The 71,505-nt window shown below is 42.3% G+C and overlaps 4 protein-coding genes across 7 annotated transcripts in view; 3 read left to right on the forward strand and 1 right to left on the reverse strand.

Annotated features, from left to right (window-relative positions):
* The first annotated feature begins 343 nt into the window (after positions 1-343).
* On the forward strand, positions 344-12,581 carry cntd1 (cyclin N-terminal domain containing 1). 2 transcript variants are annotated; one of them, XM_055657157.1, is made up of 7 exons: positions 347-749; positions 5,976-6,051; positions 8,047-8,215; positions 8,327-8,489; positions 9,016-9,160; positions 11,940-12,036; positions 12,168-12,581. In XM_055657157.1, exons 1-7 carry the CDS (start codon positions 548-550, stop codon positions 12,273-12,275), a joined length of 960 nt encoding a protein of 319 aa, XP_055513132.1. In that variant the 5' UTR covers positions 347-547; the 3' UTR covers positions 12,276-12,581. The 2 variants fall into 2 exon arrangements, with proteins under 2 accessions (XP_055513131.1, XP_055513132.1); XM_055657156.1 differs by lacking the exons at positions 5,976-6,051; positions 11,940-12,036; positions 12,168-12,581 and having other exon boundaries at positions 344-749; positions 8,094-8,215; positions 9,016-9,517.
* Positions 12,582-17,034: 4,453 nt separating this feature from the next.
* On the reverse strand, positions 17,035-33,818 carry becn1 (beclin 1, autophagy related). Its single transcript, XM_055657153.1, has 12 exons — positions 33,652-33,818; positions 28,906-29,034; positions 27,986-28,053; positions 26,152-26,210; positions 25,453-25,543; positions 24,767-24,903; positions 24,049-24,243; positions 22,323-22,469; positions 21,058-21,207; positions 20,066-20,126; positions 19,385-19,527; positions 17,035-18,433 (listed from the first exon to the last, which is right to left on the reverse strand). The coding sequence occupies exons 2-12, from the start codon at positions 29,030-29,032 to the stop codon at positions 18,265-18,267; spliced, it is 1,347 nt and encodes a 448-aa protein (XP_055513128.1). The 5' UTR covers positions 29,033-29,034; positions 33,652-33,818; the 3' UTR covers positions 17,035-18,264.
* A 145-nt stretch (positions 33,819-33,963) lies between these two features.
* Positions 33,964-54,562, forward strand: psme3 (proteasome activator subunit 3). Of its 2 annotated transcripts, XM_055657155.1 has the most exons (12): positions 34,026-34,062; positions 34,736-34,818; positions 36,812-36,844; positions 37,747-37,809; positions 39,321-39,428; positions 42,610-42,658; positions 47,774-47,886; positions 49,688-49,756; positions 50,082-50,149; positions 50,432-50,486; positions 51,399-51,485; positions 53,885-54,562. In XM_055657155.1, the coding sequence occupies exons 2-12, from the start codon at positions 34,783-34,785 to the stop codon at positions 53,963-53,965; spliced, it is 762 nt and encodes a 253-aa protein (XP_055513130.1). In that variant the 5' UTR covers positions 34,026-34,062; positions 34,736-34,782; the 3' UTR covers positions 53,966-54,562. The 2 variants fall into 2 exon arrangements, with proteins under 2 accessions (XP_055513129.1, XP_055513130.1); XM_055657154.1 differs by lacking the exon at positions 34,736-34,818 and having other exon boundaries at positions 33,964-34,062.
* Positions 54,563-64,561: 9,999 nt separating this feature from the next.
* Positions 64,562-71,505, forward strand: part of aoc2 (amine oxidase copper containing 2) — a 20,018-nt gene continuing 13,074 nt past the window's right edge. Inside the window, exon 1 of one of the 2 annotated variants that reach the window (XM_055657160.1) lies at positions 64,562-66,201. In XM_055657160.1, coding sequence (XP_055513135.1) covers positions 64,638-66,201 — 1,564 coding nt within the window. In that variant the 5' untranslated portion in view covers positions 64,562-64,637. Of the gene's footprint in view, positions 66,202-69,088 lie in introns of those variants that run through there. The other variant, XM_055657159.1, reaches the window with a different exon arrangement.

Raw genomic sequence — 71,505 nt, forward strand, 5'->3', positions numbered from 1 at the left:
CCCAATAAATAAATGCAGATTTTTCTTCTCTCATTTCATATTGCTCCTTCCCTTCCATTCAAAAACTTCTGGAAGCCCAATAAATAAATGCTAACTTTTCTTCTTTTGTTCGTATTGCTTCTTCCCCACTGCAGGTGCTGACTTCCTGGCTTCTGATTGAGGCTTTGATCAATAGTAATTGACAAGACGTTGAATACATCCCAGGGCAGTTTGAGTCAAAGATAGAGGAGCTCCTCTAGTATCTTTGGTTTGAGTGGACATGTTTGGGTTGCATTGTAGACATGACGCCGGAGCGGGGAGTGCGCGCGGCCGGTTCAAAAGTTACCGGTGTCCGCGCGTGCTTGGCCCGGGGGACGGGGGCACGTACTGCACATGCGCGGCGGGGCTGACCGCGTGGTTCCAGCGTGCGGCCGCTGCGCCGCCATTTTCCTCGCTCGCCGCTCAGGGACGGAAAGAAAAACCATAACGCCGTGTGGAGACCTCCTGGCAGTTGGAGCTCGCTGCATCGTGTATTGTCGAGCAGTGGTCCTGGGCTCGCAGGAGGAAGATGATGATGATGACGACGAGGGTGGTGGTTGTGAGGGTGGACGAGAGCCGGGCGTGTGGGCCGCAGACGCCCGAGCTGGCCTTCGTCGCCGCCTCCCCCGAGATGCTAGAGGAGTTCCTGGTGGACGTGGCGAAGGAGAATGAAAACCACCTGCTGAAGCTGCCCCAACACGCCGGCAGCTTCAAAAAGTTAAGATTAATAGGTGAGGCCGGACCTGCTGGCTTCGAGTAAACGTCGCCAATTATGTATACGGTGAATTCACTAAAGGTCACTGGAGGGTAGATCCGCACCCACGTGACCAAAATTCTCAAGTGGAGGACCCTCGAGGGTTCGGTACATGTTAGTTGATGGGAAAAAACGCATTTTCCCACCCGTTAAAAACATAGAAAACGGCGAGGTTGTGAGCTGCAATTTACTGTGCACGCACACACACACGTAAGGGGAAAAAAAAGATCTGTAAGTAAATTCAAGGCTCTGAAGGTGCCAAACCAGCGGAAATGAACATCGGGATATTTACAGACCAAAATATCGGGAATTATCGCGTTTGCTCCGACTTTATCAAAAGAACTGCAGCAAAATTCAGCAGCTTCGTCCGCCCCGAAATCGTCGGCTGTTCTTGAACCTCAGTGCCCTCTTGTTTGCGTGGCTTCTTTTTTTTCCCCTGTAAATCGCCCGGCGCGGCTTAAAACCTGCCGCAGGATCTTCCATCGCCCAGCGGGGGCTTCAACATCGGGAGCCTTGATCGCCTTGACACAGCAATTTGAGCGGGGGTGATGGAAGATCCCGGAGGGCCGCACCGGGCGATGATAGGCCCCGTGAACGGACCGATTCAAGCTCCGCTCTATGATCACCAGGACCAAAGATGCTCTAAGATCTTTGACCAGGACGTCTCCCTCCTCCAATCACCGCGCTCTATCCCCAGTCCCAGCCCCCTACTTCCGCCTCTGACCGACAACCCCGTCCTCCAATTATCATGCCTGCTGACCGATGTCTCTTGTCTTATCGGCGCCCTCGATCATCAGTCCCTCCCCCCCCCCCCCCCCCCCCCCCGTCTCGCGGAAAGCGGAGATTTTTAATAGATTTTTTTGTTCACCGAATTTCAAAATCCAGATTACAAAACATGGGGGGGGGGGGGGGTTTGTTCCCCCACCTCTCAAAACATGGAGGGGACGGGTTCCCGTCCCCCCCGCCCCCTGGGATTTCTGCCTATGCTTATACCTTGTACATCGTCTGCTTTGATCTGTCGTTTTCACACCTTACCATTCCTTATCTCTAGCATCCCTCGCCCCTGACTGGCAGTCTAAGGAAGGGTCTCGACCCAAAATGTCACCCATTCCATTTTTCCAGAGATGCTGTCCCGTTGTTACTCCAGCATTTTGTGTCTATTTTTGGTGTAACCAGTATCTGCAGTTCCTTCCCACACACCAATAAAAACACTTCTGTAAATACCCTTGGAAGCGAATTATAGGGTCATAAAGTCATGTGATAGAAATAGAATCAGGCCATAGTTTAAGAATAAATGGTAAGCCATTTAGAACGGAGATGAGAAAAAACTTTTTCACAATAGAGAGCTGTGAGTGTGGAATTCTCTGCCTCAGAGGGTGGCGGAGGCTGGTTCTCTGGATGCTTTCAACAGAGAGTTAGTGCTCTTAGGAATAGCAACGTTAAGGGATATGGAGAGAAGGCAAGCACGGGGTACTGATTGTGGATGATCAGCCATGATCACATTGAATGGTGGTGCTGGCTCGAAGTGCCAAATAGCATATTCTTGCACCTATTGTCTATTGCCATTCAGCCCATCAAGTCCACTCCGCCATTCAATCATGGCTGATCTATCTCTCCATCCAAACCCCATTCTCCTGCCTTCTCCACATAACCTCTGACACCTGTACTAATCAAGAATCTATCTCTGCCTTAAAAATATCCAATGACTTGGCCTCCACAGCTTTTGGTAGCAAAGAATTCCACAAATTCACCACTGTCTGACAAAATAAATGTCTCCTCATCTGCTTTCTAAAAGAACGTCCTTTAATTCTAAGGCCATGACCTCTAGTCCTAGACTCTCCCACTAGTGGAAACATCCTCTCCACATCATCCAAGCCTTTCACTATTCTGTATGTTTCAATGAGGTCCCCCCTCATTCTTGTAAACTCGAGCAAGTACAGGCACAGTGCTGACAAATTCTCATCATGTTAACATTCATTTTTAACCATATAACATATAACCATATAACAATTACAGCACGGAAACAGGCCATCTCGGCCCTACAAGTCCGTGCCGAAAAATTATTTTCCCTTAGTCCCATCTGCCTGCACATACCATAACTCTCCATTCCCTTCTCATCCATATACCTATCCAATTTATTTTTAAATGACACCATCGAACTTGCCCCCACCACTTCCACTGGAAGCTCATTCCACACCACTACCACTCTCTGAGTAAAGAAGTTCTCCCTCATGTTACCCCTAAACTTCTGTCCCTTAATTCTGAAGTCATGTCCTCTTGTTTGAATCTTCCCTATTCTCAAAGGGAAAAGTTTGTCCACATCAACTCTGTCTATCCCTCTAATCATTTTTAAGACCTCTATCAAGTCCCCCCTTAACCTTCTGCGCTCCAGAGAATAAAGACCTAACTTATTCAACCTTTCTCTGTAACTTAGTTGTTGAAACCCAGGCAACATTCTAGTAAAGCTCCTCTGTACTCTCTCTATTTTGTTGACATCCTTCCTATAATTGGGCGACCAAAATTGTACACCATACTCCAGATTTGGTCTCACCAATGCCTTGTACAATTTTAACATTACATCCCAGCTTCTATACTCAATGCTCTGATTTATAAAGGCTAGCATACCAAAAGCTTTCTTTACCACCCTATCTATATGAGATTCCACCTTCAAGGAACTATGCACGGTTATTCCCAGATCCCTCTGTTCAACTGTATTGTTCAATTCCCTACCATTTACCATCTACATCCTATTTTGATTTGTCCTGCCAAGGTGTAGCACCTCACATTTATCAGCATTAAACTCCATCTGCCATCTTTCAGCCCATTCTTCCAAATGGCTTAAATCACTCTGTAGACTTTGGAAATCTTCATTATCCATAACACCCCCTATCTTGGTATCATCTGCATATTTACTAATCCAATTTACCACACCTTCGTCCAGATCATTGATGTACATGACAAACAACAAAGGACCCGACACAGATCCCTGAGGCACCCCACTAGTCACCTGCCTCCAACCCGACAAACAGCCATCCACCATTACCCTCTGGCGTCTCCCATTCAGCCACTGTTGAATCCATCTTGCTACTGCATTTATACCCAACAGTTGAACCTTCTTAACCAACCTTCCATGAGGAACCTTGTCAAAGGCCTTACTAAAGTCCATATAGACAACATCCACTGCTTTACCCTCGTCAATTTCCCTAGTAACCTCTTCAAAAAATTCAAGAAGATTAGTCAACCATGACCTTCCAGGCACAAATCCATGTTGACTGTTCCTAATCAGACCCTGTTTATCCAGATGCTTATATATATTATCTCTAAGTATCTTTTCCATTACTTTGCCCACCACTGGTCAAACTAACAGGTCTATAATTGCAAGGTTTACTCTTAGAACCCTTTTTAAAGAATGGAACAACATGCGCAGTATGCCAATCCTCGGGGACTATTCCCGTTTCTAATGACATTTGAAATATTTCTATCATAGCCCCGGCTATTTCTACACTAACTTCCCTCAATGTTCTAGGGAATATCTTGTCAGGACATGGAGACTTATCCACTTTTATATTTTTCAAAAGTGTCAGTACTTCTTTTACTTTGAAACTCATAGTATCCATAGCTACTCTACTAGTTTTTGGTAGGCGGCGCGACTCTCATCAGCAGCGGCCTCTGCAGCCCGTCTGCGTTTTTATTATTTTTTGTCTATGTTTCTATGTAGTTTTTGTTATTTTTTTTGTTGGGGTGTGTGTGTGTGGGGGGGTGGGGGGGAGGGGGGGGGGGGTAACTTTTAATCTCTCCCTGCACGGGAGACCCAACCTTTTCTTTGTCGGGTCTCCGTTGTCGTTGGGGCTGCAACGAGGAGCGGCCTCCAACAGGAGAAGACCGGGGACTCTGGTGCCGACGACTCACCTCACCATCGCGGAGCTGGCCGAATCCGGAGCGGGTGGAGCGGTGGTGGAGCGCTGCTGCTGCTGCTGCTGCGGCCCGACCTCCGGAGATTCGGAGGCTGCAACTGCGGGTCTGGCGGACGGTGGCACCGGGAGCCCGCGGGTCCCTGGAGGGAGACCGCTTTTCAGGGCTCTCGCAACGGCGACTTCTCCCGCCCGAGTTGCGGGGTTGAAGAGCTCCTGGAGCGGGGCCTGACATCACCGCCCCGCGCGGCTTGGAATGGCCGCGGGACTCTGCGAGCGCACGCCGGGGGCTCTAACACCAAGACCCGGTGTGCGACCTCGCACCACCCGGCGTGGCTTTAATGGCCGCGGGACAATCGCCATCGCCAGCCTGGGGCTTTGACTTTGACATCGTGGGGGGGGGGGGGGGGAGGGAGAGTGCAGTGGAGAGATAAGTTTTTTTGGCCTTCCATCACAGCGATGTGATGGATGTTTATGTAAATTATGTTGTGTCTTGGGTCTATTTGTTTGTAATGTATGGCTGCAGAAACGGCATTTCGTTTGGACCTCAAGGGGTCCAAATGACAATTAAATTGAATCTTGATCTTGAATCCGAGTTTCCCTTACCTCACATAATTCAATATCCTTCTCCTTGGTGAATACCGAAGAAAAAAAATTGTTCAATATCTCCCCCGTCTCTTTTGGCTCTGCAGATAGCTGTCCACTCTGTCTCTCCAATGGACCAATTTTATCCCTCGTTATCCTTTTGCTATTAATGTAGCTGTAGAAACCCTTTGGATTTACTTTCACCTTACTTGCCAAAGCAACCTCATATCTTCTTTTAGCTTTTCTAATTTCTTTCTTAAGATTCCTTTTACATTCCTTATACTCCTCAAGCACCTCATTTACTTCATGCTGCCTATAATTTTTCATGGCTGATCACCTGGATCATTTTTGTAAACCTCCACTGGACCCTCTCCAGAGCCAGCACACCCTCCCTCAGATATGGTGCCCAAAATAGCTCACAATATTCCAAATGCAGCCTTACCAGCACCTTATAAAGCCTCAGCATTACATCCCTGTTTTTGTATACAAGCCCTCTTGAAATAAATGCTAGCATTGAGTTTGCTTTCTTTACTACCGATTCGACTTGCAGAATAACTTTTTGGGAATCCTGCACCAGCACTCCCAGGTCCCTGGTGTGAATTTAGTAGGACAAACATACAACACAACAAAATATTTCCACTATTTTAATTTTAAAATAATAAAAACCTGTTAGTAACTCGCCTCTCCCCCTCTGTTCCAAATCATAGAATTTGTTTTCCTTCTCTGTGAGCAATTGGGCCTTCATCATGTGACTAGATACCAAGCAGTGGAAATATTAGACAGGTAATGTGAATTATAATCAGCTGCTGAATCCTTTGTTGTGTTTTAAATTTAAAGTTTGGGATAATCTGCTTTATTGGGTTGGAAAAGATCATTTCAGGTGCTAAGGATCTTGACCTGAAACACAGTCTGTCCATTCCTTTCAGAGATGCCTGATCCCTTGAGTTTCCCGAGCACTTTGTTTTGCTCAAGATTCCAGCATCTGCAGTTCTTCGAATCTCTAACCCAGAATTGTAGTATAGAAAACACTTCACTTCACAGTTAAACTCAATTTGCTTCCACCGTCACCTTTCAAAAGGAAATCTAGATAAAAGGTGTATTTTGAAAGCCACACAAAAGCTAATTTTGATGGGATTATAGACCCATTTCTGGCCGTTGCAGACTAGACTTTTTCACAGATTCATGGATACCGAACAAAATGCACACATAAGCTAATTGAATTTTCCTGTGTTTGGCACATATCCTCCCTAATCCTACCTATCATGTATCTGATGTATGTATTTGTCCAAATATTTTTCAAACATAATAATTTCATTTTCCTCTGTTGGCAGTTCATTCCATAAATTTACCGCTCTCTGTCCCTCGAATGCCCATTAGACATTTCTTTAAATTTATGCCTTGTAGTTTTAGATTCCCTACCCTGGGAAATGACTGTTTCCAATCCATGCTGTTCATAATTTTATAAACCTCCATAAGGTCACTCTCAGCCTCCTTTACCCTAAGGAATACAACCCAGACTATCTAATTGCTCTTCATAACTCACACCCTCCAGTCCAGTCCAGGCCACATCCTCAAAATATTTCTGCACCCTCTAGCTTAATCCCATCCTTCCAATCTTTTATGAAAATAAAAGGAAATAATTCAGGTGGTCATAAGAATTCAGATTGAAGAGACCTTGCACCCTTCTATTTTACCATTTTCTAAATTACAGGTACCAGCAGAAGCTGCTCTGAATGTTAGGATGTCTCAATCAGTTGGGTAGTGGAGGTATATGGGGTGGGGATATGGACAATGCAGATTAAAAGTGAAGGTGAGCATTATGAATGTGTAGAGAAAAGGAAGGCAGTTGATACTGTAATTGTGGGGGATGTTGGAAATGGCTTCAGAACATATTTCGAAAAAGTGAGCTGAAGACTAAAACCAGGAACATACTAGCTGCAAAGTTATAGAGAAGAAAACTGAAGATCAGTAAGAAAGGAGATTGATTAGAAGATGCCAGTATTGCAAACACAGGTAACAAGTTGAGACTAACATAGAAAGGTCAGAGAGGTAATACAGATGGCACAGTCAAGACAGGCTGATTCTGGAGTGTTGGAATCAAATTGTGCAACTGATATTTCAATATTATGGGCAAACACCCAAAGCCAATAATAAAGATGCAAATGTTCTTGGATGCAAACACCAACCTTGGAGATAATACCTTGTTAAGTAATCTCTGTGATTCAGGTTATAGGTTAGTGTTGTAATTGCTCAAAAATCCAAACACAGAACTGCCCTGTGAGAGTTAATAACCTGAATATGTGAAGTGTTCAGCATTTGGTTCTGAAGCCTTTTTGAAACCTCAATTATTATGGATTTTATTTCTATTTCATTACATTGTAATGAAACATTAGTTTCAGTTTGTATCCAATAACAGTCCTTTTATTAAACAAAGTGAACTTCAGTGAAAAATGTAAGATTAATTATTGTAAGGAAATCACGTTTACTTGACCGAGTTCACCTGCGGGAAACATTATTTCCACTGGACTTTTTGAACTAAATAGGACCGTTTGAATGTCAGAAGGAGCAGCAACTGAGACAAAATATACAAGTAGAAATCAACAATAAAGTAGTTCCAGTAACCCCGTCACATTAATGACATATGGAAAGGGAAAAGGGGAAAATTGTTCACATAACTAGAGATAGATTTCATACTGGTTTATAAGATAATTACCAAGATTTTGTACTAAAGGTCTGATGAGGCTAACTACAATGGCACTTGCAACTTTTATTTTGCAGGTTTATGATTCAATACATTGATAAACTTTATTCATCTACGTGCCCAGGTTCTGACAAAGACACAGAAAAAAATGATTGGACATTAACACAGATTACAATCCAAGAACACTTTGTTCTACGAATCATGTCTTGTGTCCAAATAGCAAGCAAGATCTCATTCCATTATCAGGTAACATTTCCAGAAATGTTGTACCATGTCATCAATATATTCAAAGTAAATTCAGACTTGATATTTAAGTACAACCTAGAATGTGATTTTTTTTTAAAAATCTTTCTGCAGATTGTTAATAATGATATGGCACTTAAATTTCTTCAGTCTCTTGGTTATTCATACAAAAGGGAAGACCTTCTGGATTCAGAGCTCCTTGTTCTCAAAACTCTAAACTTTCAAGTCAATGTTCCTACCCCTTTTACTCACACTGAAATACTATTAGAAGTGATGGGTGAGTGCAAAAAATATAATTAATATTTACTAATAGCAAGTTGTATTTTAATCAAATATTTAATCTATGGGAAGTATTTCTATAAGAATGTAAATTTAGTTTAGAAGAGAAGGAATTCTCCCTTTTGTCCTGGCTAATATTTATCACTGAAATAATACCACAAAAATAAATTATCAGATCATGGTCACATTATGATTTTCTGAGCCCAAATCAGCCAACTCATTTTCGATATTACAACAGGTGTTGTATTTCAAAATATACTTATTTGGCTGTAGTATTTGAGGAAATCCTGAGTAAACGTCCCATACAAATGTAAAATGTATTTTCATCTTTAATTAGGTAAGGTCATTAAGTAAATGTACAGGACCAAATAATAAAAATGTCACTTTGAAATAGTATGAATTTCATAATCTGTATTTGTTTGATTGTACGTGTGAAAAGTCATTAGAAATAACATGTTTTTACAAAGTTATTAACACATTCTTTACATTTAATTGTTTTGAGCATAATTTAATGTCATTTTTAGGGTATAATGATCCATCAGTTCCAGTTAAGTACCTGCACAGTATTTCTCTGAAGGTGCTGACATTTGTTTACTTAATGAGGAACACTATCTATGAAAATTTATTAAAAATTGCTATTGAAAATTCTACACCGACTGACCTCCAGAGGCAAGTACTTTTTGTTTGTACATTAGGATCAGTAATTTTGCTTACACATATTTGGTTACATTTGGTAAATATTATTAATTCAGAAACAAAGTGTTCATCACGATTACAGCTCATTGAATATAAACAGTTAACACGATGCTTTGTTGCAAAATTAAACAAATTCCTTGTTACCTAATGAGAAGAGAATTTAATCATATACACCAAAAGTCACAAATTTAATACAGTTTTCAGTTAAATTTAGGTTAGTTTGTTGCTTTCATCTTTTCTCGAACTATCGCTGTAGTTTCAATTATTCTTTCCTATAGGGAAGAATGGAACTGGAATGGGCAATTGGAAATAATAGTATAATTAAAATTATACTGAACTGAAACTGAATTAATAATGAACTGAGGGATCAGATGAAAAAGATTACTTTTATAACTTAACAGGTTCGCTTCTTAATGAACAGACAACACACAAACGTTTGGTAGGCCAGTTCAAAACTTTACTTACTATCGGCCGATGGAAGGGAGGGAGAACTCATCAAGTGACCAATACAGACACTTCACTGTCCTCAGTCCACTTCCCCGAACAACAGAATTACATCGTATTATATAGTGGTTTTTTTGTCACCTTAGCACATTCCACAGACATTAGTCATGGTCAAAGGTACAGGAAAATAAAGGTTTCTACAGAATGCATCACATCAAAGGCATTTTGTCACATGGTACAAGATATATTAAAAACATTGGCCATTTGGTATTGCCCCTTAGATGAATCTAGTAACCTCTCTGTCACTTCCTCCCTCATAAACATGAGACATTTGGTGCAAGGCATTTTACCTATCAAAGAGATCAATCTAGCTTCTTCTCTCGTCACCTCCTCCCTCATAAACATCAGACATTTGGTGCAAGGCATTTTACATCAAAGAAGATCAATCTAGCTTCTTCTCTGCTTCCTCTCTCGTCACTTGGGAGACAAATGCTATAGTATTCATTATCTCACACACCGCAAACCGAGGCAAGCCTAATTTGAGACTAAATATAAGCTGTAAGCTAGCCCAGGAACCAATTTAATATCTTCTTATATTTTTAACTTAATTCAGCCTTATCACAGATACAACTCACTTTAACTCTGACAACACAATCTTATTCATGAATGTGTCCACCAACCTTTATTAATAAATATAAATGCAGGTAAGTAGTAGTTAGATTTCTTAGTTTTACTGGTCACTGTTCACGGTCTGCTATGCTTTATATGGCAGCTGTGGAATCCAGATCTACTGGTCAACACACGGAGCTGCAAATAGTAAATGCACCTGCAGGAAAAGCATGCAGGTCTGAGTCAAACACAATCAAACCCAATATAGTTAATAATAAGAGGAATGTTTCTGCTGGTATTTCCATGCAGAAAATTTTATTGCCACAGATCAGTACATGGATTTTCTTGTGATTTTCTTGTGAAAACTGGAAAAGATCTAAAGGCTGTTGTGTGAAAAGTTTAATAAAACATAGGACTATATTTATTTCTACATCAAATAATTATTTGTACACAACTTCTTTGAGTAAATTGTCAAAAATAATTCAACAGTTCACCTTTCTGCATATACCATTTTGAAATAACAAATAGCTATTAGGTACCCACTCTGCCTCCACCTGCCCCTTGCTGCACTTGACCTTGAAATGACTATACTACTTTGAGTTCTTTAAGGATGGAGATTGATTGATTTACTTCCACTCCATGTTTGTGGCTGCTCGAATGGCTAATGAGGCCAATGTGGGAACCGCTAACTTCCAGAGATGGCAACCCATGAGGAGGATGGTTGAGTGGTTTCTGAGGTGGCCCGTTCTGCCATCCTTTGCAGAGGTCTTTTTTGTGCTGCTGATGCCCTGCCTTAACGTTGTCACTGTCATTCTGAATTCTCTATCGCCACTTTTAGCAGTAATGAAACAGATATGCAGGAGTTTGTGGAGATTTTGTCAGGGAGATTTTCAGAACAACCTTGAATCCAGCATTTGATCCATTTCCTGGTTGCGAGTTATACTCAAAAAGTAAAAGGTAGCCTAACTTGCAGGTATTCCTTCCACAATTTATTGCGTAAGCAGCTGACGTGCTTTGCTTGGTAAATGGGTGTAAGATGAAAGATGCAGACCTCGGGTAGCACAGCTGCTATGAACCGGTTGGAGAGGAATTTGCATTTCGGAAACAACTGTGGTTCTGAGCAACCTCACCCAGAGTGAGCAACTTGAATAAGAGAAGACGGAGAGGGTAAGGATAGTTGTGGGCAACAGTAGGCGCCAAGAAGGAAGGGGCATGGAAGAGGATTGAGAGGGAGGGTAAACCAAGGGAAGAAAATTAGGGAAAGTGGTGACTGATGTGGATGAAAGAAGGAAGCCAAGGAAGAGGATGTAAGTTTGCATCCTCCTGCATGTGTGCTCAGTCCGTCTGCACATAATGAGATTGTCTAAGATGTGTGCGAGTGCATCTGTGTGGGCGAGCAGTCTCCAATCACCTTGGACTTCCTCTGCATTGGACCAAGATTTTGTTCTCTTTAGGCACATTGGTAAATAGTATGCAAAGACCTCACATTTAAAAAGCTATGCACAGGCATTTACCACTCAAATGCCGGAGTGAAAGTAATTGATCCTCTACTCAGTGGCTTCCTTAGCAGAACACTCATTCACTAAGTAAGTGAAAGAGCAACCAATCAATTGATATTATATGCTCCCATAGTTTGAAATCTTTATGTCATAGTTTTAAAGTCATATGTAAAAGACATAACATTTTAACTTTATTGTAGAGCAAAATTTTTGTCCGTAAAGGAAGATTGCATGCTCTTAGCCGTTGGAGTTATTGGAACAAGTGCTTTCATACTGAACTATACACCATGGTGCAAGGTAGTAAACAATACAAATATTATAAAAATATTGTTGTGCTGAAAATCAGTTAATGAATTTGTCCGTATATTTTACAGTCATATTTATACCACAAACCAATAAATTATCTCCACTCTGTTTTTATTTGAAAGGTTGTACAGCAACTTGCCTCGATTAGTGGTGTGACAGAAGAAAGTATCTCCGAATTTTCTCAAGTAATATTAAAACAAATTTTTCCAGGAGCAAGCCATTTGAAATAAGTAAACAATTAGCATACAATGTATGTTGCTAATGTACAAATTGTGAGTTGATAAATTCATAATTCACATAACCTGTGATAGGCAATTAAATTAAACATTCTTTTCTTAAGATTATTTTACATAAATTGATATAGAAAATTCTTAATATATTATGAATTACTCCGAATTAAATATTTAGATGCAAATGCATGAGTGGAGATTTGTTTCATTTTACACAAAATTTGATTACAAGTATACACAACTTATTTATCAAGATAAGTGATCGAATTTAAAGGACAAACTTTACAGTACTATGAATAAAGGAGGGGGGGGGGGGGGGGGGGGGTGATCATTAGCCATTTGACTGAAGCAATCACTGAATTATACATTGTACATTTGTCTGAAACATAAAAATCAGAAGAAAAATAACTAAACTTTGAAAGGCTTGAAACACAGTTAGCATGCTCAGAATCAAAGTAAATCGACTTAAAATAGTCCCAATTTAAATTCGTCAAAATCTATTAGAGCACCCAAATACGTTAGATTTTAAAGAAATCCAGGTCATTAAAACTGATTTCCTTAAATTCAAAGATTCATAGTCCTTGTAAAAAGCAAAATGTGCAAAACACCGATTACTGTTTTAGAATGTTATACTTAATTAATAGTAACAATGGCTATAGTCCATTAATGTCTTAAGTCATCAGTTTGCGGTGAATTTGGTTAACAAGGCAATAAGGAGCATTACATGATATTTCTGTAGTTTCTGAAAACTAATTATACTCGAAATTATTGTGACCCTTGGTGTACAGGGTATGCTAAAAGTAAGGTACTTATGGATATACAAGCCAGTTCTTGACAACAACAAAAAATTATGAATCCATGAGTTATTAAACAAAGCAGAAAAAAAAACTAATTGCTCCATCAGCTCCATTTTAATAACTATGTAGAATCTGTTATTATTTACAAAGTTCCCAAGAAACTGACTGTTCCTTTTCATTAACTGTCTGATACAAAACTTGGACTGTTTATCTTTGGCTGTTGACTTTATACCAAATGGACTTTGGACAATACTTGCATGCCAAACGAAAGACTGCTAATTTTCCATCTTGGTAACATTGTCCAATCTTACTCCTGCCTACTGCCACTTAGAATTTCAAGATGCCCATCTAAGCTACTATTTGCACATGTTTAACCGATATCCCTCTAAATATTTTTTTATCCATGTTTCTGCTGTTATAGTACCGGCCTTGACCACTTCCCATGGTTACCCATTACATATATGCACCACCCTGTGTGGACGAAGTTGCCCCTCAGGTTCCTATTAAACCTATGCTCTCTAGTTCTGGATTCCCATATTTAGGCCTTCCATGATTTTGTACACCTCTAAAACATCCTTCCATCTCCTGCATTCCTAGTCATCTAGGCATTGCTCTCCTAACTGGCCATTTGTTCTGTGCTTCTTTGTCGTCATTTTGGCATGGGTACTGAAGGTGCAAGGTCCAAAGTTAATTATTTGTCTTAAGATTCAGCGGATTTAGCAGTTATGTTACCTTATTAATTGTAGATTATGTTTTATGTCAAATCTTTTTACACAACAAAAAATAGGTTCCGTCCTAGAAAATGTTCACAGGTGTACTCTGTATTTTTTCCGTTCCCCCCCCCCCCCCCATTTTCAGATGTTAATTCCACAAACCAAGTCAGTTAAGTTCCATGCTCCGACTTCCTCCCATATCCCAAAGACGAGTGGGTTTGTAGATTAATTGGTCTCTCTAAAGTGCCCCTAATGTAGATGTGAAAGTTGGATAACTGAAGTAATGTGAACAGGCAATCAATGGCATGGACTCAGTGGGCTGAGGGGCCTGTTTCCATGCTGTATCTTTCAATCAATTAATCAAATATTTCAATTTGCATCCACATTGTATTATGCATAGAAAGCAAATACTCTCATTATATTGTTATTGTTAAGCAAATCACTGCACCCAAATATTAGTTTATATTGAGAGTATTCAAAGCATTCAACCAAAATGGTCTCCAAAGTTACAGATTCATTAACATAATGGCTGCAAAGTTCAAGCATTGATATGAAACAATTGCTTTTCCATTCTGTTCAACAAAACTAATGATTACTGAAGTAATCTTACTGATAGTTAAAAGTACAGGTGCACAACCTTTTATCCGAAAGCCTTGGGACCAGACACTTTTCGTAATTCGGAATTTGTCGGCCTTCGGAATGGAAATTTTTTAGCGTAGATTTTAATGGCTGGCTCAGTGGTAGAGTGCTCGGCTCATATCCGCAAGGTCGCGAGTTTGCGCCTTGATCCCGGCAGTTCCTCGGTCGCGAGTTTGAGTCTTCAATGTAGTTTATTCTTGCAGAATAAATGCCTGTATGAAATGCAGTGTGTTGAATGAATTCCTGAATTTGTAAATGTGACCGCAGCATTGAATCACCTCTCGCACTCATGTCACCCTAGCGAGGCTACATGCCCTTAGGCGGCCTAAGGCAACATTTTCACACTCTTATATCCGTGTGCAGTAGAGGCGACGTGCGTTTGGCGTCAAACGTGAGCTTTGGCGTGCCATGTTTAGCGCCAAACGTGAGCTTTGGTGTGCAGACGACATCCTGGAAAAAATGTCCGGTTTCTTCCAGGTAGGCGATATATTTACTCCCGGGCAATATACCCTCCACTTCTCTTTTATAAAGGGGATTTAGTTCCCCTTTCTTCCAGGACCGACCGGAGGTTCCACTGTCACCTCTGCGGGCCACCCTTGGTGAACGCTCACTCAACTTTGTCTTGGGATTCCTACTCTCCCGCGCAATGTACCCTCACCTTCTCTTTTATGAATGGGGATTTAGTTCCCCTTTCTTCGAGGACCGACCGGAGGTTCCGCTGTCACCTCTGCGGGCTGCCCTCGGTGAACGTCCTGTCTCCCTGTCCCTGGGATAGCAGGGGGCGATCAAACAGCACAATACCCCCCTCCCCCTCCAACGCCAGAGGAATCCGCTCCCCGATGGGCCGCTACGGCGACAAGTGGCAGTTCGCCCACAGCCTGAGCTGCGCGACCCCAAGAACAAGACGTACCTTGCACACCATCAGCTTCTGCCCATATGGGGAGCGTGTTCCTCTGGAGTTGGAGCGGGGCTGGGCTGGAGTTGCTGATCTAGGATCTCCGTGCTTGCAGTGGGCCTGGGGGTCGGTGTTCCGATGAGGGGGCTCGGGCTGTGGGCGAACTGCCACTTGTCGCCCTAGCAGCCCATCGGGGAGCGGCTTCTGGTGGTCCTGATGTCTCCGGCCAGTTTGCAGTTTTCCTCTGGAGTTGGAACGGGGCTGGGCTGCTGCTGGCTGTGGGGCTCTGGGATCTCCGTGCTTGCAGTGGGCCTGGGGGTCGGTGTCCCGTTGGTCCTGACGTCTCCAGTGACTGGCATTGTATGCTGACATCGCCGACGTGAAGACAGTGCAAAGCCCCCGCGCCGGTGCAATGGGCGGGGAGCTGGAGAGGGGAGGGAAGGGGTTACACACATGGCCGGGAAGCAGAGGGGTGTAGGTGGGGTGAAACTGAAGGGAGCGACAATCTGCTGCTCCCTGCCCGCTGAGTTAAAAAGTTCCCATGCAAGACTCACGATACACTGTGTATAGTGAGTCTACCGTGGGAACTTTTTAACTCAGCGGGCAGGCAGCAGCATATTGTCAATTATTAACCCTCCCGCGCAATATACCCTCACCTTCTCTTTTATGAATGGGGATTTAGTTCCCCTTTCTTCGAGGACCGACCGGAGGTTCCGCTGTCACCTCTGCGGGCCGCCCTCGGTGAACGTTTTCAAGGACCTTTCATCAAGGACCGAAAAAATGCCCGCTATTCGGAGCTTTTCGTTATTTGGATCTTCGTATAAAAGGTTGTGCATCTGTACCTACAACTCCTAGCATTTAATAAATAAAGCTCACCAAAGTCATCAGTTCGCAGCTGAAGTTTTCATCCTATTTTGTACCATAAGGGACAAACTGTCTTGAAGATCGCATTGTAGTTGTCATCCTTTAACCAAAGAAAATGGTCGTAGTTTACATTATAATGGTGTCTTAGTTTGTTTTCTCAAATATTTCATTAGATGGTAGGTAGCTATAGACTTTAATCACAAATGTGTAAATCAATCATTATGATAGAAGCTTTCTCACTACACAAAATTCCAGTTCATTTATACAAAGGATAGAAGATAGAAACAGTAGAGCCGATAACAGATTTGGAAATCTATTCACTGTGCAACTGATATAAATTTGGACAGTGGCACAGTGGGTGTCTCACAGCTCCAGACCCAGGTACAATCATAACATAGGGTGCTATATGTGTGGAGTTCACACATTCGCTATGAGGGTTCCCTATTCCCACTGGGGTTTCCCCAAGGGTGTTCCAATTTCCTCCCACATCCCAAAGACATGCAGGCTTGGAGGTTAATTAGCTTATGTAAATTGCCCCAAAAGTGTAGGGAATGGATGAGAAAGTAGGATAACATAAAACTAGTGTGAACAGGTGGTCAGCTGGAACTTGGCACACCAATGATCAATCATTTCATTCCAAATTAAATATACTGTGGAAATGAAACACTGCTTATAATATATTTAAGATGTTTAGAGAATTGAAAACATTTTAGTTAAAACAAATTTAAAAGATATGTGATATCTTGGTGGAAAAAAAGGTTAATTTTGTAAACCCATTTCAGAGTTCAAATGTATTTCAATGCTTCATTAAAATTGAATCATTTTATAATTTAAATGGAAGACCAGGTGTATAAGGATACAAAGACAAGCCTTTATTTCATAGAGGTACAATGCATCATTAGACTATTAACACTATTTTACAGTATTCCACTACAGAATAGATTCCAGAAATCTTGCCATGATTACACTGTAAATGTAATTCTTTAATGTGGATGTCATCATGCCTCAATTGATAATGCATCCTGCAGTCAGCCAAGACACCAGTGTATGTTCTACATCCATCAGCACAACACCCCAAACTTAAATTGTTATAAATAAAACTGTCATATGTTCACAATTTCTGAAAAGTATGTGGGTTAATCTTATCTCATGGTGTTGGGACAACATTGCTTTTCTGTTCAATGGTATTTCTCAAATTACGTTTGTCTCTGTAAGATTTCCAACCCATTATACGTCTGGTTGCGCGATAACTTAAGTGCCTAATATTTATTATCATTATGATTCAACGCCAAAGCATACATCACTTGTGAAAATTTGCCTTAATTCAATGCAACATAATCTAAAAACCATATCACAAAAGTTGTTGATTGGCATAGGAAAACATCTGTATCTGACCAAATTCGATCAAAATTTTATACCATCCCACTAAGGTATCACAAAACGATTATCATTGTCCGTAAAATTCAAGCAAACAAGCCTTATCTCCAATCCACATTGCCTTAATGCAGCGAGTTAATTCGGTATTATAATGTCCTAAAGATCTATCTCTGCATTTCAATCGAAAATATCGTCCATTTTCATGCTCAATGTAAAAGATTTTAATGCAAAGGAATAAATCTTTTATTTCAGGCACTCAGTCTCAGCATTAAGTAATCTCTGGAAGGGTGCAGTAAAGCTACCTTGACTGATTGTATGCCTGCATCAGAACAGGCATACATCCTACTGCAGCAAGTGACATTCCTTCTTGTGTCCCACACCAGCCACACTGACCAATTAATTAACTGAAGACAACTTTGGGATGCAGCCTTGCGTTCTTGTAACTGGCCTGGAAGTATTTAAACCTTTTCTGTTCAAAACAGATAACCTACAGATGGAAGAATCTTTCAAATCTAATGGTTTAAACTATGTCCGGAAATGAAAGCGAAACCCACTCTGATAGCCTGGTCTTCCAATTTCTCCCATTGATGATTTTGTGGATAATTCATCCAGGAAAGCATACAGCTTTCTACAGGCAGTAATGGGCTAAATCAAGAAACAATGAGGAAAAATCATTTTGGATACAATAAGGAACCTGTGTGCAATCATCTATTGTAGAATTGAGAAGACACCCAAGCCAGCCCCCATTTCAAATTGGTAAGCATAAACTTAAGTGCTTTAGTCCACTGTTCTTCAGAGTTGAATTGAGTTTTAATAGAATAAGATCCTCCACTTCCTCCCGTGTCTTCAATCTTTCCTTTCTCCACATCCATCCTGTGTTGGAAAAATATCAAAAGTTACCAAAAGCCATGTTAACTAATTACCTGTCATACAACGTTTCTGATATTTCTTCACTGGACTTGCAAATATAGAATTTTTGTCAACTTAGTTCATTTCAGTTGTTACTTTGAGATGTTTTGAATTAATAATTGTATCAAATTCACTATGTTTCCTCCTCGTGTGGATGAGGAAGAAAAAAATATTGGTGTCCAATGCAATAGTGATCAACTTTACCCATATAATTGGTCTATGTATCCTTTTAGCATTTTAAACTTGTATTAATATGTTGACACACAAATATCAACTACGTAAAGTAGTAAGTGTGCAATTTGTTTATTTCAATGCATGTACAAACAAAACTGACAATAGAATAGAATAGAATAATAGAATAACCTTTTATTTGTCATTCAGTCCGAAGTCTGAACGAAATTTAAGCAGTCATACATACAATAAAAAACACCAATAAACACATATTGCAAATCAATAAATTGACTTTTGATTCTTTATGTAATATAGAAAAAAAATAGCATACGGATTCTTTATGCTTATTGCTAAAATACACACAAAATAAATTATCTTTCTAACTCAATGAAGCAGAGCAAGAATGATTACAAAATCAATTATGGAAACCAAAATATTTACATGGAATCAGTAGTTTATTTTCTTGGGAGATTAAAGTTTTATGGAAATGCAATGTGCCACAACGTATTATTAAATTCCATTCTTTTTCAAATAGCAAATGAGTGATTGTGCTACAAGTAGCATTTCTGCTGTGCTGCACTGTGATTTAATACACACCCAGTAAACACTGGTTTCTATTTTTTTCTAAATGTGTAAACTCAAATGGTAAATGTACACTTGTTATTCATAAGCTCCTTTGAACGTAAATCTTACACTATTTTTGACGAGGATCAACTTTGACTGATTAACCAATGTATTAAATACCTGTATGGTAAACAGAAGCCTGTGTCACCTCTTTCCACCTCTTCCTTAAATTGTTGAACGCAGTCCAGAAAAGCCACCATGGCGTGATCGAATTTATTATCCCAGAAGAATCGCAATCCCCCAGAACAATACAAGGGCAGCTCCTACATAGAAAATCAAACAGCAGATTCAAAACTGAAAAACATTGCCTCTCCGCCTCCCCCAGCATTTTGCTTTATTTCTTCAATAAAGATCAATACCGTCCATTCTTGGCACTGGATCTAATGTCGATTAAGAATGTGGAAAGTCCAAAATGAGACTAATAATTTCACTTTCCATAAGGAAGCATGTGACCTTCTCCTTAGATCTTTCCCAAGTGAAACCACTGAACTTAAAAAACTGGGATAAGCAAACTAGCATCCATCATTCAACGACCTTTGCATCGACTGCAATTTGCAATTGTGGAACATCTTTGATGTGAATTTTAACACTAATCTTGATAAAGTATCTAACCCATTATATTACCCGAGTTTCTAATGCCGTTTGTTTGATTTCTCCCTTTATAAAACAAGTTTTTGAAAACTATTTTGCTTGAAGCACATTATTCTATTTACAGATTACGTTTAAATAACGCAGAAAATGAGAGCATGCTCAAAGCATTGTGTTAACAAGGTGAAAAGATTTTATTAACGAGCTGCAGACCTTGGTTCTGTCTGTCAGTGATTCCAGGTACGAATGATTGCCGTAAGGAACAAGGCGATACCTGTAAAAAGGAGATGTCATATTCATACAAGATTTGTGCATTTATTACAATAAATGCATTGTCAAGAAACATTACAGTAAACTGCTATTGAATGCAGGAAAATATTGGCAGAATAATCTCTCTGGACATTAAAAAAAAAAAATCTTTCACGGTGCATATATTGTGCAACAAATCCTGCTATGTCAGATCAGTTTTTGCCATTGGCTAAACTATTGCCTTTCAGGGGATCCTTGCATCCCAAGATCCTTCTGTATATCAATGGTATTAAGGGTGCTGCCATTAACTGTATACTTTCCCCTGAGATTTGACCTCCCCAAGTGCAGCACCTCACACTTGACTGCAGAAAATGTCTGGCCCATCAAAAAAAAAAAAAAAAACAGCTGAATTAACAATCTAAATCAGATAAGTGCTCAATGCATTCTTTACACTTCGGAATCAATACCCCCCCCCAGTTTCTAAATTACATTAAATACTGTTAAGCAAAAACAGCATAAAAGGTGTAGGGAATGATAAACTTTGTTAAAAGTGTTGAGAAAAATACTAAATTTTCCCAAATTTCTCTCCTCATCCTTGAAACTAAAACTTGGGAGCAGTTTTGTCCTCAATTTCTTCCATAATCAATTGTTCATCTGGCTTTTGAGGTGCATATTATTTAGGATATTGTTAAGAAGGAACTGCAGATGCTGGAAAATTATAAGTAGGCAAAAGTGCTAGAGAAACTCAGCGGGTGCGGCAGCATCTATGGAGGGTTTCAGCCCGTAAAATTGCCTATTTCCTTCGCTCCATAGATGCTGCCGCACCCGTTGAGTTTCTCCAGCACTTTTGTCTACCTATTATTTAGGATAGTTCAGCATAAAGATTCGTAATCATGATTTTTAAAAAAACCCAAATGTTTAAAAAAAACAAAAACAAATGGAGTTTCAAAAAGCACCTTTGAAATCGCAGTTCCATTTTGTTGGCCAGTGAATGCAGAAGTAACACAGTCTGGCCCCAAGCTGCATTAATTTCATTCCACTCAACAGGAACACTTGGCAGACGCCCCAGTCTGAAGTTATTGATGGTGCCAAACTGTCCACTGTGCCTATAGTGAAAAATGTAAGCAAAATAAAAATGCACAATTAAATACAAGATTTGGGTGCAACTAACATAAATTACAATAAACCAGATTAAACACACTTGGTAATTAAGATTCAGAACTGGCTTTCCCAGGTGAGGAAGATGGAATTTAATCCTGGCACTTTGAGAGATCAAATGCAAGGGGAGAGTACAGCGCAGTATGACATGTTTGTACATTCTCTCCATGACCTGCGTGGGGTTTCTCCGAGATCTTCGGTTTCCTCCCACACTCCACAGGTTTGTAGGTTATTTGGCTTTGTATAAATGTAAATTGTCTTTTGTGTGTAGGATAGTGTTAATGTGCAGGGATCGCTGTGGACGCAGTGGGCCAAAGTGCATGTTTCCGTGCTGTCTCTAAACTAAACAGTTAAATTGCAGGGCCCTTAATAGCATTAATGTATAGACAGGTTCTGGGGTCCAAGTCCGCAGCACCCTAAAAGTAGCAATGTAAGTAGAGTGGTAAAGAAAACTTTGTATGGTATGGTATGCTTCCCTTCAATGGTCTACTCAGAGTCAAGAAGTCATGTTGCAGCTTTATGAAAGTTACTAAAGGGCATAGGTTTAAGGTGAGGGGGAAAAGTGTAAAGGAGATCTGCATGTCGTCTTTTTGCAGAGTGTGGGAAGTCCCAGAAACATGCTGCAAGTGGTGGTGGTGCATATACGATCGCGGTGTAAAGAGGCTTTTAGATACACATGGACATAGAGGAAATGGAGGGCTGTTGATCACAAGCAGGCAAAATGGATGAGTTTAATTCAACATCATGTTTGGCACAGACAACGTCTTGCCAAAGGGTGTGTTCTTCTTTTGTACTGTTCTATCCATTAAGTTCTGTATTCAAAATATTATCTGTATGTTTGACAGTTTTTGACCAAAGTAGTAAACGGAAGTAACAATGAGAATTTACAATCCCATTACAGTTTTAGTAACTGCTTCTTGGATAATGCTACTCTATCAACATAGACTCATCAGCACCACAGAATGTATTTAATAGATTAGCGGATAACCTCAATATGTTCATTAACACAAAAAATCCACTGATGAAAACAGTTTAATATAGACATACGGTTACTGGTCATTACCAGATGTGGAAGGTAGCATTGAAAACATTGGTTTTCTTCAGTTTGTCGAGCTGAATCTGAGCATATCGCATTTGGTTGTCAACACTCTTCAACTCATCGTCAAGTTCCAGTTGCTGTCTTTTGAATTCGGAATATTCTCTCTGGTACCTTTTACACAAGCAAAACAATGTTCAACTCAGAACTTATCACACTCAGCAATGGCTTATACTTTTTACAATTTGCAAGAATTAAAAGTAAAAACTAAATCTTTAATTATTAATTTGAGTATTTTTGCTTTCCAATGGCGATGCTAAGTTGCTGGCCTGAATATGAAAAACAGCGAGAAATATCTGAACTGCTTCAGAATTTATATAACATGATGTGAAAAAAAACAATACATTTCCAGAGGCATGTCTTCTTGACCAAATCCATCTTCGGTCATTATATCCCCTTTTAATGCTGAGCAACATTCATTTATTTAAGTCCACGTCAATTTATTTAGCATTTGAGGCCTAGAGGTTGTGGGGGAAAAGGGGGATGTCATTGTCTAAGCATCCTTCTTAATGCAGGTTTTTGTTTATTTTCTCCCTTTAACACTTTAGTTCAGGGATTGAGCATGGAAACAGGCCACGGGCCCATCGTCCACGCCAACCGTGCATTCACACTGGTTCTATGTTATAACATATAACCATATAACAATTACAGCACGGAAACAGGCCATCTCGGCCCTACAAGTCCATGCCGAACACATTTTTTTTCCCCTTAGTCCCACCTGCCTGCACTCATACCATAACCCTCCATTCCCTTCTCATCCATATGCCTATCCAATTTATTTTTAAATGATACCAATGAACTTGCCTCCACCACTTCCACTGGGAGCTCATTCCACACCGCTACCACTCTCTGCGTAAAGAAGTTCCCCCTCAAGAGAGTCAAGAGTCAATTTAATTGTCATTTGGACCCCTGGAGGTCCAAACGAAATGCCGTTTCTGCAGCCATACATTACACACAAATAGACCCCTGATTACATTTAACATCAACATCCTCACATAGTGTTGAAGGCCAAATAAACTCCCTATTCTCCCTTAATTCTGAAAAGCTCTTGTCTTCCCTATTCTCAAAGGGAAAAGCTGTCTATCCCTCTATCCCTCTCATCATTTTAAAGACCTCTATCAGGCCCCCCCTTAACCTTCTGCGCTCCAGAGAATAAAGACCTAACTTATTCAACCTATCTCTGTAACTTAGTTGTTGAAACCTAGGCAACATTCTAGTAAATCTCCTCTGTACTCTCTCTATTTTGTTGACATCCTTCCTATAATTGGGCGCCCAAAATTGTACACCATACTCCAGATTTGGTCTCACCAATGCCTTGTACAATTTTAACATTACATCCCAGCTTCTATACTTATCACACCCTCCCACTATCTACACGCCAGGGGCAATTTGCAGAGGCCAATTAACCTGAAAACCAGCATGTCTGGGATGTGGGAGGAAACCAGAGCACCCAGAGGAAACTTAGGCAGTCACGGGGAGAACTTGCAAATGCCACATAGATAGCACCAGAGGCCAAGATCGCATCCGGGTCTCTGGCGATGAGGCAGCTGCTCTATCAGCTGCCTCACTGCCACCCGCTAGGTTTGAGATTCTAAAATCCAGGCGAGGAAATAAACTGTCATGTACTTTTATTAAGCTGTAATACATATTATGGATTACTGGAAATAAAGGGTTACATTAACTGTTTACTCACTGGGCTTCTTCCTGATTGAGTCTGTCTGTCTCTGCTCTAACCTTGGCCAAATCATTTGCCACCTTCCTCCTCTTCTCTTCTACATTTTCAAGCTCCTGGATTAGATGGTTTTCCTCAGAGTTCAGATTCTTTAGCTCCTCGAGAAGCTGCTCCTCATCTTCCTGACTCATTTGCTCGAGGATTTCCAAACAGTTCCTGCACAAGATGACGAGAACACTGAGAATCCAAAGCAGAACTATTTTGGGCAGGTTAACATCATAAATTTTCAGTCTAGGTTCTGACCCCATCGGATACTAAGAGAATAGAATGAGATATAGCATGGAAACAGGCCCTTCAGCCTACCAAGTCCATACTGATCATCAACCGCCCATTTATAGTAATCTAATATTAATCCCATTTTAATCTTCCCCAAATTCTACTTCTCACCCACACAAGGGGCAATTTACAGCTGCTACTGAATCTACCAACTCGTACAGCTTTGGGATGCGAGGGGAAACTGGTGCACCCAGGTGAAACCCATGCAGTCACAAGGAGAACGTGCAGACTCCACACAGACATTTCAGTGTTTCGTTTCAGGACATATGATAATAAAACACTCTTGACCTTCAGTCAGGATCGAACGTGGGTCTCTGGTGCTGTGAGGCAGCAGCTCTACCCGCTGCGCCACCTTGACCTAGGCATTAAGCCACGTGTAACTTTTGGCTGTAGTCTAACCTACTTGTAATTCTGGCATTCGTTTTCTGTGACATTCAGCTGCTGGTCCAATTGATCCAGCAACGTATCTGTACATTCTTCACAAAGAGGGTGGTCCACATCTGTCTGACCAGACATTATGTCAAACAGATCACTGGTCACCTATTTAAAAACAAGGCCAGAATTCAGTAACATTTTCATTGTCGTACTTATTTTCCAGAATAGGATCAGAAGTTAATCTGCTTGGTCTCGAGTCAATAACACATAACACCATAATTTAGTGCCCATTGTCAGAAGCAAACAGATTCTCCACCCATTCAGAACAAGATGTCTATCTAGACCAGAACTAAATCAAAGTGTCTTAGTTAACATGGCCAATGAGTCCCCAGTCAGACCCCGCACTACATTCTTGATAAGGGTCCCTCATTCTTCCAATCTCCAATCTATTGAGTTTGGTTTACCCAACTTCTCATTTGAAATGAAAACAATACTGTGGATGTTAACTGAATACCAATGTTTCAATTAGTTTTAATAAATTAAGCTCTCCAGTAAATATCCATTTATTGAGTGGCTGGAAGACAACATTCACTTCATATGAGTATCACTTTATTATTTGTGTGCAAAACATAAATTTACTTATGTGTGCAAAATAAATAAATTTTAAAATACTAATTGTCACTATAAATAAATGTTAAACAAAGACAAACGTACCTTGAGCCTGCGACTCAGATTTTCCATTGTCCCACCATCAGAAGCTTCTCCAATTAGTGTAAAACTATTGGCACTTTCTGTGGACAACATCCTGCAAAAGATCATCGTCCTGTTAACAAGTTCTGAATGTAGTAAGACAGCTGAAGAAAAATTAAGCTATACAATTGGATGTGTAATTCAGCTAAAATTTATAGATCTTTATTATTTTCCAATCACAATAACAATGATTCTACCCACTGATCAGAGCAACCAGAGGCTTCTCTCGAAACTTTCATGACACGGCCTTTGGATCTAATTTATTCTATCAGCATTAATAGTGTTGATTGACAAATCGATGGCACAGTGACGCAGCGGTAGAATTGCTGCCTCCCAGCGGCAGTGAACCGGGTTTGATCCGTGCTATGGGTGCTGTCCGAATGAATTTCGTACATTCTTCCCACGACCTGCATGGGTTTTCTCCGGGGGCTCCGGTTTTCTCCCGCACCAAAGACGTACAGGTTCATAGGCTAATTGGTTTGGTAAAATTGTTACTTGTCCCTGGTGTGCGTAAGATAATATTAGTGTGTGGGGATCTTTGGTCGGCACAGACTCGGTGGGCCATAGAGCCCGTTTGCATTCTATACCTCTAAACTAAACCAAATAATTTTAGTTTAGGACTGAAACATTAGTTTTAGTTTAAGACTGAAACCTTGTCCTTACCGAGCTGGGGGGATATATTTTCTAGACACTCCATCTGGTTTGTTTTCTACACAGGTTTCCTGAAAAACAAAGCATTTTACGTAAAAACAAATGAAAATTAATATCACCTTGTATACTTGTGAAATAAATTAATAGAATTACCAATATTTCTACTTGAGGATGGGGAGGAGGGTGGTACAAAAATGACACATTGCGTTGGGCAGTATTACTTGAAATTTGAAGAATTTTGTTTGAATACTTCCTAATAACCGATCGCAAACATAATTTCCCAAAGTTGAACTATGGTCATGTGGATGAACCCATTTGCACTGAGATTCCACGGAACACAATGGGTGATTCATTTATTTAACTCCTCCAATGATAAAAAGTAGCGGGTGAAATATAATGCTGAAAGTAATGCCCAATCTTCTCCCAAGGATCTGGACATTGAACTTTCATCTTAAATAACATCTCGGTGCATCCACGCGGTGCTGGCTCGAAAGGCCAAATGGCCTACTCCTGCGCCTCTTGTCTATCTCCAAAAAAGTAATACTTGCTCATCTACTGTTTGAAAAAGCAGCAAAGTTGTGCCTTTTCTGTATTTTTCCAGATACCCCATAACTTGAAACAAACACCATGCATCTCCGGAAAGCGACACACTAACTTAACTTGTTAAATAAACCCTGGTAATTCCATCATGATCTATTGGCTTTCACTCACCTAACTGGGCCAATTGACAGGACACCAGACCACGGGCTGAGGTCCAGCTAAACGTCTCCCTGCTCCGACAGGCTTGAAATTAAATGCACAGCCAACTTCCTCAGACTAACTGAAGTCTTCCCCTTGAGCCTGTGCCAGCTCTGGCACACTTCCAGCAGCCTTGTTTGAACTGGCTCTCTGGTTCCCGATCAAAATACCATTACTCCCAATTCAGCCGTGTAATGCTAGCATTGCTCCCCCATTCATGTTGCGATACATCCAATTAGCACTATGGAAATACATTGTAACAGAACTAAAAAATGTCACAAAGTGCTGCAGTAACTAAGCAGGACAGGCAGCATCTCTGGAGAACATGGATTGATGACATTTCGGGTCAGGACCTTTATTCAGAGTCAGATCTGAAGAAGAGTCACAACCCAAAACATCACTTAGCCATGCTCTCCAGAGATTCTGCCTGACCCACCGAGTTACTCAAGTATTTTGTGTCTTTTTTTGTAAACCAGCATCTGCAGTTCCTTGTGTCTATATTGCAGCAGAACTACTCCTACGCACCAAAGATAGCAGTCCTATATACTTGTGCCCAATTACACCCACTATTCATAGGAAGAGTCCATCCACACTACCACCCTCGATACGTCATAAAGTTGCAGAACTGTATCAGACCATCGTAATGAGGTCCTCACTGGTCATTTCACACGTTTTGTTTAGAGATACAGCGTGGAAACAGGTCATTTGGGCCACCGAGTCTGTGCCTACCAGCGATCACCGTGTATGCTAACACTATCCTATGCACTAGGGACAATTTACAATTTTTACCAAAGCCAATTAACCTACAAACAAGTTTATTTTTGGAACCTAGAAGGGAGCACCTAGAGAAAACCCACACGGTCACAGAGAGAACACACAAACTTCATACACATTGCATGCGAGGTCAGGATCAAACCCAGCTCTCTGGCACTGTAAATCAACAGCTCTACTGCTACTGGATCAATAAATGCTACCATCTCCTAGATTATAATACATTCAAACTGTACTGCTGCACAAATTACAATGCAGAACATATTTAACAATTGAACAGTTGTCAGGTGCCAAATAAACAGCAACTGAAATTTATGGATATGTGGTTCAGTTTTACCTCTGGGAAGCAGCCATCTTCCACCCTGCCTTCTTCTGGTTTTACAGGAGTAACTGTAACTAAAGGAGCTGAAAAGAAAATATAATTTAACATCTTTGTCTTGCCGACTTTTAAAATACTTACAAACACCGATTTTGATTTCGAGCAATAAATTGCAATGAATCACAAGTTCCCGATTAAATACATTTGGAGAAGGTAAGGAAAACAATGGGCATAAATCCAGAAGTATAAGAGCATGGATTATCTTCAGGACAGTTCTACCAAAGATGCAAACAGGTAGCCACCAAGTCCACACCAACCATTGATCACCCGTTCACACTAGTACAATACTATCCCACTTTCTCACCCACTCCCTACACACTGGAGTCAGTTTTTTTTTTAAATATAGAGGCCAATTAACATACAAACCCACAAGTCTTTGGAATGTGGGATGAAACTGTACCCAGAGAAAAACCCACGCGGTCACAGGAATGATGTGCAAACGCCACACAGACAGCACCCAAGGTCAGGATCAAACCTGGGTCTCTGGCACTGTAAATCAACAGCTCCACTGCTAATGGATCAATAAATGCTACCATCTCCTAGATTATAATACATTCAAACTGTACTGCAGAACAAATTACAATACAGAACTTATTTAACAATTGAACAGTTGTCAGGTGCCAAATAAACACAGCAATATATCTGGAACTGTGTGGCAGCAGCTCTACCAGTTGAACCACTCTGTTGCCTATGAATTGTTTCATTGAATATTTCCAGCTTACACTTTCCCCCCCCCAAATTCTTTACATTCGCCCATTTCTATGCCTACTTTGTGTTACTTACTAATAGCTTTCTTTACCTTACCACCCTTCTCACCCAGTTCAATCACCACTGTTTTATTGTGTGTATAACAGATCTCCCTTATCACAATCGCATACCTGTGAGTTCCTGAATGGTGACTTTGTCCAAGACGTTGAAGGAAGTATCCAGCTTGAGAGGTTGACTGCAACGCTGGCACACAAAGCTCACCTGCATGGTGGAACTCGAAGTCTTTGACCCCTCCATTTCTATGAACAAAAGATGGGAAAAACATGCAATAAGACAATACGACTGGTGAAAGAGTTAATGACTATTAGCAAGGGTTACCTTGCACGATGGGATACTTGACCATTTTCTGTTTTCTTGCTTAAATAGCTTTAAAACTACTGACAGAGGAAATATACTGCCGACATGTAGCTGAAAATTGAAATACCACTGGTGCCTCGTATGGGGGCAACTGATAACGGAAATACTGTAGATGTGACCGAAACTTGCAATATTTGGAAAAGCTACAGAACAGAATATGCCTGGGATAAGCTAACGGCAGAACTGACGTACATGGATCGCAGCTCCGCAGAAGATAACAGTCACTGGAACAGACGTCAGGAGTTACTTCTTGGAAGTGCTCCTCGGCAGTAGTTTTCGGTAAAAAATTACTACGGCATTTATTAAGGCATATTAGAAATTGTAAAACACTATCTTTGGGTGGCTGCTCAGGGAGTACTGAGTGTATTAGTATACTCCGAGTACTGGTCCCGTCACCCAGTTCATGACGAATTGAGTAAAGCTTGGCTTGGTTTACCTTTAACCATCTGTGTTCTTGTCTGTTTTAAGTAGTGAACTTTATCACTGGTCCATCACTCTAATCCCATCCACAGATCATGATCCATTTGTCTATCAATATTCAACCTTTCCCTGGCCAAGTCCGTCGTGCATGTCTGCTTCAAAAGATCCATCATTGCACCTGTACCAAAGAATGCCTCTCCAGCTTGTTTGAATGACTACCGACTGGTGGCCCTCACCTCAGTGGTCATGAAATGCTTCAGAGAGGCTGGTCAAGAACCACATCTGCGTCTTCCTCCCTCGCAACATGGATCTGCTACAGTTCGCATACCGTCCGAACAGATCCACGGACGTTGCGGTCTCCCATGTTCTGCACACCGCTCTCTTTCTCACCTTGACAGCCAGAAGAGGGGCTATGTGAGGATGCTGTACATTGACTTCAGTTCAGCCTTCAACACGATAGTCCCCACCAGACTTGCTGAGAAGCTGCTGGAATTGAGGCTTAACACTCCCGTGTGCCTGGGTCCTGGTCTTTCTCACCGCCAGGCCCCAGGTAGTCAAGATGGGAGGAAGTACATCGAAGACCCTCACCCTGAGCGTCCTCAGCCCCCTACTGTACTCCCTGTACACACATGGCTGTGTGGCTAGGTTCAGCTCCAACTCAATAATCAAGTTTGCTGATGACATTGTGGTGGTGGGCCTGATCACCGGAAATAATGAGAAGGCCTACCGGGAAGAGGTGGCTGATCTGGCACTCTGGTGTCAGGACAACAGCCTCCTCTTGAATGTCAAAAAAAATAAGCTGATCGTGGACTTTAGGAGGGCACAACATCCGAGGACGCACACGCCACTGAAGATAAATGGAGATACCGTGGATAGGGCGAGCTGCTTTAAATACCTGGGTGTCCACATCTCAGAGGATCTGACATGGATATCACACGCTGCCGCACTGGTGAGTAAGGCAAGGCAGCGCCTTTACCACCTCAGGCAGCTGAGGAAATTCCGAGTATCTCTGAGGATCCTCCAGTGCTTCTACTCACCAGCTGTAGAAAGCATCTTGTCCGGAAACATCACAATCTGGTTTGGAAACTGCTCTGCCCAGGACAAGAAGGCTCTGCAGAGAGTAGTGCGTTCGGCCGAACGTATTTTTGTATTTTTGTTGATGTATTTTTTAAATTGCTGTTTTTTCCTCACAAATATGTATTACCGATTCTGTTCTATTACATTTTGTAGGGTTTCTTTTGCACAATCCGCAAGCATTGCCACTTTTCATTTCACTGCTCATCTCGTATGCGTACGTGACAAATAAACCTTGACTTGACATCACGAGCTTGTAGCGACTAAACCGATGAACAAAATACAAAATAAATTCCCATTTAAAAAACTACATGCAACATGGATGAAAACAAACTATTCATCCATAATACAGAAGAGAAAGGAGAAAGATACATATTTGGAGAAATATATTGGAAGCAAGAGTATCGGAGCGTGGGGGGGAAAGAAAGAAAGGCAGGAAATAAATGAACCCTTTGTCAGAACCAAGGGATTATAGACGCAAGAGATTAAGACTACAGGGCATTCAGAGTAATAACATTAGCCAAAGGCAAGGAAAATAGCTTTTCATATTGTCGATTATAGAACTCTGGAACTGAGTGCCTGAACGGATGAGTGAGCAGACACTCTCATCACATTTAGAAACTGTTGAAGAGTCTGGTGGGATATGCTTTCAAGCTCCTGTACCTTCTGCCCGACAGGAGCGAGAAGGAGGAATGACTATTTATTGTGTTGTAAATTTTCTACGAGTCTATGGCATAGCATTCAATATCCTTCAATCTCCTTATATAAAAGGAAATGAGAGTGGAAATGCATAACCGTATCAACATGTCAACAGTTAAAATAACATTACATTTAACAAAATAACACAAAATATGAGAAGCAGCCTATTTGGCCATTAGTGCAATTGATGAGGTAATGGAATAACACCACATAAGCTCTTCAGCCCACCATGTCTATACCAGCTGCACCACCAGGCATTTAAGCATTCCATTTCAGACTTCGACTACCACATCTGTGCCATCTACGCTAATCCCATTAACCACGCCTGATGTGTAGCCTACCCTGCCCTGACGATGCATGTGCTCATTCAGATGCTTCTTCAATGTTGAGAATACAAGTCCCCACCGCCTACTCAAGCGCTGCATTCCAGATTTCAATTACCCTCACAGGTAAAAATGATCTTCCTCAGAACCCCTATAAACCTCACCATTACAAAAATGCCTTGTGGTCCTTGATGCATCTGCCATGGTAAAATTCACTGTTCTTTATTACTGTGCCTCTAATGTTGTGCGCCTCTGTCCGCTTCGCCCAAGCTTGATTTACTCGATGGGAAACAAACCCAACCTCTCTTCATAAACTAAATACTAACGCCTCTACTTCATTAGAACACTTAGGCAACTGAACCATCCTACAACCAAAGAGCAGTGCCGAACTATCTACCTCTTTGGTGACCCTCGGACTATCCTTGATTGGACTTTGCTGGCTATACCTTACACTAAACGTTATTCCCTTATAGTGTATCTATACAATGTAAAAGGATTGACTGCAATCAAGTATTGTCTTTCAGCTGACCAGTTAGCAAGCAACAATTTTTTTTTACTGTACTTTGGTACACGTGACAAGAAATTAAACTAAACAGTCTATCCCAAGCAACATCATGGTCAATTTCTTCCACATCGTATCACGTGCTTACTACAGGATGGTGAAAAGAACTGCACTCAGATTCCAGATGTGGCCCAACAAGTTGCACCAGATCCTGCCTCTGCTCAAATTCTAAACTCTCGATATTTGCATTGGCCTTGACCACCTGTGCTGTCACTTTCAGGAATCTTTGAACTCGCTCACTAAAGTCCCTTCGTTCCTCAATACTCCCCAAGTTTCTTTCATTCATGGTGCATGTCCTGTCTTTATTTGGCACTCCCTACACCAAAAGAAGCATAACCTCAGTTATCAGGATCATAATACAAATCGGAAGATAAAACCAATGTCCCTTCTATTGACTCCATTTATACCTCATGTTGCCTTGGCAATGTCGGCAGCATAATCAAGGACGAGTCGCAGCCTGGCCACTCCCTTTTATCTTCCGTTTTGTATTATGTTTACATATTCTGTTGTGCTGCAGCAAGTAAGAATATCATTGTCCTATCTGGGACACATTACAACAAAACTCTCCCTTGACTCTTTAAGTTCAATCTGATTTTATTCTTATCAACTGACAAATATCATTCTGCAACCCTTTCCAATCCTCCTCGCTATCAACATCAATTGGGTCATCTGCAAACTTACAAATCATACCTTCTACAGTCAGAGCTACATCATTAACATGTAACAAAGCACAAGTCCCAGAGTTAATCCCTGTGATAAATGTCTGGTCACAGAATGGCAATCAGAAAAACACCCTTCATCAACATCTTCTTCCTATTACTAAACCAATTGTGATCAATTTGGGAGAGAAATTGTCAACGTTTCAAGTCAATAACCTTTCAAATTCTAACAGCCTGAAGGAATGTCCTGATCCAAAACATCACCTGTCCATTCCCCATACAGATGCTGTATAAATCTCCACAGACCTGCCGAGATCCTCCAGCACTTTGGGGGTTTTTATTTTTTTGCTGTAGATTCCAGCATCTGCAATTCCTTATGTCTCCTCAAATTCTGACAGGCCAACTGAACATGAACTTTGGGGGAAAATAAACAGGACAACTGCAATTATAAATTGAAGTAAAAAAAACTGCAGCGGCTCGAAATTAAACAAAACAGAAAACGTTGAAAGCACTCAACAGACCAGGCAACGTCCTGGCCAGAGTCAACGTCACGTTTTGAAAGGTCAATGACTGGAGTTATAACACCTACTTGGGCAACTTACAAGCTATACTTATGGACTTTGAATTTTGCAACTTCAAGTAACAACCCCTACACTTCTCCCTTCCCCAAACTGTCAACATTAATCCAAGACCCTGACTGTGTCTGTCTGCACGGAAGTTGCCATTATATTTGTTTACAACTAAGCCGCGGTCCTAACTCACCCTCGTTGTCTTGCGGAAGCAAACACACTGGGCAGAAGGGACGCGGAGGCTGCGCACTGGCCACGACCAGGAGCGGGTGGAGCAAGTACTCGCAGGGTCCCGGCCCTGGTGAAGGGTGGTCAAGCCCGGCACGGAGCCGCCGGAGCCGCCGCCGCCACTGTCCGCTTCTCCTTCTCCTCCCCCGCCGCCGCCGCCGCCGCCGCGCGCTGTGTTTCGCGCCTCGCTCCTCCTCGGGGCGGAAGTGACGCGAGTTCGGGCGTCAGTCATGCCCCTGTTGCTATGTGAGCGCAGCCAATGAGAGGAGGCCCAGTCCGCGGCGCGCGTGACGTCAGCCGCCCGCGCCCGCCGCAGGATCGCGGCGTTTGCAACATGTCGGGGCTGCTGAAGCTGGACAATGCGCTCAGGACCAAGGTAACGGCCCGGGCGGCCGCACACCACACCACAACACAACACAACGCAACACAACATGCCGCATCCCACCCACTCCCGGCCGGGCCGCCGGGATCACACCCCCCACTCCCCCCCTCTCACCTCATCCTCTCCCCCTTTGGACCCGGGCCGGCTCCACGCGTGGTTTGATCTCATTATGATCCTCCCATCCACCGTCGTCCGGGGCTGGCCCGGCCCGGCCCGGCCTCGGCCGGGGAAAGCTGCAGGCTCAGCCCATCTTCCCCTCCAGCCGCCTGAGGTCACCAGCCGGCGGCAGCGGCCTGTACCCAAGCGAGCCGGCATGTGGTGTCAGGAGCGAGGCCTCTGGTTTACACCATCAGAGGCTCCGAACCTGTTGGCGAGGGAATGCCCGGCATAATCTCAGTATGTTTTCCATTGTGCTTACCTAAACCAACCTGCTGTCAGCTTGCTCTGGGGATCTAATGTGACACTTAGTGATCCACCCCAACCCTTAAATGCAGGGAAGCCTCGTTAGAATAGGACTTTTCCCACTTTTCTTTCATCTCACAGATTCGATCTCCCTCCTGAGATATTTCCACCTTGGACTCTATGATTTCTGCTTATTGCAACACCCAATCCCCATGTAACGTTTGTTAAATCATTTCCACAAATGCTAAGTTGTTGCATCTTACAGGCTCGAAGGGACTGTAAGTGTTGACTTCTTGCTGAGACATTCATACAATGGATCGAAAGCTAATTGCTGAAAATACTGAGCAGGTCAGTCAGCATCTCTGGGGAATTTTGGTTAGATCAAACTATCAGAATTGGGAAATTTTAACATGTAGAGGAAATAGTTAAAGCAAGGGCCTATGACAATGAAGGTAGAAATAATTAGAAGCAAAGGTGGCAGGTATTATTGAGTTAATACCAGCTGATATCAGAAATATGAATTCCTTGTTAGTTTCAACAATTCCTTTACTTTATCAGAATACTAAGGTGTAGCAAATGAATAGACGATTCTGTTGTGATTGTTAACTGCTCTAGTGCTTGATGGGGGTGATGGAGCTCTGAAATGAATAAGCTACAGGTTAACTTGGGAATTGTCAAAAGTGAAGGGAGTTGAAAGCCTGAATTGAAGATAAATATAAAAGTGTGACTAATAATTCCAATGGAGTATTTTGGATAAATAGCATAAATAAATTTAAAGGATTTCGGCACAATTGCATTAGGGAATGACCAAAGGCTCTACTGAAGGAGTTAGATGAGACATAATGGGAGGAGAATTGATATGGTGGACTAAAGTGCCTGACTCAATGATTTAGTAAATTTGCAGATTATTTAGGGTTAATGGAGGTGTTGATAGTGACAGTGCAGACTACGGAATGATATTGATTAGTTGATAGATAGAGCAAAGGCAAATGGAATTTAATCCCGAAAGGGGAAAATTAGTTAAGAGGTTCAGAGAGGATGAGGAAAACACTTTTCAAGCACTGAGCATTTGGTATCGCAGCAGTGCTGCCTAATTGAACGCTGGAGGCACATTTGAAACATTCCAGAAAAATCCTTATAATTCCCACGTCTGGGCTACAGTCGAAGTGTTGCTAAATGGGTTAGTATTGATAGAAACCTGATGGTCAGTATGGACAGGGTGGGCTGAAGGGCCTGGTTCATGCTGTGTGGCCCTGTCATCACTACCAACAATTTAAGGGAAACAAAAGTTCATGATACCACAGCCTAGCATTTCACAGAATCAGTCATTATAAACCCAAAAGAGACATGCGAGACTGCAGATGCGGGAATTTGGAGCAAATAACATCTGGTGGAGGAACTAGGCAGCATCTATTGGGGGGAAGTGATGGTCAACATTTCGGGTGAAGACCCTGCATCAGGCCAGGATCTGTATCATTAACCCAAATAATCTATAACCTTTAACTTGTTTGAAAACCTTCCTTTTCAAACACATTTAATTTATGGAGAACATGGGTAGGTGATACCTATTGAATTCACGTTTCAATTCTGAAGAAGGATCCCATCCCGAAACATCATCTATCCATGTTCTCTAGAGATGCTGGCTGGTCTGAATTACTCCAGCATTTTGTATCTTTTTTGTAAACTAGCATCTGCAGTTCCTTGTATCTCCTTTTAAATTTATAGCCACTATTAGCATCATTTTGTTGTTTCGTCATTCGCATTTGTAATGAAACTGGATTGTATTATGTAGATTTATGTGTGTTTTGTATTCTGTAGCAATGTAACAACTGTTTAGCTCATCGATGCTTTTCCAATGGCCTATCAATCATAAAACACTTCCGTTTTTATATATTTTAGAAGTCATTTAGGCCAACTATCAAAACAGCTTCATCTTGTGTTCCGAAGCATGTTTGTTTTTAACATTGTGAGATTTGGCATATTTTGTGGTAGATCAGAGACAGCTTTTAGTTTCTACATGTGCTTGTGTTTTCAGATCTTTGTCTGGTTAATCTGCTGGCAAATCTTGAATCTCCAGTCACTCCTTCATTGTGGTCCCTTCTCAACGGTATTGCTCTCCCCCCCCCCCCCCCCCCCCCCCCCCCCCCCCCCCCCGCCAAAGGGCAAAACTGGTAGTTTACCTCAACAGATCCAAGAAAAAGTGATGCCAGATTGACAGAAATTTGATAGATGATTGTCGGAAATCTGATTGTTGGTCCCCTGTTTGAAAATCTGAACAATATTGTGATATAAGTTACAAATTAAAGGTATTATAAAATATCTCTTCTTTTTCTCCGGTTAGGTTGATGCTTTTAGGGAGCGAGTCACTGCTGAAGTAAGTAAACAGTCGCTTTGTTTATCAGGGGATGAGTTGGGGATGAGACACAAACTGCAGAGCTGTTTCATCACATTTGTTTATTGTTTTTGTACTATGAATTTTCATTTACATCTATAAATTTGCTTGTTTCTAGCCTTAGAGTTTCTTGTTCTATCTGGAGAACAATAACTACAGCTTGTTCTGCTTTAACAAAATTGGATATAACGCAAGTGATGAGCTAGGGAACACCATTTGCATTGATTATTCCATGATTTTGATCAGGATCTAGAGAATCATTTAAAAATTATGCTGCAAATTGACAAGAAGAAAAAAGGCTGTTTTGGACTAAACAACAAATGGGAGTTAAAAAAAACTAATTTCCATGTAACCTCCCTAAAGTAATCAGACGCCACGATCTCTGAAAAACACTGTCGGTGTCACTGCAGGTGACAAGCAATCACTTCTATTGACATTTGTGCAATGATTCTGCATTAAACAATGGCACATACATTCTTAAGTATTTTTAGCTTGCAGTAATAAAAATAAACTTACTGATATTGAAAGACATATATTTTTGAAAATCGTTCAGGAAAATAACTTATTGCATGTCTGAAACGCTTGCCCTGAACACATTGACACAATTGGCTTTATAACGCAAATTTTATCACACAAGATTTCCTAGGAACGCAACTATCACGTTATAGCAGTATTACCTGTACTGTTATAAATATTAACCTTCTGAATATGATGATCTATTTTTACAGCTATTGTACCTGCAAATTAATGAACTGAATAAAATCAGATTTATACTGAAAAATTGCTAATATCTACTGTTAGTTGCAAGTGCATTGATCATGTAACACTCTATTTATTAAAAAGTGAACTGATGTACTTATTTTCATTTTAAATGTGCACTGTAGGCCGAAGACTTAGTTGCAAGTTTCTTTCCAAAGAAGCTGTTGGAACTAGATTGTTTTCTGAAGGTACGATTCACAAATATTTGTTGGGTGTGTGTTCGTCATTAATTTTGGGGCGATAGTTGAGGGATTCGGGCTACAGTGGTGGTGTTCTAAATCCCTGATCCATGTTCACTTTGTATTACTTATTCCTGGGAATATGAACTTGGTTAAGTTATTGCTTTGTGTGGCACTTGTTTCCCATATGAGCGTGATTTGAGTGTGTTTAACCCATTCAATATAAGCTCCACTCCTGATACCTATAGCAATAAAGGCTGACATTTTAATGCTGGATTGTGAATGTGCTGCATGGCCTAAAGTGCCAATGTCGAATAAAATCAAGGCTCTATCTGCTCGCTCTCTCTGGTTGTGACAGATCATTTCACATAAAATATGCAAATTACCTCCAGGACACTTTGACGAATATTTGTCAAGACCATAATCACGAGGTCATACTGCACAACCACAGGCCTTTCAGCCCAACTCGTTCATGTTGACCAAGATACCCCAACCATACATGTCCCATTTGCCTACATTTGGCCCATACTACTCTAAACCTTTTGTCCAAATGTCTTTTAAATGTTGTTATTGTACTTGCATCAACTACTTCCTTTGGCAGCTCATTTCATGTAGCCAACACTCTCCGTGTGAAAAAGTTGCAGCTCGGGGTCCTATTAAAGCTTTAGATAGACATAAAACGTTGGAGTAACTCAGTGGGACAGGCAGCATTTCTGGAGTGAAGGAATGGGTGACGTTTCGGGTCGAGACCCTTCTTCAGACTAGTTAAGAATAAGGGAAATGAGAGGTGTAGACGATGATGTAGAGAGTTAAAGGACCATGAATGAAAGATAAGCAAAAAAGTAACAATAATAAAGGAAACGGGTCATTAGTAGCTGTTTGTTGGGTGAAAAGAGAATCTGGTGCGACTTTGGTGAGTGGAAGGATAGTGAGAGACAGAATGCTGGGGTTACTTGAAGTTAGAGAAATCATACCACTGGGCTGTAAGTTGCCCAAGTAAAATATGAGAAACTGTTCCTCCAATCTGCAATTAGCCTCACTCTGATAATGGAGGGGACCAAGGACAGAAAGGTTTGTGTGGGAATGGCAAGGAGAATTAAAGTGTTTAGCAACTGGGAGATCAGCCAGGTTCAGGCGGCTTATTAAAACTTTTCCCTCCATAATCTTTCTCCCCTCACCCTGTGCCTTTTCAGTATGCAAATTGACTGCAGTGTTTACAATTGTGACTACTTTAAAGTGTTTCCTGAAATTGTGAGTGTGCTGTAGAAATCCAATCTTTTATATTTCCCTGGTAGTTTTCAGTTGAAATTTCCATTAATTAGTGAATAAACTGTGTCCCCACCAATTGTTTGTGTGCTACAATTGTGCAATAATTTGAATTGGGCAATGTAACTAATCCATGAAAGTGCTGACATGTAACTATTGTGGTCCTTACTTGCATGGAGTTTGTGGGGAGCCTTTGAATTTGTAGCTAGTGTTATAAAATATCACTTAAATAACCGTAAGATATTTCTCTCTAGGAACCTCTCTCGAACATTTCTGATTTGGCTACCATTCACTCAGAGCTCAACATGCCGGTGCCAGAACCTATAATAATCTCCAACAGTCACGATGGCTTGGACAGCACAGTGAGTACACGAGTTATCTTTGAATTGTTACCTTGAAGTGTACTGAAAGAAATAGCAAACCGTCTTCAAAGCTTGCAAAATGAACGTAATATCCTTGTTGTTTGCTTTGCTTTATCTTCCTGATGTTTTAGTTTTGTGGTTGAAGATTTTATACCTTTTTAGCGAGTAGTTAGTAAAAAGTTGTGTCTAGCGTAGCTACGCTGGATATCTACAATAGCAAAGTTTTATCTGCCCTGGGATATAAATGTTGGCCACTTGACACAGTCAGTGAATGTTTCTTGTGGAAACCGTGAATTGTCACAAACCACCAATTACTGACAATCATTCACATCAACATTGGCAACTTTGTTGTAATCTCGATTAGTGCAGTCTGCAAATCTCTTCAAATTTCTAGTTATCTGCCTGCTTCACAGCTGGTAAACTGGTATGGAGCTATCTTTTGGGATGCAGTCTTAATTTTCAAATTAATGTAACTCAACGATTCTTTGTGTATTTAATATTTTAGTTTTGAGGTAAACCCAACCAGAGTTTATTGTACTTCATAGGTCTATATTTAATAAACATGAGATTAGCAGGAATTTATAAACCAAACTATGATCGATCTTCTGCCGGGCTACTTTTTGGGATTTCTCTTGGGCCATACTTTTGTCATAATTTGTCATGTTTTTCTAACAGTGGAAAAAATAACAGGCAAACTTTCAACTGAAATAGAAGCAGAAAATGGTAGACACACTCAGCAGGTCAGGTGGCATCAGTGGGAAGAGAAGCAGAGCTAATGTTTCAGGTTGAAGATCTTCATCAGAACTGGGAAAGTGACCAGAGCAATCTTGTTCAACTGCAAGGAGGGTGGAGAAGGAGGTTGTCTTTCATGTGGTAAAACTAAGTGATAAACAAGTTTATCTTTGGGAAGGAACTGCAGATGCTGGTTTACACTGAAGTTAGACATACAATGCTGGAGTAACTCAGCGGGACAGGCAGCATCTCTGGAGAGACGGAATGGATGATGTTTCAAGTCAAGACCCTTCTTCAGGTTATCTGGTTGTTGAATGAATGAGGGCAGTTTGGGAATGAGAACAAAACAAAGGAAAACGGGTATCAGAATGTAGGTGTTGTGAAATGCAGAACAGGGAGGTGTGCTGGGCAGAGCATAGCCTCTATTTTCAGAGAGGGAAAGGCAGCAGAACACAATAAACAAGGTGAGCCAATATCACAGGTGGACGGCTGATAGACAGACATCTAGTTGCCCGAGGTCGTGGGATTGCATATTAAGTCCAGAAGACTGCTATGTGCCCAAGCTGAGGATGAGATGCCTGTATTAGTTCTCGTTGTAGCAGTAAAGGGCCTGTCCCACTATGGCGACCTAATTTGCGAGTTTAGAAGAGTTTGCGCTCGCCACAAACTCGCAGCATGGTCGACACATGGTCCTAGGAGGTCACTAACTCTCCTTCGTGCTCGAGAGAAGTTCCCGCCTACTCTTGGCCTCAGTTTGGTCGGGAACATTTTTCAGCATGCTGAAAATTATTCCGCGAGTAAAAATTGGTCGGCATGGTTCTTTTGAACTCGTAGTGAGGTGTTAGTGGGGTAGCCATGTAGTTATAGGCAGTCAAGGTAGCCGTAGGCAATCTCCTTTGCTGACTGGCATTTTAATCAGGTCATTGGAGTTTTCAGAAACCAACCGGTAATGTTAAATGCCCACTAAACTTTATTAAAAGTTGGCTGGCTTCTTAAAAGTGTCTCCACTCCTTTTCTCCTCCTTTCTCTCCGCCCCCTTCCCCCCCTTCTCCGCCCCCCCCCCCCTTCAATCCCCCCCCCCCCCTTCCCCCCCCCCCCCCCCACCCCCCTTCTTCCCCCCCTTCTTCTCCCCCCTTCTTCCCCCCCTTCTCCCACCCCCCATGGTGGTAACAAAGAATAACTGAAAAAATATATATTCAGAAAGCTGTAAAAATTAAAAGATTAAAAGGTTAAAGGCAGAAAGATATGGGAGGAGTTATCGGATCATTGAAAGTGTATTGGTCCGTGATGGATTGCAGAGAGGGGATGAGGAACAGGTAGCAGACCAGTATCAGAACAACAGGGAAAGGTCATGTAGATGGGAGCAAAGATACTGAAACTCACTTGGAGACATTTGGAGCCTGTCTACAACTGAACATCTCTGACCATTCTAGTCACAAACTTGGCAAAATGCACAAGCAATTTAGAAGTCCAACACAAGTTTCCATTATCATTGCCAAAACTGGGATTTACTAAATCTATGAGGTTTAATCTGACAGATGTGGCTTTGGGTTAATTTAATAATGCCTTTTATAGTGCAAACTGTAAAATGATTATCTGGTGCTTAGCATAAATTATATTGTGTTTAAACAATTTGTGTTCCAGTCTAAGAAGTGTTTAAAATAGTTTTGAGTTGCCGCTCACTATTATATTGGCCTGAATACCAATTGGCAGCAGACTGTAAATGTGACTAGAAACTGCGTCCCGGGGTATTAAATCTGCAGAATCCTCTGGCCCAGTTCCTATGGAAACTGATAATTGAATGTATTCAAAGTAATAAATCTGGAAATGTTCCTGATGTTCGAGGAATGTAATGGGTATGGAGCAGGAAAATGCTGCTGAACTTCAAGATTACCATCAAGGGTGGCAAAGTAGTGGAGCTGCTGCCTCAGCGCCGGCTACTTGGCTTTGATCCTGACCTCGGGTACTGTCTGTGTGAAGTTTGCATGTTCTCCCTGTGAATGTGTGTGATTCCTCCGAGTGCTCCAGTTTCTTTCCACACTCCAAAGAGGTGTGGGTTTGTAGGTTAATCGCCTATTGCAAAATTGCCCCTTGTGTGTAGGAAGTGGATGAGAAAGTGGGATGACATAGAACAAGTGTGAATGGGTGGTCAGTGGTCAGAGTAAACTCGGTGGGCCAAAGGGCCTTTTTCGATGTATCTCTAAATTAAATTAGTGCTAATCCTATGGAATAGCACAGCAGGCTTGAGAATCCGAATGGCTGCTGCTATTCTTACTTATTTAAGCGAAAACAGTTATGTCTGTATTTTCCTTTTGTTTGCTTGTATTAAAATAATTATTTCTAACTTTTTAGGATACATAAGCATTTGTTTCAAATCACATAATACTTTTTAGTTTCATTTTCCACTTACTCCTTCCTAATTTGACTTTAAATCTTTCTTTAATTTCAGCCCAACAGTAAGAAGAGAAAACTGGAAGATGGTGAAACTAATTGCCCAGGTATTGAAAACTTGCATGTAAAATGTGTGTTTTTTTCTTTTGATTAATTACCTGTTGCTGTTCTTCCAAATGGTTCAATCATTTAAGTATTCAAAGTGTTTCAGTAGTACAGAATTTAAAGAACGATATTGCTGATCGTAGTGAAAACCAAAGATGGAGTCTAAAATCATCTCTTTCCAGGAGTTCCTCAGACTTCAGCAAAAGCGAAATCGCTCACGTTTGATGATAGTTAATTGTGAACTGGCCTGTTAACAATCTGACTTGCTGATATTTTAGCACCTTGTTTTCATTCGTCAAACTTTTATTTCATGCTAACATATTGTTTCTTCATTGCTTATATAAATTATATTGAGGAAAGTTAAGGTAGGAATGTTTATTGCTAAGAATGCAACCTGCTGAAATGCACAGGGCAGGAACATCTATCGCTTTGTTCAACATTTTTGTGCACTCTGGAGTAGACTTGTTGTAAACCCATCACCAATTGAGATTTAATACTTGGAGCATGTATTTAAGTTCCTGGTTCTCCAGAATGGATGCAGAGGTGTGTGAGCAGCATGGGCGTCGCACACTGAAATAGCCCTTAGGCGGAGGGTTACACCTGCTTCATTGTTTCTGGAGGAGACTGACATTCCCTGTCCCCTACCTACCCCAACTAATCTCCATGAGCTCTGGAGTCTACAATAGCAGACGCTGTTGTGTGAGGGACAGTAGATACTTTAATAATCAATTATTTTATCTTTCAACTTTAAACCATTAACAGACACTATTTAATGTGTCAGCATTGGCCTTTGTGCATCAAACACATCTCCACGCACTACATGCCCTTCCGAAAAGTACAACTGCTTTATTTATTTTTATTCCTGCTTAGCTTGCAACCAAAATTAAGTTAGTGCTAAACCACAACATGCTGAGATATTCGTTTTTAATTTCACATATTTTAATGCCAAATGATCATATATTTTGTACACCCGTCCCATTATATTGGAATTTTCCTGCCTATTTCTCATCAAGGTAATTTTACATACATTTCCCTGTACAAATCATTCTTTTGCTCAATTCTTAAATGTAATATTAACTGGATCTGTTTCCACTCCCTCAGTTTACTCATGGTTAATCTCTCCTGCCTGTCTCATCTCAGTTCAAATAGTTTCCTCTTTGTCCTTTTTTGCTAGTTCTCTTCGGATATTGCCGGAATGACTTCCATCTTCCTTTAGAAAAGGCACACATGCCTGAAACCCATAATTCTCTTCCTCATACTGAGCCTTGCGAGTTTCTTAAATTGGTGCTTGCCCAGGAATAAAGTCCCGGGTTGTCAGCCTTGAACATCCATCGCAAAATGCCTGCGGCGCCTCATGTGATGATGTGTGCAGACCACATGTGTAGAGTTCTATTATTAACCATTTAGCTCACAATCAATTAAGAGTTTTGCCCCTGCACATCAATATTTTAAGGATCTCTATGTTCTAACCTTAACTTGCTTATGTAATTTTGTTACCAGCACTGGCCAGTGCGACAGTACTTGCCCTACTATTGATGGCACACTCGGTGGGCCAAAGGGCCTGTTTCCGCACTGTTTCTCTAAACTAAACTAAACTTTACAGCCGACACATGAACGCGCGCACACACACACATGTGCACACACTATTTATCCTTGCTGCAGCATCTGAAATATAAAGATTACACAGTTCTAAATTCCCTGGATATCTTTCATGATTGCAGACTATTAACATACAAGAAAATTCTAGTTTGAAGAATCTTAACGATTAAAGCAACGGTTTCATTATTCCCTCCATAAAAAGGAGGCGGCTTTGTGTGATACCATATTGCAGTGTCAGTTAATAATTCAGAGTTCTGGGTGCAGCAGCTTTGAATAAACATCCTGACATGTTTATTCAGGAATTGTACATTTATTACGATTTATTACATAGCTAATGTTTGCTGTAAAATCTTGGCCCACGCTACCTATTTCGGAGAAGGGGGGCCGAGAGAAGAAGATTTTAGCCAAGGCATATAAACACCACTGTTCACCTTTCCCCAGTCTAAAACAAACATTAATTCACCATGACGCTCTGTTTCCGTTAATTAACCAAATTAGTGTCCAATGTCTCTGTTATGCCGTGTGCATCACAAATCCATTACATATTGTATGAAGAGGAAGGAGATTGGACTTTATTGCCTTACATCACAGTGAGGAATGTAGGGAGTCCGCTGTGGTGGATGTTTATGTTAACTTTTATGTAGTTGTGTGCCTTGATGCTTTTTTCTTAATATGGCTGAATGGTAATTCGAATTTCGCTGTACCTTAATTGGTACATGTGACAATAAACTGACCTTGAAAGCTGGTTGCAAGTCCATGTACGTTGCATCTACTCTACCTGTTACCTCATCAAAAAAATGCTGTTAATCTGTCCTGGCTCTCCTTAGTTAGTCCATGGAGTGGTTGGACCAGTGCCTATGATTTAGAGTAATAGAATCATACAGTGTGGAAACCAGCCCTTCGGCCCAACTTGCCAACACCAACCAATATGTCCCATCTACATGAGTCCCACTCGCCTGTCGTTAGCCCATATCCCGTTAAACCTGTCCTTTCCATGTACCTGTCTAACTGCTTCTTACATGTCGCAATAGTCCCGGCCTCAACTACATCCTTCAGCAACTCATTCCATACACCCACCACCCTTTGTGTGAAAAAGTTACCCCTCAGATTCCTATAAAATCTTTCCCTTTTCACCTCAAAACCAATGCCCTCTGATTATACACTTTAAATTTAGCCCGTTTTCTAATGCATCCATAATATGTTTTTAACCTGGTGTGTTTCAACTATCTTCCTCAATATTATTTTGGAAGTCTCCTCTGATTGATAAGACACTTGCAAATTATTAATTTAATACCTTAAATAGTGCCCTCAGCATCCATGAGCAATGTAGGAAACACATCCGTGAACAGGGACGGCACGGTTGCGTAGCAGTAGAGCTACTGCCTTACAGCGCCTGAGACCGCGGGTTTGATCCTGACTATGGGTGCTTGTCTGCACGGAGTTTGTACATTCTCCCCGTGACCTGCGTGGGTTTTCTCTGAGATCTTCGGTTTCCTCCCACACTCCAACGACGTACAGGTTTGTAGGTTAATTGGCTTGATGTAAAGGTAAAAATTGTCCGCAGTGAGTGTAGGATAGTGTTAATGTGCGGGGACTCGGTGGGCCGAAGGGCCTGTTCTGTGCTATTCAATTCAATTCAACTTTGTTGTCATTGCACAGATACAAGTATGGGTACAACGAAATGCAGTTTAGCGTCAGTCCGTAGTAATAGTGCAATATAGAAATAAAAAATACAGAATAAGCAAACAATGTGGACGGAGAGACTGGAGAAATCTATCGGCGGGACTCCGAGTTCAGCAATGTGATAGTGTTGTTGTAGAAGCTGTTCCTCGTCCTACTAGTACGAGACCTGAGGCTCCTGTACCGCCTCCCTGATGGGAGGAGGGCAAACAGTTCATGGTTAGGGTGGGAGGGGTCTTTGATGATCTTCCCGGCCCGTCTCAGACACCGTTTTCGGTGGAGGGCATCCATGGCAGGGAGCGGGGCACCGATTATGTATTGAGCGGTTTTCACCACCCGTTGTAGTGCCTTCCTGCCCGCTACGGTGCAACTGCTGTACCATACCATGAAGCAGGTGGTCAGGATGCTTTCGATGGTACAGCTGTAAAAGTTGGTCAGGATCTGGGGGGACATGTGGGCTTTCTTGAGCCTCCTCAGGAAGTAAAGGCGCTGCTGCGCCTTTTTGATCAGCTTGGAGGTGTTGAGGGACCAGGACAGATCCTCCGAGATGTGTACCCCGAGGAATATATCTCTAAACTAAACTAAAAAACTAATATTACGTATATTATAACTGAGCTCGTAGTCTAAACAAATAAATATTATAACTGATCTCGTAGTCTAAACAAATAAACGTTCTAATTCATTCACCTCATTAGATAAGCACAATTAATAAACATGACAACTTTTAATTGCCTTCCTTCACAGTGGAAAATGGTGCTTCCGCTGTGGGGGGACGTTCATGTTAAATTCTATATTGTATAGTGTTTTTATTTTTTTATTTTGTATGGATGTATGGAAACCCAAATTCTTCTATGTACAGCACTTTGGGTTCAACGCGAGTTGATTTAAATGTGCTATATAAATAAATATGGATTGATTGATATATGTCATGTTAGAGGTGCTGACAGGCCGTTTGTCACAAAGAAAACGCTGGGTTGTAGTATAAAATTGTCACGTTGTAAACTAAATTCTAAATACTAAGTTGAAAGACTGAGGGATTGTTTTTAAAAAAAAATTCTAACCAGCTTCATTGTAGTTTGTTTTGGGTACAATTCGTTTGAGATAAGACTGTTTTATCTCTCGAGTCCAAGTTACCTAAACCCTTGTCTCTACGGTTTGATTTTGTCACCATGTTATCTCATTTTCATACTGGGATAAAATGAGGACGGTGGGTTGTTGTATAGAATTTATGGAGATTAGACATTGTCTTATGACTGGAGAATTAAACTGATTGAGACTTCCATCTCAGTTCCTACAGATTTGTATGTAAATCAAGAAATTGCAGCACAGCACACTCCTGAGATGCAAGAAATAACATTTCCTCTGCACTGATTAAGGCTATTTATAATCAATATTTAAAATTCAGCTCCAAAAAAAGATTTCTGGAAGTTCATATGGCTGCTTGTTAGTCATAGAATCCTTCAGCAAATAAAATAAGCCTTCGGCCCACCAAGTCCGTCCTACATTAATCCCATTTTGTTTCCACCCTGAATTCTCATCAACTGCCCTTAGATTCATGGATTTTTGTTTCTATTGTTAGGAAACTGCATCTTTGTTAATAGATTTACAGTGTTGCAATTGTTTAAATGCATACAACAAAACACGCTTAGAATTTAAAGTTGAAATTGCAACTGGAGGACACAAAGTGCTGGAGTAACTTAGAAGATCAGGCAGTATCTCTGGAGAACATGGATAGGTGAAGTTTTGTGTTGAGACCATCCTGCATTAAAGTATAGCCTGATTATTTTTTTTACCCCTTTCTGCTTGAGCAAATGGTCTAATTAACATTGCAATTACAGGTACAAAAGTGTTTATCATGCCGAATGGAATGCTCAAGAGCAACCAGCAACTCGTGGCGATGATTGAGAAAATAAAACCAGAAATCAGGACACTTATGGAGAAATGCAATACAGTAAGTGATGAACTGTGAAACATCCTGTGGGTTGCAACCAGGTCAAAAGCTTTAATCCAACACAACACAAAGTGCTGGAGGAACTCGGCAGGTCGGGCAATATGTGTAGGAAGTTGTTCTGGTGAGACCACATCTGGAGTATTGTGTACAGTTTTGGTCTCCCAATTTGCGGAAGGACGCCTTTGTGATTGAGGCAGTGCAGCGTAGGTTCACGAGATTGATCCCTGGGATGGCAGGACTGTCATATGAGGAAAGATTGAAAAGATTAGGCTTATATTCACTGGAGTTTAGAAGGATGAGGGGGATCTTATAGAAAAACATATAAAATTATAAAAGGACAGGACAAGCTAAATGCAGGAAAAATGTTCCCAATGTTAGGCGAGTCCAGAACCAGGGGCCACAGTCTTAGAATAAAGGGGAGGTCATTTAAGACTGAGATGAGAAAAAAATATTTCACCCTGAGAGTTGTGAATTTATGGAATACCCTGCCACAGAGGGCAGTGGAGGCCAAGTCACTGGATGGATTAAAGAGAGAGTTAGATAGCGCTCTAGGGGCTAGTGGAGTCAAGGGATATGGGGAGAAGGCAGTCACGGGTTATTGAAAGGAGACGATCAGCCATGATCACAATGAATGGCGGTGCTGGCTCGAAGGGCCGAAGGGCCTCCTCCTGCACCTACTTTCTATGTTTCTATCTAAGGTACTGCATATGCTTGGTTAAACCGAAGATAGACACAAAAAGCTGGAGTAACTCAGCAGGTCAGAGAGCATCGTTGGAGAAAAGGATTAGATGACTTTTCGGTCAAGACCCTTCAGTATCTGTGGAGGGAACAGACAGACCACATTTTGGGTCAGGACCCTTCTTCAGACTGATGGAGTGAGGGGGTAAAATAAAAAAAGAGATGTGGAGGTGAGGTGAGTGATACAGCTAAGGGAGGGTGATTGGCAGAAGGGATGGAGTAAGTAGCGGTGAAAAGGAGATAGAAGGATAGACACATAGAAAATAGGTGCAGGAGGAGGCCATTCGGCCCTTCGAGCCAGCACCACCATTCATTGTGATCATGGCATCGTCCCCAATCAATAACCCGATGTCAGGTGGGGAGAGAAGGAGTGCAATGTAAAGCTGGAGGGAGGGATATGGGTGGAAGAGGACGGGTGGGAGAAGGGGTAGGAAGGGAAAGAGGGGGGGATAAATGAGAAATATGGGACTTGGGGATGTAAGAGAAATGAATGGAGGATGGGAAATGAGCTGGGGGACCGGGGTTTTAGGGAAGACGAAAGGGGATTAGTAATTGGCAATGTTTAATCCAACATCTGTTTGTGACTTTTACCTGCACCCCCACGCCTCAGGTGAAACTGAACAGTCCCAACAGTGAGCATTTCCCACCAGTTGAGCAAATTCTGCTCTCATGAGTTTGTGGTTAATTAATACTGTAAACACCAGAGAAATATAAGTAACAAAGGCTCGATCTACTGTTTATTTGAGGTGTTAACAGCTTGCTAATAAATAAAATGTATTAAGCTGACCAGCAAACTCCCCACCATCGTGTTCTTTCCTCAGTTCCGACTAAATTAAAAAACATAGACCAGCTGTTGGCATATAAAAACGTCAGCAAAATCAAGTTAACGTTTTTTTTCTCCACATGTCATAGGGTGAAACTGCACCGAATAAAATAATTAGACAGCAGACGGGAAGAGTTTTTTTTAATATACTGTTGTTATCTGAGCTTCCTGAAAATGTTTGTGTAGCTGTTTAATAATTTTATTTTACACTAATAAAATTCATTTTATTATCCACTTTAGGTTAAAATGTGGGTACAGCTGTTGATACCGAGGATAGAAGATGGCAACAATTTTGGTGTTTCTATTCAAGTGAGAAATTTTAATGTGTCTAGTACTTTAGATTGTAATTTACTTATTTTATGAAGCCTTGTTTGCATTTCGGGGTGATTATTTTTGCTGGTTTAACCTGTGAATTGTCAGCTGGGAATGGATGGTCTTGGAACTTGGGCAGAATATTATGGCCAACCTTCCATTTTGAAATGAATATTTTCTCAGTGAATCAATGGCGACTGCTCCTTCAAAACAACGTTGGATACCTGGCACGCGATGTTGAGATGCTTTCCACGAGCTTTTCTGCCACAATACCTTGGTTGTTGCTGCAATCTTTTTCTTTCTTTCTCCCACACAATTGCAGGAGGAGACTGTTGCAGAACTTCGAACAGTTGAAAGTGAAGCTGCTTCGTACTTGGACCAAATCTCCAGGTAAATACAAATCTTGATGTAAAAATCAGTATCTGAAAGTATCCACGTTTCTCTTTTAGCTGGAACATTTAGGAGAACAAGCTCAAACTGAATACTTGGAAAGTTGATCACATTTTTTGATTTCTGACTTAAAAAAAAAAAACAACAGCACCAGCTCAAACTGAACACATGGAAAGTTGTTAAAAACGAATGATTTCTGACATTTAAAAAAAAACATAGCACTACAGATAATAATAATGTTCCAAGTTCTTTAAACTTCTAAAACATGGTGCTTTCTTTCAGATATTACATAACAAGAGCAAAACTGGTGTCCAAAGTAGCTAAGTATCCCCATGTGGTAAGTGGAATCAGCTCTATTTCAACTTCAGTCGCCGAAACTAACAACGAGTGCCAAGAACACGTTAGACGTAGCATGAATGAATTAATGAATATGAACATTGAATATTAATATGAATATTTTCTGTTGTAATAATGTGACCAAAATACATGGTGTTGAGTAGTCTTTTATAGAAATCTATTGAAATAATCCAACGTTTCCCTGCTTAAACATTTCATCCTGCACAATTTCTCACAGCAATTTATCCAAATTACCTCATCTAAATACCAAGTGCCAATTGTTTTCTGAAATCCATATTTCAAATTTTGCGCTCTCAAAACTATTCCTGACTTTCCCTTTACATATTAAGAATAGTCTCAGTGGTGACACAAAGAGACTGCAGATGCTGGAATCTTGAGCAAAATCAAAATGATGGAGGAACTCGACAGGTCAGTCAGTAACTGTGGAGGGAAATTAATATACATCAGTCTGAAGAAGGGCCCGGTCCTGAAACATCATTTGCCAATTCCCTCCACAGTCATAGAGTCTTACAGCGTGGAAACAGGCCCTTCGGCCCAACTTGCCCACACCAGCCAACATGTTCCATCTACACTAGTCCCCACCTGCCTGCATTAGGCCCATATCCCTCTAAACTTGTCCTATCGATGTACCTGTCTACAATGTTCTTAAACATTGCAATAGTACCCGTCTCAAGTACCTCCTCCGGCAGCTCGTTCCATATATCCACCACCCTTTGTGTTAAAAAGGTTACCCCTCGGGTTCCTATTAAATCTTTCCCCCCTCACCTTAAACCTGTGTCCTCTGGTTATCGATTCCCCTACATTGCGATGGTTCAGCACTAACCACAGTATTGAATATTGGCCAATGATTTAACTATCACTAGCACAATAATTTGCCTGTTTTTGATTTTAGGAAGATTATCGTCGCACGGTATCAGAAATTGATGAAAAGGAATACATCAGCCTTCGATTAATTGTTTCTGAGCTGAGAAACCAATATGTAAGTATATATTCAGTCCAAACCAACAATGAAGCAGTGACAAAACAAAACCTCACTTCTGATTTTTAATCTCTCAGGCTGTACTTTTAGAATTGTTGTTTTTAGTTGGAAATGGGCCTCCTGTGACTTCACTTTTGACAAAAAGGCATCTGTTTGCACATTATTTAAGAAAGAACTGCCAATGCTGAAAAAAATCAAAGGTAGACAAAAAATGCTGGAGAGACTCATCGGGTGAGTCGGTATCTATGGAGAGATGGAATTGGCAACGTTTCGGTTCGGGACCCTTCAGGGTCTCGACCTGAAACGTTACCAATTCCTTCTCTCCGTAGATGCTGCCTCACCCGCTGAGTTTCTCCAGAATTCTTTGTCCACCTTCTGCTTGCACATCACAGCTTTTTCTTAATTCTTGCATTTCCTAAGTGGGGATTGAAGTGGGCTCTTTGTTCTCCTTCAAAACTGCAGAATGGAAAATTTCCCTGTGAATCTTTGGAGATATACATGAGCATTCTAATTCCCACGTGAGCTATGTAAGAAGATCCAATATTGTTGAAGCGCTCGGAGTTTGTCAGGAACCGTGAGCTTGTTGTATGTTTTATTAACATCCAACGTCCCTCCATTATATCTATATGGATATTAATGGTGTAGTGGGATAGGTATTCTATTCAAATAGTATAAGCACAGACCCAGGCCCTTCGGCCCACAATGTCCATGCCGAATCAGAATCTCCAAGGTTTGCCATGTTGGGATGTATAATACAATATCCAAGACCAATTATTAATTGAGTGGCTCACCAGTAGTCAATAATGGCCAATTTTTAAATGTTGGGTTTCTGCTAGTCATACAAAACATTGCTATATCCAGTCAAGTATATTGACTCAGTAAGAAACAGGAAACGTAGGAGTTTTCTCTTTGTTGATGGCTCAAGCACTTTTTGAGATGCTAGTATTTATCCCATTTAATTTTAGGGAGCCCATCAATGTATTTCATCTTGTACTAAGCTTCCTGGATTTGAATAATTGCTTTACATACCAGCAGGGAGAATGTGCGTTCTGGATTGGATAACGAGAATCTCTGCATATTCCCCAGCTTGAACCTTTCGAATTGGAGTCCTAGTCACACGGTACAGAAATAGGCATTCACCTTACCTATTCCTCTCCTGATTTTATACATCTCTAATCAGATCACCCCTCGGCCTCCTGCACTCCAAGGAATAAAGTCCTAGCCTGCCCAACCTCTCGCTAAAGATCAGGCCCTCAATTCCTGACATCCTCGTAAATGTTCTCTGTACTTTTTCCAGCTTAATGGCACCTTTCCTACAGCAGGGTGACCAAAGCTGAGCACAATACTCCAAGTGCAGCCTCATACTGTGAACTTAAATTAATGTCCTATCACACACTGTTTAGAGTTGCAACCATTCCATTTCATCAGTTCTAAGAGCAGATTTAAACCATCAAGTCTACTCTGCCATTCAGTTATGGCTGATCCATCTTTCATTCTTAACCCCATTCTCCTGCTTTCTCCCCATAACCTCTGACACACATTTTAAATCAAGAATCTGTTAATCTCCAACATTAAAAATATCCATTGACAGCCTCCACAGCTGTCTGTGACAATGAATTCCACAAATTCACTGCCCACTGACAAAATAAATTCCTCCCCATCTCCTTTCTAAATGTACATCCCTTTATTCTGAGGACATGGCCTCTGGTCCTAGATCCTCCCATTAATGGAAACATCCTCTCCACATTCACTCTATCCAGGCTTTTCACTATTCAGTAAGTTTCAATAAGGTTCCCCTCCCCCCCATCCTAAACTTCAGCAAGTACAGCCCAGTGTCTTCAAATGCTCATCATATATTAACCCAATCACTCTGGGGATCATTCACGTAAACCTCCTCTGGACACTCTCCAAAGCCAGCACATCCTTCCTCGGATATGGGGCCCAAAACTGCTCACAATACTCCAAATGCGGTCTGACTAGTGCCTTATAAAACCTCAGCATTACATCCCTGTTCTATTTCATTATATTCTATTTGAGAGAAGCTCCTTTCATCTAAGTTTGGATTAAGTTGGAAGAGAATATTTAAGAGGATGTCTCACACTAATCTGATTACCGTTATGTATGAGAGACAAACTATGAACCCTTTTGGTTTCAAATCCACTGGCTTGTACTTAGAAAGAACATAGAAAAGCATAGCTCAAGAACAGGCCCTTCGACCCACAATTTCTGTGCCAAACATGATGCCAAGATAAATTGCCCAAACTAATGTTGGTTGATTTTTATCTGAGCTTTGAATTGAATCCAGGCTGCGTGATTGAAGAGAGACCGATTGTTACGGCCTCTCCCAGGAAGAGTGGTATTGTAAATTTTACAACGTCACATTTTTTCCTCCCCTACAGGTAACGTTACATGACATGATCCTCAAAAACATTGAAAAAATTAAACGGCCCCGGAACAGCAATGCAGATGCACTGTATTAACATGCATGCTTCGTGAAATGGAATCTGACCTTGGTAACCCAAATATAAGACCATGATTGCCTTGGCTTGTTGTGTGAGATTGGTCTTGCTGCAGGAGAAAGAAGTTTGTTGGGAAATGAAGCACAGGGTTGGTTGCATTTTAGTGAAATAACCAATAAGGATATCCATTCTTTTATTTTTGTGATGTATAAGAGGTTTTTTTAATCCTCAGGAATCTGTCCCGTTTTGCTCTACAGAATCTCTTTGTAATGTACAGTATTAGTGATCTTGGGAAGGAATTCAGTTTGGACGCAGGTTTTATTTCAAAACGTAGCATTTTTCACATCCATCAGAAACTTTGTGATTCATGAAAGCGGATGTACAAAATATCCTGTAAATTCAGAATGATTATTCATGTACAACTATTACGCACAGGGAACCACTCACTAAACAGGAGCCACTTGTTTGCGGGCTACTTGTTATAAATAAGAGCAATTATTGCACCGTATTTTACATGTGTTGTCCCTTCCTTTTCCCTCTCCTAGTCTCCTCGTCAAGTTGTTTCTTTAGAAGGAAGTTATTTGAAAATGTTCTTTTAAAATAAAAAGTTGTGCCGTATGATTAGTGTGAAACCTCCATGGTGGGGCATAATGAAACTACAAATCCTACGTAAATTACGTATTTCTGTGATTGTTCTAACTGCCCTAAATTAGGATACAGAGCCTTAGCCCCCCCCAGTTAAACCTTGCTTTCGATTTTCCTTTCCTTGCGAAGTTACCCACAGTTTTTAAACTCTTAACTCTGCACTATGCCGAGAACTGTCTGTTCACCTTTTTCCCTGCAAGCTTTGTGAACGTTGCGCTCATTAGTCAAAGGTTTGGGTGGGTGAGTGAGAAGGGAGGGGAAATTGCAAGGTGTTTAAAAAAATAAAAAAAAAATCTATTGAGCCCAACCTTTAGAACATGACAATGATAAAACTATATTTAAAAACAAATAAAACATGCCTCCTAGATAATTTGTGTTGAGGTCTGTGTATGATCTATCCATTTTTATATAGATTAAAAAAATCAATTTACTAGCATGAAGCAGTGTTTCGGGAAGATTATCTTAAAGGCTACAGAACAAAATATCCTATAATACAGATTGATGTAATGGTGTTATTGTGCCAGTTATTATGTTGTGTTTATGGAAGCAAATTAACATGAAACAGATACTTTTTTTTTTTTTTAAAGAGTCTAAATCAAAGTTACTACCTATTCTGGAAAGCTGAGGTACAAAGAGGAAATGTTGGAAATACTCAGCACATTTGAAGGGAATTGACTTTTAGGTCTAGTTTAGAGACAGACGGAGCCTTATAACAGGCTGTTCTGCTCACAGGATCCACGCCAACCATTGATCACTCATTCTATGTTATCCCACTCCTTTTCATCCGCTCCTAACATACTGAAGGCAATTTACAGAGGCCAATTGACCTTCAACCCCACGCGTCTTTGGGATGTGGGGGGAAACCAGAGCATCCAGAGGAAACCCTTGCAGTCACATGGAGAACATAGAAAATAGGTGCAGGAGTAGGCCATTCGGCCCTTCGAGCCTGCACCACCATTCAATATGATCATGGCTGATCATCCAACTCAGTTCCCATACCACTCTCTGTGTAAAAAATGATTTTCTCATCTCGGTCCATGCAATCTCAGAACATGCAAGCTCCACGCAATTAGTGGCCGAGGTCAAGATTGAACTCGGTCTCCAGTGATGTGAGGCAGCAGCTCTACCTGTTGCACCAGTGGCCTCATGTCTAGTTATCTTTAGAAATATCTTTCATTCATTTGTCCTTTACCTCTCTCTAAATCACTCTCTATATCTCTCGTTTCCCTTCCCCCTGACTCTCAGTCTGACGAATGGTCTCGACCCGAAACGTCACCTATTCCTTTTCTCCAGAGATGCTGTCTGACCCACTGGGTTACTCCTGCTTTTTATGTCTCTTCGGTTTAAACCAGCATCTGCAGTTCCTTCCTACGCATCTAGTCTGACATGTTTCGCTCTCAATAGAACCAACCTGACATGCAGGTATTTTGAGTATTTTCAAACATATTTGAAAACACCATTCTGCTCATTAGCTTTCAAAATCATTTTTAATTTGACATCACCACAGGACAGGATACATTTCTCAGGAATCCTTCGTAGATTCTAACTAAACTTTGCTCTAAAACTTTTTTTTAAATCCTTGAAAATTGACAAGGCATAACATCATGCCACAACAGCCAAAGTCAATCCCATGTTCCTGTCTGGAGCTGTTGAATTCTGTCCATCGATGGTTGGTTCTTCTTATATTCTTGCTAAGTTCTCCGTGGCTCCACTCAGACTAACATCCAGTATTGCGTCAGAAAGAACATCTGCAAAATAATTACTTTGTGCATGGTATGCGATGGAGACCGACAAATTTTTAATGAATAATTGACCCGTGAACGCCCAGCTGAGCTCAACAAACAATCCAGGAATGAGTGGTTTTGTTTTCTTTTGCATGCCCGATGGAGCAAAACCTACAATTCATCATTTGTTAACCCAATCACTCATTGGGTTCTATCATCAGAGTAACTTCCCAGAAAAGCGGAGGAACCAAAAGGATTGTCAACTTTGGACAGCAAGTCTCAATGGTGCAGCCGTTCTAATTGTTTGTAGTTTTACATCCCTCCACAAATATGTATTCTCTAGTGTACAGAGGCAATCAAATCGAGCTGTGAATGGTTCAGCCAGAAGTGTATTGCAGCGACTACCTTCCTTTGGGCTTTTGCAGCTGTTTCTGGTTCCAATGGCAGTGCGGAAGGTTGTGTGGTTACATTTGGAAACCTGCAAGTGGTCTATTCAACCCATTGAACCAGCCCCACCATTCAGTACTATAATGGCCAATTGTCTATCTCAATGCTATACCCCACTCTTTCATTGTATCCCATGATGTCTTTTATGTCCAGATATTTGTCCACATCTTTTAATGAACTCTGTAACTTGACCTTTGCTGTGCTTTGTTTTGGAGGATTCCACTGTTCACCAGTGAAGATATTTCTCCTCAGTCCTGATCATCCTACTCTGGACTGTGAGACTTCAAGACCACTGGCCAGGAAAAGAGACCGCTCACTCCATTCTGAATGGCTCCTGTCACAATTTTGTTTGTTTCATCATGATCCCTTCTCATTCTTATCTGGCGAATACACCCAATCATATCTCTTCCACACTTCCAACCCTTTGCTACAAGTTTAGTGTAACGGGTATAGCTTGGACCCAATAGCAGCACAGAATCAGGCAGGTATAATTGGTAATGAACCTTATAATGATACTGTAACACAGAGTAGTAACACAGGAATGGGTACACCGTACTCACACAGAGGCTCAGGATTGAGCGAGGGTTCCGAAGAGGGGCAGGCAGGAGACGTAGTCGGGGTAGCGGAAGATCAGGTAACCAGGAGATCCAACACACGATGCAAACAAACCAGCGAGGGACAGACGAAAGAAGAGTCGAAGTCAGGCAGGTAGTCGAGGAGCCGTTGCAGGGATACACCAAACAGCCCAGGAGAGAGGCAGACAGAAACCAGGAGGTCGGGGACAGAAGGCTAAGGTGCTATCCGGGAAGACGACAGGACGGAATGGTCAGAGACAGGCAGGTTCGAATCCGTGTAGGCAGTCGGAAAATAGCTGGAGAGTCTTGCATGAATGCTGAGAACAATCTGGCACTGTGTGAACGGTGAGGAGAGTCTATATACCGGATTAATAGGTGATCAGAGGCAACTGAGTGCAACAGGTGAGGAGAGTTAGGCTGATGAGAAGGGAGTGGCAGGCAGGCAGGTGAGGAAAAGGAGGGACCGCTGGAAAAGTACTGGGAGGTGAAGTGGATAAGAATGAGGAGAGGGCAGACTGACATTTAGTTTAGAGATACAGCGCGAAAACAGACCCTTTGGCCCACCAAGTCCACGCCGACCTGCAATCTCCTCACACTAACAGTAGTTCAAACTAGAAAGATTTACATTTATACCAAGCCATGTGTGTCACAGACATGGGCCAAACATCCTATTCGTGTACTATATTGTTCTATGTTCTGCATTGCTGGTGTTAGGGTGAATAACACTGGGGTTAGATCTGCAACTCACAAATCCGTAGATTGTCAATCTGCCGAAGATGCCGAGCAATGTGGCCATTGTTTCCAAAGGTCCCCTTTTGGTGTCAAAGATACATATTACCACCAAGCCTTGTAGTTAACAGCTTCTGTTGTCATTGATTTCACCAGTATTTTTTTACTTCTGGATATTTGATAGAAACATAGAAAATAGGTGCAGGAGTAGGCCATATGGCCCTTCGAGCCTGCACCGCCATTCGATATGATCATGGCTGATCATCCAACTCAGTATCCCATCCCTGCCTTCTCTCCATACCCCTGATCCCTTTAGCCACAAGGGCCACATCTAACCCCCTCTTAAATATAGCCAATGAACTGGCCTCAACTACCTTCTGTGGCAGAGAATGCCACAGATTCACCACTCTCTGTGTAAAAAATGATTTTCTCATCTCGGTCCTAAAAGACTTCCCTCTTATCCTTAAACTGTGACCCCCTAGTTCTGGACTTCCCCAACATCGGGAATAATCTTCCTGCATCTAACCTGTCCAACCCCTTAAGAATTTTGTAAGTTTCTGTAAGATCCCCCCTCAATCTTTTAAATTCTAGCGTGTACAAGCCGAGTCTATTCAGTCTTTCGTCATATGAAAGTCCTGCCATCCCAGGAATCAGTCTGGTGAACCTTCTCTGTACTCCCTCATTTCCTTTTATTCCTCGATTGCATTTGATTTTTGGCACCTCTGCTTTTCTGGGAAGTTACTCTGATGATGGAACCAACGAATGCAATGAAAGGAGAGATTAGCTGGGCTGTATTAGGTAGCACCATCTCCATCTTTTATTTCACCACCTGGTGGAATGTGGATGACAGCTTCAGAATCTATTGATGGCAGGGGTTGACTATTTGTCATTCACTTCACTAATATAATCAATGTTATATTGCTTACATATATTTCAGTTAGTGTGAAGTAATTCTTGTTGATTGATGATACACTTCCTTCTCCCTCTATTGTAAATCCTGTTTTGTGGTAGAATTTGAGTTGTCACCTGTGGCAAACTAATGGTACAATATGTCATGAACTGGAAAAGTAGGGAAGTATGATCCAGTGCCGATTTATTATGCTTGTGTGGATCTGCAGATGAAGCAATTGAAAGTATGTCACAATTGATTAAAATGTCTTGAGTCATTAGCATTAGTGGCTTGTAAGTCCATTATAAAGGATGAGGTTACGTAGTACTTAGAAGTTCATGATAAAATAGGCACGGTTTTATGAAGGGGAGATCTTGCCTGACGAATCTGCTGGAATTCTTTGAAGAAGTAAATAGGACGGACAAAGGAGATTCAGTGGATGTTGTGTACCTAGATTTTCAGAAAGCCTTTGATATGGTGCCACACGTGAAGCTGCTAAGGAAAGCTGAGAGCCTATGGTATCAAAGGGCAGATACTAGCATGGATGGCTGGCTGGGTGGCAGAAGGCAAAGAGTGGCAATAAATGGGATGTTTTCTGGTTGGCTGCCAGTGACTAGCGGTGTTCCACAGGGGCTATTGCTGGGGGCGCTACTCTTCATGTTGTACATTAATTTGGACGAGAGGATTGGACGTTTAGTGGCCAAGTTTGCGGATGATACGAGAAAAGGTGGAGGGGCAGGTAGTGCAGAGAAAGCAGGGACTCTGCAGAAGGACTTGGACAGGTTGATAGAGTGAACAGAGAAGCGGCAGATGGAATATAATGTAGCAAAGTGTGGAGTCATGCATTTTGGTTGTAGGAATACAGGCATGGATTTTTTTCCAAATGGGGAGAGAATCCAGAAATCGGACGTGCAAAGTTCTTGGGAGTGATGGTGCAGGATTCTCAAAAGGTTCATCTGCAAGTCGAATAGATAGTAAAGGCAAACACAATGTTAGCATTTATTTCAAGAGGGCTAGAATACAAAAACAGGAATGTAATGCTGATGCTCTTTCAGGCGCTGGACAGGCCGCATTTGGAATATTTTAGGCACCATATCTGAGGAAGGATGTGGTGTCCCAGGAGGTTTACAAGAATGATCCCAGGAATTAGTGCATTCACATATAATGAGCGTTTGACGGCACTGGGCCTGTACTCGCTGGAGTCTAGAGGATTGATGAGGGGGGAACCTCATCATTGAAATGTACCGAATAGTGAAAGGCTTGGATAGAGTGGATGTGGAGAGGATATTTCCATTATTGGAGCGTCTAGGATGTGAAGTCCTAGCCTCAGAATTAAAGGATGGTCCTTTAGGACGGAGATGAGAAGGAATTTCTTTAGTCAGAAGGTGGTGAATCTGTGGAAATCTTTACCACAGAAGGCTGTGGAGGCCAAGTCAATGGATATTTTTTAAGGCAGAGATAGATTATTGATCATTATGGGTGTCAGGGGTTATGGGGAGAAGGCAGGAGAATGCCGTTAGGAGGGAGAGATAGATCAGCCATGAATAGCCGAGTAGACTTGATGGACACAATGGCCTAAGTCTGCTCCTGTAGCTTATGATCACGCTGCCTTGCTGTAGCATTGCCAGACATAAGTATTAGTGCTTGACAAATCTCATCTGCCATAGCATGTCTATAAATTTAACCAACAGAGAGAATGATGACTGGAAACTAAGAGCATCAGCAATCAGCAATATTGAGTGAAAAATGTTTGTGGACCCTTTATGTCCTCTTAGTTTAAATCCTATTTGCTTCCAAATGTTTATGTCATCTCCATGGAAATTGTTTTTAAATTCTCTCCACTTCACTCATCTGTAGTTCAAATCTTGTTATTTTAAAAACATATTTTATGAAACATTTTAGAGTGTATTTACACAGATGATGAAGATAGCCAAATGCTCAACAGAATAAAAAGGGATATGGTACATAAACTAATGCTAGGGTTATGTGCAGTGTTCATTAAACAAGTTTAAATCCTGGACAAACAAACTTGCCACTTTGGGTTGCATATCCAATGTTGGTTGATTGTCAAAATGCAAAGTTCGATCTTAGTAACACTGTTAAAAAGCACAATAACCGGGCGATCGGGTTGGTTAACACGGACTGAGCGGAGGTGTTCAGCGAAGCGATCGCCGAGCCTGCGCTTGGTCTCGCCGATGTAGAGAGGTTGACACTTAGAACAGTGGATGCAGTAGATGAGGTTGGAGGAGGTGCAGGTGAACCTCTGCCTCACCTGGAAAGACTGATTGGGACCTTGGATAGAATCAAGGGGAGAGGTATAGGGACAAGTGTTGATTTTGTGTGGTTGCAGGGGAAAGTACCCGGGGAGGGGGGGTGGTTTTTGGTGGGAATGGAAGAATTGACCAGGGAATTATGGAGGGAGCAGTCTCTGCGGAAAGCAGAAAGAGGAGGAGCTAGGAAGATGCGGCCAGTAGTGGGAACCCGTTGGAGGTTGAGAAAATGTCGGAGGATTATATGTTGTATGCAACGGCTGATGGGGTGGAAGGCGAGGACAAGGCGGACTCTGTCCTTGTTACGAATAGGGGGGAAGGAGAGTAAGAACAGAGCTGCAGGATATGGAGGAGACCCTGGTGAGAGCCTCGTCTATAATGGAAGAGGGGAACCCCCGTTTTCTAAAGAATGAGGACATCTCCGAGTATGGAACACCTCAACCTGGCGGCAGATGTGGCATAGACGGATGAATTGGGAGTAGGGTTTAGAGTCCTTACAGGGAGCAGGGTGGGAAGAATCCTTCCTGTTACCTCCAATTATTCCAGCATCTGCAGTTCTTTCTTAAACGTAGAACACAAAGTGCTTGAGTAACTCAGTAGATGAGGCTGCATGTCTTGAGGACAGGGATAGGCAACGTTTCAGCTCCTCCAACCCAAAATGTTGGCTATCCATGTCCTCCAGAGATGTTGCCTGACCACTGAGTTACTCCAACACTTTGTGTTCTATAGAAGATTCCAGCATCTGCAGTTCCTTGTGTCTAAACAATCACTCCCTAGTCTCTGGAATGTTGCAGGAAGGCAGGGTATCCAGGGAAAGCCATGTGTTCACAGGGAGAATGTACAAACGTCACACATCATAGACCTCAATGCCTCACAGTGCCAGATACCTGGGTACAATCCTGATCTCAAGTGCTGTCTGTGTGGAGTTTGCACTTTCTTCCTGTGACTGCATGGGTTTCCTCCCACACCCCAAAGACGTGCGTGTTTGTAGCTTAATTGTCCTCAGCAAAAACCGCCATATCCTTCTTGTAAAGGGTGACCAAAGCTGCAAACAATACTCCAAGTGCAGCCTGGCCAAACGTTTACAAACTGCAAAATGCCTCCCTGACTCTTATACTCAGTGCCATGGCTAGGATATGCCTTCTTTCGAGGTTGCGTGGTCTTATCCACTCCCAAGTGATCAGCTCATTTTTAAGGTATCATTTGAATGGAACTTTTTTTTAAGTAAATTACTTCAAATTGAAGTATGAGCGTTAATGAAATGTTTTAGTCATTGATTATCAGTCATAGTAAATTAATGCGTTTGGCACCATTCTCACCAAAATATCATAATGTGTATTGTACGGTCATTAAATGGGAAAAATGTTGTAGCACAAAATACGTGGAGTCATTGGAGCAGGTAACAAAGGCTAAATAATGAGGGAGATTTTAGCAAGAAAATTGGGGCGAAATGAGAGGTTTGCGTAGCTTCAGTAACTGAAGACAATGTGATCTATCCCCTGAGAACGGGAGTACAAATTGGGAAGAATGTGGAAACAAGGAACTGCAGATGCTGGTTTACAAAGAAAGACACAGCAGATCAGGCAGCATCTCTGGAGGAGTTCAAGAAGGAACTGCAGATGCTGGCAGATCGAAGGTACACAAAATTGCTGGAGAAAGCTCAGCGGGTGCAGCAGCATCTATGGAGCAAAGAAAATAGGCGACGTCTCGGGCCGAAACCCTTCTTCAGACTGATGGGGGGTGGGGGGGGGGGAAGAAGGAAGGAAAAAAGGGATGAGGAGGAGCCCGATGGCGGGGGGGGATGGGAGGAGACAGCTCGAGGGTTAAGGAAGGGGAGGAGACAGCAGGGGCTAGCAAAATTGGGAGAATTCAACGTTCATGCCATCAGGATGCAAGCTGCCCAGGCGGAATATGAGGTGCTGTTCCTCCAATTTCCGATGTTGCTCACTCTGGCAATGGAGGAGACCCAGAACAGAGAGGTCGGATTGGGAATGTGAGGGGAAGTTGAAGTGCTGAGCCACCGGGAGTTCAGGTAGGTTATTGCGGACTGAGCGGAGGTGTTCGGCGAAACGATCGCCCAACCGCCGCTTAGTCTCCCCGATGTAAATCAGCTGACATCTAGAGCAGCGGATGCAGTAGATGAGGTTGGAGGAGATACAGGTGAACCTTTGTCGCACCTGGAACGACTGCTTGATCCAGGCAGCATCTCTGGAGGACATGGATTGGCGACGGTTCGCCGTGACCCGAAACGTCACCTAATCCTTTCCTCCAGAGATGCTGCCTGGCCCACTGAGTTACTCCAGCACTTTGTGACTTTTTTTTAGTTCTTTCACAATACAAATTCCATAATGCTAATTGGCCGTGTCACAACGGATGAATTGGGGAGCAATGTGAATGTACAACACGGGTGAATCGGAAACCAGAGAACCACTTCAAAGTTATTCCAGCACTCTTGTGTCTACTAATTGCAGCATGTGTAACTACAGATCGCTGCAGGACTGAACGAGGCAATCGAGCCAACAAGGGACAAATCGATGAAGAGATTGAAACAACGGTATTTTATTGTCACGTGTCCCAATCAAGGTACAGTGAAACTCGAATTACCACACAGTCATACTTATAACAGCAACTAAACACACAACTGCATAAAAGTTACCATAAACATCCACCACAGCGGATTCATCACTGACGGAAGGCAATCAAGTCTAATCTTCTTCACTGAAGAAGGATCCCGATACGCCGTCTATATTCTCGCCACGGATGCTGCCAGTGGGGCATCATTTACTCCAGTACTTTGTATGTTGATTGTATAAAACTGATTGCATTGTATTTGATCAGGATTCGAACATCTGCAGTTCCATGTGTCCATTTTCAAACTTGTCACTGTTTGCAATGTTCCGGCGACGAGCATTTCAGTCCGTTGAATTGTTGGAGTAGTTCTTGCTGCTTAGTTTTGCAATAACTTTTCGCTGATGTTTTTTCTCCGTTTGTTATGCACGACCCACTGACGTGGTTCTGTAAAAGATCTAACGGGCAAATCTGTCGGTGAAATTACAACATGGCGTCACAAACCCGGGAAGCCTTGTCTAGCGATGCGTTTTCCCAACACATACTGGGCAGTGGAAGATCATGACAATCGGTGTTGGTAGTCCCACACCTTCTGACCCCTCTGCCCACCGCTCGCAAACGCAAACGCAAACTTACATTGAAGTTTTTAACAGGTTCAAAAGCCAAGCGGAGGAGGTGCATAAATAGTTAAGATGTTTGGTATTTGCACTCGATAACGTCACCGCCCTTCAAACCGATCGCCTGGTGTGATTTGCTGTAGTGCAGAGGGATCGTTTTACTCCAAGCAAAGTAGAGAGAAACAGAACAGGCGAGCGCTCGACACGTTGCCGGCGCCCCGGGCTCACCATGAACGCGAAGGTCCTGTTCGCTGTCTTGGCCGTAGCTCTGGTAGCGATCATCGCTCTCAACTGGATCCTGCTGGTGGGGATGTCGAGGGCGGCCGCGTGTCAGGTCCGAGACCCCGGCGAGCAGCTCAGTGAGATGATGGAGCAGCGGCGGCAGAAGGAGATGTTTGCGGACCTCAATTCCTTGGAGCTGAGGCAGGTGGTGCGCTACCTGGAGCAGAACCTGGCCGTGACCCTGGTGAACTGTAGTCAGGCATTGCCGTCCCACAACTCCATCTTCATGGTCGAGCTACAACTTCCCCGCAAAGACGACGCCTTGAGGTTCTTGGACCAGGGGGGCGACCCGCCAAGGAGAGAGGCCAGGGCTGTGGTGGTTTTTGGTGCTCAGACTCGGCCCAATGTAACCGAGTACACAGTGGGACCTCTCCCTGACCCGACCTACCATGTGGATGTCACCTCTCACACCTACAAGAGCCTCCACTTCAACTCCAGGCCTCTAACCTTTACTGAATATAAAACTATCATGTCAACTGTGGGCTTGGAGAAGGTTTTGGAACTACTCAAGGAAAGTTACGGCGCGGACGTGATGCCCCCAAAATATTTAGACTCGTCCCCTCGCGGATTTAAGTTGGGCGACAGGGAAACGTGGTTTTCCTCGTTGAAGAACCACAACGATTACTTTATGCACCCTCTGGGGTTTGAGGTACTGGTGGACCACAGCAGCAACAACATCTCGGAGTGGAAGGTGAGGAAAGTACTTTACAACGGCCAATACTTTGACAACATTGATGAACTAGTGACGCAGTACAACAAGGGGTCTGTGCGGAAGATCCAAAGGACGGATTCGGATCCCAACTACGCCTCGCTGAGACCTCGCCAGAAGTTTCAAACCTACGGCCCCCTCCAGTTCGAGCCACAGGGACCAAGATACCACGTTGTAAACAACCACGTTCGCTACTTTGACTGGGAGTTCGCGTTCCGCCACAGTCCCGCCAGCGGTTTACAGCTGTTTGATATCCGCTTCAGGAAGGAGCGGGTGGTCTACGAGTTGAGCGTCCAGGAGGTGAACTCCGTTTACGGCGGAGACGCGCCAGGTCTGATGAGGACCAAGTTCTTGGACAGTCATTATGGAATTGGGAAAAGTTCCAATGAGCTGGTGAAAGGCGTGGACTGCCCTTACAGCGCCACTTTCGTCCACACTCTCCATCTCATGGATAGCGACCAACCACGGCGGATCAGTAACTCCATTTGTATCTTTGAGCAAAATCGGGAGATTCCTCTGAGACGCCACTTCTCCAGCTGGTTTATGACCCCATCTTACGGCGCGTTACTGGATAACGTGCTGGTCGTGCGATCAGTGGCGACTGTGGGCAACTATGATTACATCTTTAATTTCGTCTTCCACAATAATGGGGTGATTGAGACCAAGGTGTCTCCCACGGGCTACGCTCTAACCTCATTTACTTCCGATGGGGCAACTCAGTACGGAGCAAAACTTGAAGAGAACGTTGTGGGCAACGTTCACACTCACTTCTTGCACTTCAAGGCTGACCTGGATATATTGGGTAGGTGCCAATGCATTTCAAACGTTCTACGTTGAAGTATATTTAAAATATATATTAACCTTGCGTCCGTTTCAAAGTATTCTGTCTAAGGATACAAATGATATATATTCAGTAATGACACCGGTCTTTCTTCATTGGTGACTAATATCGAGCATGGGAGCAATTGTTGAACAAACTGCGCGGTTCTGGGGATAGATATTTGGAAATGACTGGCCGCCTTGAGTCTTGGTTCTTTGGAGAAGTTTGCTTCTTCACAGAAACATCAGTGTTATGTAACCAGGCAGCTGATAATAGTGACTAATATCTTCGATAGTTTAACACAATTCACCACGAAGCAATATCGTTGCTTACCGTCCAGTCAACGATGACACCAATGTCACAAAAACAGTCAAGTCTTGCAAATGTGTTGTAGAATACTCATGCCAGGCCACTCAAGAATGACAATTCCGTTCAACCTGGCCTGATTACAATGGACCATTAAACCTGTCATGAAATATGTGTTAAGCAAAGGAAACGCGAGCACTGTCAGTCTGCCAGTTAACATCCGAGGAATCAGGGACATATTCTCCGGGTCAATGGAACAGATAGAGATCCAATACATTTACAGCAAAAGTCTTTGAGTGGGGTTGGGGAGGAGGGGAGAACAAGGATGTGGTCCTGGAGAGGGTGGGAGTCAGGAGAGACTGAATGTCAGCGCTGGTTGCGAGTCAGGAGGAGGGAGCGTGTTAAACGCAGACGAATGTGTGGTGGAGATGTAAATATGTGTATAAAGGCATCTGGATGAGAACTTGGATAGGAAAGGTTCAGAGGGATATAGATCCAATGCAAACTATTGGGATGATTGCAGATAGCCTTAGTTTGGGGGGGAGGGGAGGACCCGTTTCCACACAATTACACACACACACACACACACACACACACACACACACACACACACACACACACACACACACACACACACACACACACACACACACACACACACACACACACACACACACACACACACACACACACACACTTACACACACACACACACACACACACACACACACACTTACACACACACACACACACACACACACACTTACACACACACACTTACACATACACACACACACTTACACACACACACACACACACACACACACACACACTTACACACACACACACACTTACACACACACACACACACACACACACAAACACACTTACACACACACACACTAACACACACAACTCTTAACACACACACACACACACACACACACTGTTACACACACACAGACTCTCACACATATTCTTATACACATACTCTCACACGCTTATACACACACACACACACACTTACACACACACACTTACACATTTCTCCCCCTCAACAAGAACGATTCGCCATCTGTGGCAATCCCTATCCGGAGCTACCCACTCTCTCTGGTGGTCAGTTAATGACAGAAAGATAAAGCTAAGTTTGTGATTAAAAACAGCTAATCCTTGAGAAACAGCGACACGAAGTGTTGGAGTAACTCGGTGGGTCAGGCAACATCTCTGGAGAACACGGGCAGGTGGCGTTTCAGGCCGTGACCCTTCATCAGACTCAGTCACGGTAGTTACTCCTGCACTTTTTTGTCTTTTTTTTTGTAAACCAGCATCTGCCTTTCCTGAAGATTAACACAAAAAGCTGGAATAACTCAGCGGGCCAGGCAGCATCTCCGGAGAGAAGGAATGGGCGACGTTTTGGATCGAGACCCTTGTTCAGACTGGTTAGAGATAAGGGAAATGAGAGATATAGATGGTGATGTGGAGAGATAAAGAACATGAATGAAATATATGCAAAAAAGTAACGATGATGAAGGAAGCTGTTTGTAGGGTGAAAATGAGAAGCTGGTGCGACTTGGGTGGGGGAGGGATAGAGAGAGGGAATGCCGGGGCTACCTGAAGTGAGAGAAATCAATATTCATTCGACTGGGCTGTGAGCTTCCCACGCAAAATATGAGGTGCTGTTCCTCCAATTTGCGTTTAGCCTCACTTTGAGGAGGAAGAGGCCGAGGACAGAAAGGTCTGTGTAGGAATGGGAAGGAGAATTAAAGTGTCCGGCAACCGGGATATCAGGGTGTTCAAGAAGGAACTGCAGATGCTGGAAAATCAAAGGCACACAAAAATGCTGGAGAAACTCAGCGGGTGCAGCAGCCTCTATGGAGCGAAGGAAATAGGTAACGTTTCGGGCCAAAACCCTTCTTCAGACTGATAGGGGTGGTGGGGAGAACGAAGGAAAAAGGAGGAGGAGGAGCCCGAGGGCTGGGGGATGGGAGGAGAGAACTCGAGGGCTAAGGAAGGGGAGGAGACAGCAAGGGCTAACAAAATTGGGGGAATTAGAGCGCTCCCTCCGCAACTCCCTTGTCAATTCTTCCCTTCCCTCCCACACCACCCCCTCCCTGGGCACTTTCCGTTGCAACCACAAGAAATGCAACACCTGTCCCTTTACCTCCCTCCTCGACTCCATTCAAGGACCCAAAAAGTCGTTTCAGGTGCGGCAGAGGTTCACCTGTATCTCCTCCAACCTCATCTACTGCATTCGCTGCTTTAGATGTCAGTTGATCTACATCGGTGAGACTAAGTGGAGGTTGGGCGATCGTTTCGCCGAACACTTCCGCTCGGTCCGCAAGAACCTACCTGACCTCCCGGTGGCTCAGCACTTCAACTCCCCCTCCCATTCCCAATCCGACCTCTCTGTCCTGGGTCTCCTCCATTGCCAGAGTGAGCAACACCGGAAATTGGAGGAACAGCACTTCATATTCCGCTTGGGGAGCCTGCATCCGACGGGCATGAACATTGAATTCTCCCAATTTTGTTAGCCCTTGCTGTCTCATCCCCTTCCTTAGCCTTCAAGCTGTCTCCTCCCATTCCCCAGCCCTCGGGCTCCTCCTCCTTTTTCCTTCCTTCTCCCCGCCACCCCCTATCAGTCTGAAGAAGGGTTTCGGCCCGAAACGTTACCTATTTCCTTCGCTCCATAGATGCTGCTGCACCCGCTGAGTTTCTCCAGCATTTTTGTGAAATGGGATATCAGGTTGGTTCCCGCGTGCTGAGCGAAGGTGTTCTGTGAAACCATCGCCCAGTCTGCGTTTGGTCTCGTCGATGTGCAGGCCCACACAATAAAAACGTGTTTTATGTGCCTTTGGTGCTGTAAACAAATCCAATAAGTTGCAACGAAAAAACAGAAAATAATACAAATGCTTCGTAGGTCAGTCGGTATGTGTGGGAAGAGAAACCGACCCATTGTTTCAGGTCGACGTCCGTTCATCAGAACCTTCATCAGATCTTCGACCTGAACCGTCATCGCGGTTTCTCCTTCCCCTCCGGTTGCTGCCCGACCTGCTGAGTATTTCCAGCATTAGCTGCTGTCGGTTCAGATTTGCAGCATCATCAGTGTTTTTTTTTTTCATTTTCACAAATAAATGTCACCACGTTGGTCTCCAGGTGTCTTTGGGTTTCGTCAGGTAACTGAAAACAAACTGAAATACAACTGAACGAATTGTCACATTAAAAATGTTTCGACACTTCCAAGTATGTTATACTTCTTAGTAAGTGTAAAAAAAAAGCATGGTTAATGTTCTAAATAACATTATAAAGGATAGACACAAAAAGCTGGAGGAACACAGCGGTGTCAGGCAGCATATCTGGTGAAAAGGAATATGTGACATTTTGGGTCAAGGCCCTTCGCATCCGTTCTTATAAATATAGAAGGAATTCTACAACTTGTTGCCCTTGCTTGATTGTCGTGTGGATTTAATGTTTTATTCTACAAAACGTCAGTGTGTGGGTGGGGAAATAATTAATCTAGAAATCTAATTCACGGTTGTGGTACTTGAAATAAATTGCACTTAACTGAATGGTCGAATTGATCCTGAACAAGAACTCTTGTTTTAATTTTGTCTACTTGGAACAAAGGCTATTTCTTAATTGTCAAATTCAAACAGTTTTAGGCTTAAATTCAAAGCCTTGTCTTCGATAATTTTCTACTGCCTCTAAGAACCCTTCTGTTTAAACGAAAAGCCAAAACATGCAAATTAAACTTTGGTCTTCAGTTTTTGGTTCAACGTAGTTTCTTAAACAGCAGCACAGATGTAAAAAAGAATTTAACAAGGTATGGGAAGTATGACATTGACTAGCAGTTTGGAATTGTCAATACGTTTTACAGGTAAATTCAAGTTGCAGTGTAAGCGGTGAGAGGTACAGAATGAGCGTCTGTGATAGAGGGAGACAGATGGAAGAGGTTCAAGGCTCTCTGTGTTATGTACCGGTCACCACAATGTTTGGGGGCAGGTCAGGCTGCACGATGGAGACCGGGAGAAATAGCGAGTCAGTATCCGCGACTGATGACTTACAACTGAAATTAGTACTTCTTCTATTGTCATAATAAGCGATTGACCAAGCACAGGCAAATGGGACTAGCTCAGTATGTCAACTCGGTCGGCATAGACAGGATGGGCCGAAGGGCCTGTTCCCCTGAGTCAGATAACTGGACTCGTCTGTGGGTTTTAATACTTTGCCCGCTCTGCTGCCCACACTCAATCTTTACTCAGACCAGCCCGGCCCGAGCTCTGGTTCAGCTTTATCTCACTGTTCGACAGTTTCGTTGCAAATACGTGGCTTTCAACTCAAGCCCCGATGTCTGGAAACAGTTAAATTCTCCCAAACGATCCCCACATCCTTGAGCATTCTGGGACGTACATTCCAAGTACAAAGTCGGCAGAACCCGCGCGGTGGAGGTGGTCGAGGAGGAATCAACCCCGGAGATCGCCAGAGACTCAGTGAAGAAGCAGGCGAGCGCTCCACACGTTGCCGGCGCCGCGGGCTCACCATGAACTTGAAGGTTGTGTTCGCTGTCTTGGCCGTAGCTCTGGTAGCGATCATCGCTCTCAACTGGATCCTGCTGGTGGGGATGTCGAGGTCGGCCGCGTGTCAGGTCCGAGACCCCGGCGAGCAGCTCAGTGAGATGATGGAGCAGCGGCGGCAGAAGGAGATGTTTGCGGACCTCAATTCCTTGGAGCTGAGGCAGGTGGTGCGCTACTTGGAGCAGAACCTGGCCGTGACCCTGGTGAACTGTAGTCAGGCATTGCCGTCCCACAACTCCATCTTCATGGTCGAACTACAACTTCCCCGCAAAGACGACGCCTTGAGGTTCTTGGACCAGGGGGGCGACCCGCCAAGGAGAGAGGCCAGGGCTGTGGTGGTTTTTGGTGCTCAGACTCGGCCCAATGTAACCGAGTACACAGTGGGACCTCTCCCTGACCCGACCTACCA

Source organism: Leucoraja erinacea, chromosome 27 (genome assembly GCF_028641065.1).
Source record: "Leucoraja erinacea ecotype New England chromosome 27, Leri_hhj_1, whole genome shotgun sequence".
In the NCBI taxonomy this organism is placed as follows: Eukaryota; Metazoa; Chordata; class Chondrichthyes; order Rajiformes; family Rajidae; genus Leucoraja; species Leucoraja erinaceus.

What these genes read in the sequence shown, in the direction of transcription:
- cntd1 (XM_055657157.1), top strand. Translation starts at nt 548, where the DNA reads ATGATGATGATGACGACGAGGGTGGTGGTTGTGAGGGTGGACGAGAGC. An exon ending in ACACCGACTGACCTCCAGAG is followed by an intron (nt 9,161 to 11,939) that starts GCAAGTACTTTT and finishes ACTTTATTGTAG; the next exon opens with AGCAAAATTTTTGTCCGTAA. An exon ending in ACTATACACCATGGTGCAAG is followed by an intron (nt 12,037 to 12,167) that starts GTAGTAAACAAT and finishes TTTATTTGAAAG; the next exon opens with GTTGTACAGCAACTTGCCTC.
- becn1 (XM_055657153.1), bottom strand. Translation starts at nt 29,032, where the DNA reads ATGGAGGGGTCAAAGACTTCGAGTTCCACCATGCAGGTGAGCTTTGTG. An exon ending in AAGATGGCTGCTTCCCAGAG is followed by an intron (nt 26,211 to 27,985) that starts GTAAAACTGAAC and finishes TTTGTTTTTCAG; the next exon opens with GAAACCTGTGTAGAAAACAA. An exon ending in CACTGACAGACAGAACCAAG is followed by an intron (nt 19,528 to 20,065) that starts GTCTGCAGCTCG and finishes TTTTCTATGTAG; the next exon opens with GAGCTGCCCTTGTATTGTTC.
- psme3 (XM_055657154.1), top strand. Translation starts at nt 34,021, where the DNA reads ATGTCGGGGCTGCTGAAGCTGGACAATGCGCTCAGGACCAAG. An exon ending in GGGAGCGAGTCACTGCTGAA is followed by an intron (nt 36,845 to 37,746) that starts GTAAGTAAACAG and finishes TGTGCACTGTAG; the next exon opens with GCCGAAGACTTAGTTGCAAG. An exon ending in AACTAGATTGTTTTCTGAAG is followed by an intron (nt 37,810 to 39,320) that starts GTACGATTCACA and finishes ATTTCTCTCTAG; the next exon opens with GAACCTCTCTCGAACATTTC.